The sequence below is a fragment of the Gymnoscopelus microlampas genome, assembly GCF_963454915.1.
Source record: "Gymnoscopelus microlampas genome assembly, chromosome: 22".
Classification (NCBI taxonomy): Eukaryota; Metazoa; Chordata; class Actinopteri; order Myctophiformes; family Myctophidae; genus Gymnoscopelus; species Gymnoscopelus microlampas.
The window spans coordinates 43,013,770-43,085,858 of NC_139959.1; the positions used below are offsets into that span (position 1 = coordinate 43,013,770).

At 40.2% G+C, this 72,089-nt stretch overlaps 1 protein-coding gene across 1 annotated transcript; it reads left to right on the forward strand.

Moving 5' to 3' along the window:
• Positions 1-22,164: 22,164 nt before the first annotated feature.
• Positions 22,165-36,433, forward strand: LOC311038663 (kelch domain-containing protein 3-like; the record flags this gene model as incomplete). The annotated part of the gene is made up of 2 exons (XM_084048233.1): positions 22,165-23,129; positions 36,301-36,433. 2 exons carry the CDS (start codon positions 22,165-22,167, stop codon positions 36,431-36,433), a joined length of 1,098 nt encoding a protein of 365 aa, XP_083904359.1.
• Positions 36,434-72,089: the final 35,656 nt, after the last annotated feature.

Consider the following 72,089-nt stretch of genomic DNA (forward strand, 5'->3'; position numbering starts at 1 on the left):
GAGAGGGTTGGGGCTGCAGTGTTGATTTTGAGAGCAAATTCTATTTAGTTTTAGTCATATTTTAGTCATCTGAAATGTTTTAGTTTTTGTCTAGTTTTAGTCGACTAAATATCATAAGATTATAGTCGACTAAATCTACATTTGATTTAGTCGACTAAAATGTATTTAAGCGGAGCCTTGATGGCGTCATAATGGCTGATTTTACACTTGGTTGCAAGCTGAAAATAGCCGATCTACAAGCTCACAACGCGTCGCAGCGCGACGCGTTGTGAGCTTGTAGATCTGCTATTTTCAGAGCACAACACCCGAGCGCAACCAAAAACAAAATGACTTGTCTTTTAGTTCTACTGGATCTCTTCTCCACTAGTCCCTCACTGACGTTTTAGTCGAGTTTTTATTTGTTGACGAAATTGTCACTATTTTAGTCTTCGTTTTTGTCATCATAGCTTAATTTTGATCTAGTTTGTATTTAGTTTTCGTCAGTGAAAAAAGGTAGTCGACGAACATTTTTCCTCATAGTTTTAGTCGACGAAATCAACACTGGTTGGCTGGCCCAAACCACTTCTTCTGAGAGGAAGAACCCACAAAGCAAGCCATACAGACTGCGGTAATCCATCTTGGCAGAATGAGATGTTTGAGTGACCAGCGGCAACGGCGACACAACGCACAGAAGAGCGCCCACTTCTGGTCAGACGAAGGAGGAGGAGCCTGACCCCGGAGGCAACCCACAGTGCCTAAAGCAACTTTGATGATGGCCACTATAATTTCCACACTCAATCCAGAGGGCCACATTGCATATACTGTACAGAAACCTATTATCGCTGTATTAACTTTTATTCAACTTTTTATTTATTTAAATAAATGAACGGCGTACTTCGCATTATATATCACATAAAAGTAGCAAAAATAGCCAATCTACAAGCTCAAAACGCGTTGCGCTGCTATTTTTGCTATTTTTTAATTGAAATCCAGATTTGTTTTGGCTATTTTTCAATTGGAATCCTGAAAAGTAACATTTTTATTTAATTTCAAATGCATTTAGTTATACTTATGTTAACTTTTTGAACTTGAATACAAATACATTGGACATTAAAAAGACAATGGACTGGTCATTAAACTACTAATATAGACTGTAAGTAATTAAAGCGGGTCATGTTTGCATGTTTGGAATTGTAACAGCTGAAATCAATAATATATCACTATTCCGAATATTAACCTGCGGGCCGCATGTGGCCCCCGGGCCGCCAGTTGCCCATGTATGGCCTAGAGCATCCTAGTGTCGCTAACACCCGCTGGTAAGTTACAGCTCACCTGCCACCCTGTCTCTAAGCCCCCAGGAGACAGTGGGGGCAGTAGCATGTCACTTGGACACAGGCTGGGGTCTGATGAGCCTCGGTCGGGTCGCCTGGAAGAGGGTGTCTGTTCCAAGACCCCAAACACCCAGTGACTCCAGGTAACAACACTGATTTTTTGTTTTTGTTTTATTTATTTACACAGGGTAGTAGCTGAGCACAAGTGCTCATTTGCAGCAACGCCCTGCACATAGAAACAAACAGAAAGACAGACAGACACATTAAAACCATGGAGCTGACTAGTACAACCACAGTTTTATGCTGTTGGCCACTAAGCAGCTCCACTGGAGCAACTGGGGTTCAGTGCCTTGCTCAAGGGCACTTCAGCGGTGTTGGGGAAGTGGTGACCATTCAAACCCCGGCTAGATTTTTCCTGCCGATCCGGGGATTCGAACCGGCGAACTTCCAGCAACGAGGGCTCTCCTCTAACCTTTAGGCCACAGCATGATGTATCCAAGAGCATCAGTAGATGTTTTATTCGCCTTATTTATTTATTCATTCATTCAACTCTTGGGACAAGCTTGTTCCACAAAACTTTCTCATAAAAGGTCATGCTCAAACATTCAAAGTCTATATATCAGACAGGTAGTTGGGGAGAAAAAAAAGAAAGAAAAAAAAACATTATTTGTACTGAAGTTGATAATGTGACATTTTAGTCACGGGCGACTTTCATCAAACAACATGCAGCTAGACATGGGAACTACAGCGTTCTCCCATTAAATGGCAAATGGAATAGCTCAAAAAGGCACATTCATCAGAGATTATTTGAATAATGGTTCAAATTATCTGGAACAAGCTATTTTCCTGTCTCTTCTGCACTGTAATTGTATCTGTTATTTTGTTTTGTTTTGTGCATCCTAATGTCATTGGATAATTGTGTTTTCTTTGCTTGATGTTCTGTTCAATTTAAGAACATTGAATTGTCTTGTTGTTGAAATGTGCTCTACAAATAAAACTGCCTTGTCTTGCCTGCCTAAGACAGGGCAAAGCTACTGACAACCATGACATCAGTGATGGAAGAAGTACTTGCAAGTTTTACTTAAGTAAAAGTATCAATACTGCAATGTAGATATACTCTGTTACACGTAGAAGTTCCATATTCAAAATGTACTATATATAATATAATAGTATAAACTTGAATATACTTAAAAAGTACCAAAAGTAAAAGTACTCATTGTGCAGAATGTCCGATTAAACAAGTTCAAAATGTATAAAGAATCTTTTGAAAATAGCTGATCTACAAGCTCACAATGCGTTGCATTGCGGCGCATTGTGAGCTTGTAGATCGGCTATTTTCAAATGGCCGAAATGTAAATAGGGCTGAAGTGGTTAATGTATGTTTTGTAACAATAATCAAAATCTACAAAGTAACTAAAGTTTTAGTTATAGTAGTGGGGTAGAATTAAAAGTGTTTTTTATTATTAATAAAAAAACACCTCAAAATTGTACTTAAAGGACAACTTTGTGACGCACTGTGAGCTTGTAGATCTGCTATTTTTGAATAAAAAAAAAATCCATGAAAGTGTTTGAAGAATTTTGTATAATGTTGCATTTTTTAACACAAATCTTCTCTTCTTGGGGTCCCTGGCACAAAACATTTTGAGATGGGGGGTCCGCGGCCAAATGTATATCAATTTAGGGGTCCTTGGCATGAAAGAGGTTGAAAACCACTGGTCTAGAGACTTCTGCAGGGTTGGCTTCAGGGTCCAGCATTCACTGCCATAGAGGAGAACCGTTGCGTAGACAAAGCTGAGTTTGATTTGACGGGGGGAGGTTGGTGTTCCATACACTGGCCATGCCGTTCAGGGCCCTCCACGCAAGTGCTTTCCTCACTTTAAGAGCTTGCTCGGTTGAGTTGACCCAGGAGCCCAGGTATACTTGAAGTCCTTGACTTCCTTCAGCACAATGCCTCCTGTTGTTGTCAGAGGTGGATGTTCCCATGAGATGTTATAGGTGATGACCTCAGTTTTCTTGACATTTAGCCTATAAGGCCAACCTTGCAGTGGTGGAAAGTAACTAAGTACATTTACTTAAGTTCTGTACTTAAGTACAATTTTGAGGTATTTGTACTTTACTTGAGTATTTCCAATTTCCAATACTTTTACTTCTACTCCACTAGATCTCAGAGACAAATATTGTACTTTTACTCCACTACATTTACATGAAAACTTTAGCTACTAGTTACTTTTCAGATATAAACTATGATATAATGAAACATACATTAACCACTTTAGCCCTATTTTATACCTAGGCTATTTGAAAATAGCAGATCTACAAGCTCACAACGCGTTGTGTCGCGTCGCGACGCGTTGTGAGCTTGTAGATCCGCTATTTTCAAATATTTAGTGCTTTTACTTTTGGTACTTTAAGTACATTTTGATGCCAAAACTTTTGTACTTTCACTCAAGTAAATTTTTTATTCTTGACTTTTACTTGTAACAGAGTATTTTTATATTGCAGTATTGGTACTTTTACTTAAGTAAAGAATTTGAGTACTTTTTCCACCACTGCAGACTTGTATCCTGAGTAGTGATTAAAATTGCAGATTCAAAACCAAGTTTAACTATTAGGTAATATAGTTCCTTTTCTATTCCCTCTACCTTTAACCCATTAAGACCGGGAACGCATCTCTGTCACTTTAGATGTCTTTTGGCTATTCAAGAACAGCAGATAACAAGCTTGTAGATCTGCTATTTTTTGAAAAATATATCGTGAAAATGTGTGAACATCTTTGAAAATATATACATGTTTAACTCAAATCTTTGCTTCTGGGGGGTCCCGTCCCTGGAACAAAATATTTTAAGATGGGGGGTCCGCGGCCAAACACATATCATTTTGGGGGTCCTTGACATGAAATAAGTTTGAGAAAAATTGACATTATGGCAGCATATGTTTAAAAAAAGAAAAAGACATTTATTGAAACTAATTCGCTTTAAAAAACATATCCAGTCAAAGATTTGCACACATTTTCCAAAAGAAATAAGCATATCTACAAGCTCGTAGTAGGCTACGGCACTCAGTGCCGCGTTATGAGCTTGTAGATCTGCTATTTTTGAATAGCCAAAGTATAAGATAATGATTAAAGTGGTTTAGATCTAAAATGACAGATTTTTTTCCCGGTCTTAATGGGTTAAATGTGAAAATATATATTTTAAACAATGTACTAACTGCCTGGCACAGCAACTTTTCAAGTATAGCTGCATTGGAGAACAGGAATCAATAATTATATGCAAGCGTTGGCCTCTTGTGTGAGAGGGCCTAGGGTTTGAAGGCATGAATTAATATTCATGTAGTTAGCTTCTAAACTTCAAATCTCTGTTGGCTAAGGCTAGTCTTTCTGCCCCGGCCGTCTGTTTAAGTGGGAAAAACATGTTGAAAATAAGCTAAAGTCAGCATAATGCTTCTTTCATTGTTGTGCCAAGAGAAGTCTATCAGTCTCAGTGTTTCCGTCCGTCTGTCCAATGCGTTGCTGCTTAGCCTATTAACCCATTAAGACCGGGAACACATCTGTGTCATTTTTAGATTTCTTTGGCTATTAAAATAAATAGCAGATCTCATAGCGCGGCACCGAGTGCCGCGCTATGAGCTTGTAGATCTGCTATTTCTTTTGAAAAATCGTGGAAAATTTGCGCAAATCTTTGAATACATATGATTTTAAAGAGAACATTTGTAACTGTCAAATGTCTCAACAAATGACTTAATTTTTCTTAGAAGCTATTGTTGTCAGCTATCAGTGGTGCTCAAACTTTTTCTTGTCCAGGACCCCCCCCCCCTAAAATGATATGTTTTCGGCCGCCAATCCCCATCAAAATGTGTTGTTCCAGGGAAACCCCCAGAAGCAAAGATTTGAGTTAAAAGATATATGTATTCAAAGATTTGCGCAAAATAACCTTGAGGGTCAAACGTGCCAATAGAAAAACAGCCCTTTAGTGACATAGTAACATTGTACCCTCCCCCTCATTATCATAACACAACAGGTGTGGGCATGAGGAGGAGGAGGGACTAGGGCAGGTGGGTGGTGCTAAGGTGGTGGAGGAGGTGCTAAGGTGAGAACCAGGTATACTTAATGAACTGGAGGCGTGTCCACATTAAAAAAAAAAATCTTCCTCCTAGTATAACCATAATACCTCATGATTATGTTTTAGGGGGGGGAAATCACGGCACCCCGTCTTTAAAAGTTTCTCAACTCACATTTTGATTTCACTTGTTGTTAATATTAACAGACATATAATTTAATAATTATCATCATGGCTAACAATTAGTATTTATATGTTTGGCATTTTCCATTATGAAAACTTAATGAGAAATCCTGTCGTCTATTAAGAGTGATATGCTTGACTAAAAATTAATTTTCAAAAAAGAGCTTCGTTCCGACGTACTATTTTGTGCATCCAGATTTTTTTTAATGGGAGTGCCTGAAGTAACATGGGTATAATAATTACATTCATGATAATTCTTTGCATGAATAATTCATTGTTGAGTTTCTAATTACTTAATAGTGTCCTTGTGGAAGATTCTGGTTTTTCGCAGTGGTGGAATTAACTTTTTTTTTAGTGGTGGATTGGGGTTGGCGGCCAAATACATATCTAACATTTTTTTCTAAATCCTTAACAGTATGTTGCTATATCAGTCGTGCTCCAACTTGTTCATATCAAGGACCCCCAAAATTGCATGTATTTGTCCGCGGACCCAAATAAAATACTGTAATAATACCTGGATACTTCAGGAGAGACTACCCAAATAAAAGACTGGAGCACTCCACTGGTTGGCACGTATTTATTATTTAGCAGGGGTGACTATTTGGGTGGTCTCTCCTGAAGTGCCCAAGCATTATTCTCTCTGATAAAAAGAAAATACAACCTCAAGGTGGTTAACACCAAAACACATTCATATCTAATACCTATGCATGCTGACCACCAGTTTAAACTTCAATTCAACTTTGCTATGATGGGAAAATAAATACCACTACATGACTATTTAAACTACAATATGCCTCCTTCTGTGGCCATCTGCCTGGCCTGATTACTGAATTAGATCGGCCGCTCTAGGTAACACTGAGACCTTGCACAAAGTGAGCTCATGTAGTGTGTGTGTGTGTGTGTGTGTGTGTGTGTGTGTGTGTGTGTGTGTGTGTGTGTGTGTGTGTGTGTGTGTGTGTGTGTGTGTGTGTGTGTGTGTGTGTGTGTGTGTGTGTGTGTGTGTGTGTGTGTGTGTGTGTGTGTGTAGCCGGTGTTTGGGGTCATTATATGTCAGTGAGCATTTTTAACCCATTAAGACTTGGAACGCATCTGTGTGATTTGAGCTAAAAAGCATTATTTTACACTTTGGCTATCTCAGATATACAAGCTCGTAGCGCGGCACCGAGTTCCGCGCTACGAGCTTGTAGATCTGCTATTTTTTTTTTATTATGAAAATGTGTGCAAATCTTTGAATATATATTGTTTTAAAGCAAACACTTGTAACTAAAATCTTTGCTTCTGGGGGGTCCCTGGAACAAAATATTTTTGAGATGGGGTCGGCGCACAAATAAATATAATTTTGGGGGTCCTTGACATGAAAAAGTTTGAGCACCACTCATATAGAAACGTACGTTTTTTTTTTCAGAATACTGCTGGGATTTAGAAGACATTCGTATTATCGGCCTCAGGTCTTAATGGGTTAAATTATCATTATAGATTTTCAACACGACGTGTGAAAATGGCAAGAGAATAGTGTGGGTCTATTCTGGACTCCCTTCACGTCACAGCAGTCTGTCTCACAGGCTAAGGACAACAGGCTGACAGATAGATATTTGAGCCTGTATAATTGGGGGCCTCCCATGATGGTACTGTATTCACCAGTGGTGCATAAAATACTCAAATCTCAAACTCAGATCTACAAGCTCACTCACTCTTGTGAGCTTGTAGAGCTGCTATTCTCAAATGGCCAAAATGTATATAGGGCACTGACGTGGGTAATGTATGTTTTGCAATAATAATCAAAATCTACAAAGTCAAATAATTGTAGTGGAGTAAAAGTACAATAATTTGGATCCGAGATGTAGTGGAGTAGAAGAAAAAGTACAGAAAATTGGAAATACTCCAGAGAAGTAAAAGTACATTGATTTTTTACTTCAGTACAGAACTTAAGTAAATGTACTTATTTTTGAAAAACATTTTAAAATACCAGTAGTTCAAAGAGCCGATCTATAAGCAAAATATGGCTAATACGTTTAGGCATAAGGGGTAAGGCAAGATAGGGCCCAGAGCATGCATGACACAACTGTTCCCTTATGTTTCAGGGCAGCCATTGTCATCACCAATTTGCTTACTGGCCCCTTAAGCTGTGTTTCCACACAGACAAACATCTCTAAAACACTAAAATGTCCCGGTTTTCAACATTCACTATCAAATTGTCCCGTTAAAATAATTCTTGTTTTGTGTGCTTACATAGATGTTTATCTTGTTCTAATCTATTCTGCTGAAAGGTGCAGTCACTAAGTGCTAAAATAATTTTCCCCCATCCTGGTGAAACACCAGGTATAAGAAAAGTTAAAGACATTGTCATTGTAGTGAAAACAGCCGATCTGCAAGCTCACAGGTCGCATCAGGATGCATTGTGATTTTATGAATTATCCAGGGCCTTCCAGCACCTGAAGTTTGAGGTTATTATTGTGATTATTATTGTGTGTGTTTCCTGCTTATTTAGGATCGTATACCGGAGTTATAGGCCGAGTTATTATCCTAGGAGTTGATACATGCTTATACTGTATGAAGGTTAATACTGCTTATTTGGAGTTATAAACTGAAGTTGTAATCCGATATAATCCAAATGTATACAAATTCTAAAAGCCACAGCACAGCAGTGGACTTTACACATGTCACCTGAGTGTCACATGAGGGCATGTTGATTGATTAGGTGGGGAACAGTGGCTACTGTTTAGAACAGTGCTAAAGCCTGTGTTTCCACAATACACAAGTCACATGATTAATCAACAGAAGGTTACACCCACATGGGTAGACCAAACCCATATAAATGGAGTGGATGCTCACTATCAGGACAAAGTGTTCTACGCATGCATCCGCGTTACTAGTTACCAGGGTGTTATTGCTGCGTTCGTCATTTTCCATTGCGAGCTCCAAGAGACTGACGGTAAGAATTGAGAGCGTGTTTACACGACAATAAATATATATGTAGATTCCTGATGGGGTTTATAGTTTTGTGTGTATATTTCATGTCAGTAATCTGTCGTTGCGTTGTTGTTTGTGTTTACTTTTTTAGGTTTATAACCTGACTCTACTTGACTACTGGTTAGTATAATAAAACCATCAAAGACACAGGTCTGAGTTGTGTCCGCTAACTCGTTTGCTCAAATACCCTTTATAAGGGGAGGTTTAATTAGTTGCATTGCTTGTGTGACTAGCTAGATAATTGTACAATCACATTGTATTCATTTCTGTGTTATTCCATTGTAATTTTGGTGTTGATAAATGATTTGCTATACTGATTTTATGTTGTTTTATCTCATATGATTATAGCCTATTATATAGAGCCTATATCTGTTGCCAAAACCATTATACTAATTGTATAATTGTATGTATTCAAACACAAAACAAAAACAGACCTAATTGGAAGGATTTTTCAGTTAATGTAGCCACTGCCACCTTCCTGTGACTCCATTTGGGGTCCTAACCCACAGTTTGAAAACCTCTGTTTTGAATGGTATCACTGTAATCCTTAACCATCAAAACATTCATTATTTTCCCCTCCTCTCCAGTATTTCACTATCTTGCATGTGAGTTATGATTTACAAAAAAACATCTATATAAATTGTCTTCATTAAGGAAATAATTTAAAAAATTAACTATTGAGCCGACATTCTTTCACCCGCATCTATCCTGAACGCAGCTTCTCTGCTTCTCTCAGCCCCCCCCCCCCCCCTCCCCCACACAGTAGAATCATATCAATACGTTGTTTAACCCATTAAGACCTGAGGCCGATTCTACAAAATGTCTTCTACAGTTTTTTTGAAAAGAAACGCACGTTAGGCCTACTATGTCAGTGGTTCTCAAACTTTGTCATGTCAAGGACCCCAAAATGTATATGCATTTGGCCACCGACCCCCATCTCAAAATATTTTATTCCAGGGACCCCCCAGAAGCAAAGATTTGAGTAACAAATGTTCGCTGTTGGGAAAAAATATATGTTTCAAAAAATGTATATTCAAACTTTACACCACCAATGATAACAGGCTGACAGATAGATATTTGAGCGTGTTGTATAATTGGGGGCGTCCCATGAGGGTTTGTATTCACACACCTTTATGGGTGGTAATGGGCTTGATGATTGAATAACTCTTTTTGCTTCTTTTTTTCCCCAATCTGCTTATTTGTTCCCCTGTCTTTGTTTTTCTTCCTCTCTCCCCCGGGGTTTTCATACAATTTAATCCTTATGCCAATTAATTTTCCCACACAGTGCAGTCTCTGTCTCTGCTAACCCCTACAGTTGGTCATGTAGGAGGGTGAGGGGGGGGGGGGGGTAAAAGTATCAATACTGCAATGTAGAAATCCTCCATTACAAGTAAAAGTCCGGAATTCAAAATGTACTTGACTAAATTCAATTAAGTGACCTGTGTTCAAAATGTTACTTGAGTAAAAGTACAAAAGTATTGCGATCAAAATGTACTTAAAGTACCCAAAAGTTAAATTACTGAAGTGTTTGAAAACAGGAGATCTACAAGCTCGCAACGCGTTTTGTAGATCTGCTATAAGCAGTACTGTACTTAAAGCAGTATTTCAAAGATGAATGCACTTTTGACTCCCACTACATTTCTATGAAGGTTGTCATTACTTTATAGCATAGCATTGAAGTCAGCTGTGGAACCATTCTTTTCTATAATGTGACAGGTCACATGCTGTGTTCCTCACAGCAGGAGACCACTCACAGAACCCACTTCTCAACCATCGTATTAAAAGTTCTCATCTGAAATGACTGACTGACAGGCAGTCGATGGTAATGGTGACGCAGACGGATGCAAACCTGGCATTTATACAGCCAAGACCTGGCTGTTATGATCCTGTCACTGAAGTTAAACATAGCCCTACTGTATGCCTGTCAAAGGCTTTCAGTGCAGATTGATTGAAGAAAAAAAGAATCGGACTTGAAGCTGGAATACTTTCACCAGGCTGAGAATTTCCCCCTGTCACCACTAGAGACTAATGGTAAATGGTACATTAATATATCGCTTTTATCCAAAGCGCTTTACATAGATTATGCATTACATTCACCCATTCACACACATTCACACACCGATGGCGGAGGAAACCATGCAAGGCCAACCAACCTGTAGTGATATGGGTCGTTCATGATCGATTCTATCATAAGAACTAGTTCTTTGCCGTGAACGAACCCGTTCACTTCCTGAATCTGTTACGTTCACGATTTTGTTCATGCGCCCCCACCCCCCTCACCTGCTCCGCACACGTCACGCACACAGGAGGACGGGAGGGCGCAGGCTAAGCTTATAGACCTGTCACCGGACCATGCGCGACCATGTGCGCCGCACGCACTCGCTGCCGGCCGGAACCGGGAGCGCTACTGAACGTGAATCATTTGAACGAATCATTTGAACGAATCATTGCCGTGAACGTAAACGAAATCGTTCCTTCAATGAAATGAACGTTTTTTTTCCCCACCACTACCAACATGCTGATCAAACAGGAGACAGCCAGCTTTATAATAGAGTCCATGACCACAGCACAGGAGCCAATCACCAGCCTAGTTCCACCTCATAGTTAACCGCACACACACACACACACACACACACACACACACACACACACACACACACACACACACACACACACACACACACACACACACACACACACACACACACACACACACACACACACACACGATGATCAGTCACCGCTCACACCGGCTGGTAATCAATCAGTCACTCATCACCACTACATCATCCATACCAATGAGCGGGGGAGGAGGAAAGGACAGGCAGAGGGCAAGACAGCACAGAGACGGTTAATTTAGGAAGATACACCGTCCCAATTGGAGCCATCAGAGTTGAAATGGTACACAAATCCTACAACTAAGTAAATGTCCTATGTTTACTGGTGTTAGCTCCTGCTAGAGCAGGGGTCTTCAACGTTTTCAGGCCAAGGACCCCTTGGCTGAGAGCGAGATAAAGTAGGGACCCCCATTATATATTGTATAAAATATGTTGTATTTTCATAGATTTCAAAGGCAGCTTCATAGACTTGTTTCACAGCACTGTCATGTTTGATTCATGTAAATGTGTATTTCCAGACACGTAACCATGCACTTAAACAATACTTAGTAAACCTGACCTTTCACTCTGTACTTAGTCTGCTCTTTTTCCCCCTACATCAAACCACTTTGCCGAAAATAGCAGATCTACAAGCGCACAACGCCTCACAGCGCAAGGCGTTGTGTGCTTGTAGATCTGCTATTTTTGGCTAAAGTTCTCCTCAGAATAGGGATGCTTGGTTGAAGTGGTTAATGTAAAAATCACACAATGATTTGGCGGACCCCCTGTAGTAACTCTGAGGACTCCCTAGGGGTCCCGGACCCCCTGTTGAAAGGTTGATAATAACGTTGATTTTCTCCTGATTTGTCTCTCTGAAAAAAGCCATTTTAGTATGAAAATCTTGGGAAGATTGTGTGTCTTGTGACGATCGGGTCCAATATTTAGTTCAGTGACCATGGGGCTAAAAAGAATGGTTCAGAAGCTGTGTTCACGTCCACTCTTCCATTGTATTTAATAGACTCCAGCCTGCTGGGAAGTACCTACACCGGAGATGGCAGGTCTTTCATTTTTTTTGTCTTGGAACAGCACAGTTCAGCCGAATGGCGGACCAGCGGTTTCCGAGAACCGAAAAATCCCAAATATCTGTATCTGACGGCCCGATGGGTCTGAGGAAAAGGCAGACATACTCTGTGTGTTCTGGAGATTGTATGCATCAGCTTCCCTGATTGGCCAACATAAACCGTGGGCTTCACGGATTGGTGGAGCGTCATGTCACGTTTGTGCTTCTAACCCAGTATATATAGCTCTAAGTGTAAACTCAATAAGGAAGATCTTTGTTGTCATTCACAGCTAAGACCGAGCACGTCTAGAGTCTAATTGCCAAATGTTTATTCAATACAATTCTCATTTACAACAACTTGATCTCTCCATTATTGAAATACAGTAGGTCCCTGATTGGCTAACCCGAATCGTCGGCTTAACTGATTGTCCGAGCTTTGCATAATGTTTGCGCCGCATAGCAGTATAAATGCAACGACTTGCATCGTTGCATCGTTCCCGACACGCATGGCCCCAAATAGACCTTCTTCATCTATGGGGGGGGGGGGGGGGGGGGGGGGGGGGGGTTGTTCTTTTTTTCGTGGTTTTTTGATTGATTGATTGACATTTTTATTAGGCAAAATGATGTAAAACAACACAGTTACATTTATAATACTTTTGTCTAAAAGGTCTGACCAAAAAAGTCCTTGCGGACTTGTTTCTGTTGGGGTCCTTGGCAATAATTTCATAGACATATATAGTAGCAACCAAACAGTTCAAATATCAACATAAAAATACAGAGAAAAAATACCACTATGTACAAAAAAAGCATGAAAAATATATATATATAAAAAAGGGGAGGGGGGTTGTCTGTCTACCGGGAAACTGGTACTACCTCCTCTTTTGGCCTCCAGAAAGGTGAGTAGGGCTGTTTTAAATGAGCCCAGCAAACTGCATTTTTTGAGGGATGGGGTTAGTCTATTCCATACCTTGGTGGCCGTGCTGTAGAAGGAGAATTTGGCCATGTTTGTTTTATGGGTGTGTGGTACCAGATTGTTGTTTACGCTCCCTCTAGTTTCGTGACTGTGGGTGTCACTAACTAATCGAGATGTGATGTGGTTATAAGGCTAGACAGAGAACGTTGACAAGCAGGGGCATACCGTGGCAGTTCCGACAAGTTTCAACTCAAACTGACCCCAAACGCTAGTTTGAAAAACAGTAAGATATATTTTTTTCTTTTCAATGTAAAAACAAACTCACTCCCAGCTCACATCAAAGCTGTCAGGAATAAGTACGGAGGAGGACCCAGAAGCAGGCGACAGGAGGCAGAACAGGTTAGCTTGAAGTGTTTATCAAACTAAACCAAGGTTCTTCCAGAATGAGCAAACAAAGGCAGGTAAAAATAATAAGACTTTCAGATTACGTACAGAGCACACTCTCACTCAACGTGGAATAATAATACAGTTGTTTTCAGCTTTGAGCGACTTTGAGTACTCAGAAAAGCGCTATATCATTTGTATGTACATTATCTGTTGTTATTATTATTATTATTATTATAAAAAGCAATTCCTTTACCAATGACTCACAACATAAATGTTCACCGCACTGGAGACCTTCAATCCAGTTAAAACCCAGACAACAGGCTGTCAGTGTCAGCGGCTGAAAGAGAAAAGAAATAAAGAAAGCATGGTGTCACGTAGCACTGCAGCATGGCTTATAGAAACGCAGGTGTAAAGCCAGTCAGCCTTGGGTTTTAATAAATATGATTTCAGCCTTTTGTCTGCTGGTGATCGATGCTCACCATGGATACAATGTTGACAGCAGTGCTACTGTGTTGCCATGTCTGCTTATTGTATTAAGTACAGTACTTTACTTTTACTTTTACTTTTACTCCATTGTACATCTCAGAGGCAAATATTGTACTTTTTACTCCACTACGATCATTTGAAAACTTTAGTTTCTAGTTACTTTGATTGTTATTGCAAAACATACATTAATCACTTTTCAGCCTTAATAAAATATCTTCGGCTATTTGAAAATAGCAGATCTACAAGCCCACAAAGCGTCACGCATCGCAACGCTTTGTAGACTTGTACATCTGCTATTTTCAAAAGATTTTTATGCATTAATATTTTTGTGACACATCTGAAATGGGACATTCCGCACAATGAGTACTTTTACTTTTGGTTATTTGAGTACATTTTGATGCCAATACTTTTGTACGTTTACTCAAGTAAAATGTGAATACAGACCTTTTACTTAAGTAACAGTAACAGAGTATTTCTATATTGTGGTATTGGTACTTTTACTTACAGTAAGTTAAAAAATGAGAGATAAGTCTTCCACCACTGTTGAAAATGTTATAGTTAAATACAGTAGCTGCAATGTGCTCAGTCACTCGGGAACAAATGAAGTACAAATATTGACTTTACAAAACGTTCTGCCTGTTGACTGCAATGTTCTTATTTAAACCTTATGGGATATCACGCTGTACCTACATTGAAACGCGTCGTAGGGGATAAAGGGATTTTTTTTAACCCATTAAGACCGGGAAAACATCGGTGTCATTTTTAGATGTCTTTGGCTAGTCAAAAATAGCAGATATACAAGCTCATAGCGCGGAACTGTGAGCTTTTTTAAAGCGAACAATCTTTGCATCTGGGGATTCTACAAATGTCTTCAAAATCCTTTTTTTTCCCGTTTTTTCTTTTTACTTATGTTGCTATAATATAAAACTTTTTCATGTCAAGGACCCCCAAATAAATATTTGGCCGCGGACCCTTATCTCAAAATGTTCCAGGGACCCCCAGAAGCACAGATCGAAGTTAAAAAAGGTTTGCTTTAAAATATATATATATATACAAAGATTTGCACCCATTTTCACAATATTTTTCCCAAAAATAGCAGATCTACAAGCTCATAGCGTGGCACTCGGTGCTGCGCTATGAGCTTGTAGATCTGCTATTTTTCGAATAGCCAAAGAAATCTAAAAAATGACACGGATGCTTTCCCGGCCTTAATGGATTAATTAACATGTTAAATGCTGGTAAATCAATATTGTTCCAGCCACACCCAATTAATTCCACACTAAGTCTTAGTCGAGCCAATTTCACGCTCCCGTGATTTGACAAAGTACTTAAATGGCTAAGCATCTGCTAAAAAAAACTCAGACGTCTGTTACGGGTTATCTCATGTGGTGCCATGTGCTCACATAGCTGATTGGTTAGAGAGCCCCGCCTGGGAGACCTCAATAAAAAGGTCCCAGGTTTGATTCCAGGCCTCGGCAGCAATGTGTCGAAGTGTCCCCCTGAGAAAGACACTTATTAACCCCCTAACTGCTCCCCGGGCGCTACAACCAACGTCTGCTTACTGCTCCTAGGATGGGTAGAATGCAGAAGACAAATTTCACGTATAATTATGGAAATAATGCAATCCTCTCATATCAAAATTGGCTAATGAGAGGGCTGGCAGACCTCTGACTCAGACATATCAATAAATAAATGGTGCATTTATATAGCGCTTTTATCCAAAGCGCTTTACATAGATTGTGCATACATTACATTCACCCATTCACACACCCATTCACACACACATTCATACACCGATGGCGGAGGAAACCATGCAAAAGGCACCAACCTGCTCACCGGGAGCAATTAGGGGTTCAGCGTCTTGCTCAAGGACACTTTGACACTAGACTGCCCTAGCGTGTCTGATATCTGGTCTAGTTGGGCGGGTTAAAAATCTCCGGGGAGATCCCATTGGTTCCTTCTGGGTCCTTCTGGTCCAAGGGCCCTTCTGGTCGATCGACACGGTCACGACTTTTTTTCTGTTCTGGCCCCACAGTGGTGGAATGAACTTCCCACTGATGTCAGGACAGCAGAGTCACTGATGTCAGGACAGCAGAGTCACTGATGTCAGGACAGCAGAGACACTGATGTCAGGACAGCAGAGTCACTGATGTCAGGACAGCAGAGTCACTGATGTCAGGACAGCAGAGTCACTGATGTCAGGACAGCAGAGTCACTGATGTCAGGACAGCAGAGACACTGATGTCAGGACAGCAGAGTCACTGATGTCAGGACAGCAGAGACACTGATGTCAGGACAGCAGAGTCACTGATGTCAGGACAGCAGAGTCACTGATGTCAGGACAGCAGAGTCACTGATGTCAGGACAGCAGAGTCACTGATATCAGGACAGCAGAGTCACTGCCCATCTTTCGCCGCAGGCTGAAAACCCACCTCTTCAGGAAACACTACCCTTCCTCTCTGCCTGGCCTACTTGTTGTTAACTAGTTGTACGAACTCTTCTTTTATTGTTGTATTGTTTTATTGGATCTTGTTTAGTCGATACACTTATTTGTTTTAGCTCTTGCTCATTTGATTTTGCTATTTTGTCTCAACTGTTTAAGAAAGTACAGGTAGCTGATATATAGCACTTTTACCTTAGCGCTAGGTACAGTATACTCTTGGTTGCTTGTTTTTGCAGGAAATACACTTCAGACTTCTGGTGATTAGTAGTTTCGTTCCCTACCTATGTTGAATACACTTATTGTAAGTCCCTTTGGAATAAAAGCGTCTGCTAAATGACTGTAATGTAATTGGTTCACCGATCTGTCTGTCCGCCCCCGCCCCACCCCATGCCCCTCCTCCTCCTCCTCCCTCAATGTGTAGCATTGAGAGCCCTGACGTCACAACATTTGGAGCGACGCCCACTGCACTCTGGTTGGTTGGGGGAAATGAAACACTTCCTATTCCAGGAACGTCAACAGGCTGGTCCAGGCTGGAGAATTTTTGAGCAAAAAATTAAATAAATTAAAGCCTGGAGATCGAGGCTACTTTGACACTATGACTCTGGGAGAGCCCGGGATCGAACTGGGGACCTCGCGGTTCACCATCCGGCCACTCTACCGGCCACTAACGGTCACTATGACTCAGACGTAACATTAACCCATTGAGACCTGGAACGCATCGGTGTCACTTTTTGATTTGAGCTAAAAAGTATTATTTTATACTTTGGGCTATTCAAAAATAGCAGATCTACAAGCTCATAGCGTGGCACCGAGTGCCGCGCTATGAGCTTGTAGATCTGCTACTTTTGAAAAACCTTGAAAATGTGTGCAAATCTTATATATATCTATATATTGTTTTAAAGCGAGCATTTTTAACTCAAATCTTTGCTTCTGGGGGTCCCTGGAACAAAATATTTTGAGATGGGGGTCGGCGGTCAAATAAATATCATTTTGGGGGTCCTTGACATGAAAAAGTTTGAGAACCACTGATATAGAAACATTACTTTTTTCAAGAAAACGGTTAGGATTTAGAAGACATTTTTGTGGAATCGGCTTCAGGTTAACAAACCTGATCCGCCCATTGCACAGGCATGTCAGTATGACTCAGGAGAGAGAGTGCATGGTATAGAAGCAAAAGCAACATAGACAGTGCACGCGCACACACACACACACACACACACACACACACACACACACGGTGACGCACGCACGCACACACACACACACACACACACACACACACACACACACACACACACACACACACACACACACACACACACACACACACACACACACACACACACACACACACACACACACACACCAATTATTACACGGCATGTGTAACAAATGAGACAGTCTGCCACATGCTGCTGTACGTGTCATGTGGTTTTGTTTCTTATGTTGTTCTGGTGGGAAAGGTGAAAGGTCATCCTCCCTCAGTCTCAGTGGCTGCTGGTGTCTGAATTTAAACGTCCCAACGGTATATGTCTATGAGACGTGACAATTAACCTGATTACTGTTAACGAGGTAAACAGGCAATTATAGCGGGTGCATGTGGCAGGTTCAGCTGGTCTTTATTGTCCTGTTATTTTTGTGCTGTGTTACTCAGTGGGTGTAAAGTAACTAAGTACATGTACTCAAGTACTGTACTTAAGTACACTTTTGAGGTATTTCCGATTATCAATACTTTTACTTCTACTCCACTAACATGTATGAGACAAATATTGTACTTTTTAACTCCACTACAATTATTTGACAACTTTAGTTACTAGTTACTTTGTAGATTGTGTCTATTATTACAAAACATACGTTAACCACTTCAGCCTTATACATACTTTGGCTATTTGAAAATAGCCGATCTACAAGCTCACAACGTGTCGCTTTCCGACGCATTGTAGATCTGCTAGTAGTACTTTTACTTTTGGTTACTTTAAGTTAATTTTGATGCCAACACTTTTGTACTGTTACTCAAGTAAAGTAAATTATGAACGCTGGACTATTTCTATATTGTGGTATTGATACTTTTGCCCGAGTAAAACATCTCAGTACTTCTTCCATCACTGGTGTTACTATTCAGCAGTGGTGGAAAAAGTACTCAAATGTTTTACTTAAGTAAAAATATCAATACTGCAATGTAGAAGTACTCGAGTTGTGAGCTTGTAGATCGGCTATTTTCAAATAGCCTATGTATAAAATAGGGCTAAAGTGGTTAATGTATGTTTTGTAATGTAATAATTTATATCTGCAAAGTAACTAGTAACTAAAGTTTTCAAATACATGTAGTGGAGTAAAAGTACAATATTTGGATCCAAGATGTAGTGGAGTAGAAGTAAAAGTATTGGAAAGTGGAAATACTCAAGTAAAGTACAAATTCCTCAAAATTGTACTCAAGTACAGTACTCAAATAAATGTACTTAGTTACTTTCCACCACTGCTATTCAGCCGCAGTCCCTCTGTTTACCGTTCTTTATTCAAAGCCAATTATTTTGCTCGTCAGAACGTAGCGATGTGAAGCCATTCTGCCCTCTCCTTGCGTCATTGACTGAGCACAATTAATTCTGTGCAGAGGCCAAAGTCTTCTTCTTTTCTCTGAAATTAATTAGAAGCATAAACGCTTTGTAAGATGGCAGTACAGCATGGAGTCAGAAAATTGGCAAGGTGAGGTGATGAAAGTGTGTGCGTGTGCGTGTGCGTGCGTGCGTGCGTGCGTGCGTGCGTGCGTGCGTGCGTGCGTGCGTGCGTGCGTGCGTGCGTGTGTGTGTGCGTGCGTGCGTGTGTGTGCACTTTCTAACCAAAGTGCTAAAATAATAATCATCGGCTATAGAGCAGACCATCTCACAGCAACAGGCTACATAATATGTCAACTTTTATAACGTTTTTATCTTTGGTTGCCTAGGCCTAGGGCCCTTGGATTAGTTGGTTGTGAGGTACTTTTAAATGGCCGCCCTAGCCCTCCAAAAGGTGGGCCAAGCAGTTAGCAAGGTACTGCTCGGGAAGCGGCTCAATATGGAGGAGGCACGGTTTCCTTTATCTAGGATTCATGTCTGCTGTGTCTGACATATGTCAACTGTATTGTAGGTAACAATGTTCTGCCGTCTGGGCACTTTGTAACTGGCTGTCTTCCTATTGTCTTCTCTCATATAACCCCACGGGTCTGAGAAAGAGGCAGAAATGCTCTGTGTGTTCTGGAGTTCGTATGCATTGCCTTCCCTGATTCCTGGCTTCACGGACCGTCTTCACGGATTTGGCGTCACAATATATGTTTGCGCCACTAAGCCAGTATTGGCTGACCCGACCCGTTGGCTTAACTGAGTGGCGGAGCTTTGCATACTGTTCGTGCCGCATAGCAGCATAAATGGCACAACTTGCATCGTTCACAGACATAGGGGCCCCTAATAGGCCGGGCCCCGTCCTGGTTTATATCACTGATGCATCAAAACTTGTCATCAAAGTTACAAACCAATACATAACTAACATAGGCTCATATAGACATCAGCATTCTAAGATAACTAACATAAGCAGGCAATTATTTGTTTGTACAGAAGGTCATACGTTATCTTTTCTCAGCAAGACACTTTTCATTGACCTTCCTAATTGACTTTGGACCATAATGGCTAAATCTACTTTGGGAGATGCTGGCCTGATGTCTGATTGGTTCACGGGGGACCCCATAATTATAATGAAGACTTGTTTTGCCGGGACAAGACAATGTCCTGTCCTCTGAACAGCTGTTAAATATATCACCTCGAAGGTCCTGTACATGTTATACAGCTAGAAAAAAAGATATTGCTAAATTCACTGCACTCTCACCAACTGCTGTGGCAAAATTTTTCGTGCCAAGGACCCTCCAAATTGATACATATTTGGCCACGGACCCCCATCTGAAAATAAATTGTGGACCCCCATCTGAAAATAAATTGTGCAAGGGACCCCAATGAGAGAATATTTGTGTAAAGAAAAATCTGAATTATTCAAAATGTTTTTAAAAAGAAAATCAAGATCTTAAAAAAAAATCAAAAATATCCGATCTACAAGCTCACAGCCCGGCACAAAGTGCCGGGCTGTGAGCTGCCACTGCCGAGCTGCCACTGCCACTGCTGTTTAGATTTCTTTTTTTCATCCTACCTTGACAAAACAACATTCTCTCTATAGCTCATGGTAGCAGTGGTTCTCAAACCTTTTCATGTGAAGGACCTCCAAATTAAAATGTACTAGATGTCAGGGCCGCTTTGCGGCCCTCACATCTAGGCCAGATCCGAGGTTGGTACAGTCAGCACTGGCCTAGTCACTCTGCACACACGTCATGCGAAGTCCGGCCCCTCTAGCCTCTCCTCTCCTCCCTCCCCGCTTTGCTTTGCGGCCCTAACCTCTAGTCCCAACTTCCCAACCTCGGTCATGTGATAAAGACTTACTGTATCTGGTTGCTATGGCAACCTGCCAGATCAGGCTGAGGGTCTGATAGGCAAATCAGAGAATCAATCAAACCGAGAGTCTGATCACTGATGGAGGTGGGGTAAGATGCCTAAAACGTAGCCATAGCTCTGATCAACAGTCTGTGACGGGTCTTGGAGGCATGTGGAGTGATCCTGTGCTTGCGAATTGCTTTCGAACTTCGGAGCTTTTGTCAATTATAGAGTAGTAAGATAGTAAGATAAGATAGTAAGATAGTAAAATAAGATAGTAAGATAGTAAGATAAGATAGTAAGATAGTAAGATAAGATAGTAAGATAAGATAGTAAGATAAGATAGTAAGATAGTAAGATTTGGCCGTGGAGCATATCTACAAGCTGACGACGCCGGAAATGTATAGGGATGAAGTGGCTAATGTATGTTTTGTGATAATAATAATAATCTAATTCTGCAAAGTAACTAGTAACTTTGTCGTTTTCTCTTCTGATCGTTGCCGTGTAAACGTGGCCTCAGTCAGAGTGACGTCATTGTGTATTGGACATAATGACATCATCACACAACGACGTCGCAATGACCCCATCACCACCACGTCCTTTAAAAGTCGTCAAACAAAAAAAATCACACCCAGTGTGAAGTGGGCGGTGTGTGGTCATCACAAAATGACTCACTTAAAAAAAATAAAGAGTCCATACTGCTATTCATAGGGCTGCACATGTGTCATGTGTTTCGCTAGCCAATCACAGTCCTGAATTTGCAAAGTCAGCCAATCACATTACAGCTAGTGGTGATGACACTAGCTGTAATGTGATTGGCTGACTTTGCAAAAGTAAAGATTTGCATTGACTGTGGATGGGTTAGGGTTGTAGACTGCGTTGTAGACTATTGGCCAATCACGGTGCAGGATTGGTCAGTGTCCAAACCTCACTTATAGGGGGCGGTTACACCGCCCCAAAAATATCATTTAGCAAAACTTTTACCAACTGATCCAGCTGGATGTTCAGATTGTACTGAAGACTAGTTGCAAAAACTGCTGAACAGAGTGTTTGCTGTGTAGCGCCCCCTGGGGAATTCCCAGAGTCTACCTGGGCTACTGTCGTGCTGATGATCAATTGACCATAATTAGGAAGGTCAACGGCCACCGGCTTCCTTGATCCGTCCATCTAACCCCATCGGCTTATCCTGGATTGGCCTGACTTTGTGTAACATTTGTGCCACTGCACCAATAGGTGGTAGTGTGCACAATATAACTCTTTAGCTTTACAGAGCGAGGCTTGGGAAAGCCAACTTAGTGTACAGTCTGAGATGTTCCGCTGGACCTTGCGTCAGAGCGCATTACCAAACGGATGCGGTCATGTTGCTGTTGCAGTGGATCACAAGGTGTACTGCTTTAGACGGCTCTATTATGGCGACAGGACTCATATCGATGTGAACATTTTCAACACAGTGTCTTTACGCTGGACGAGGACTCCCCAACTCACAACCGGAGGAGGGAGAGAACGCCCCCTCGAGGTTCCCTCCACAGCTGTGCTGATAGACGCTATCGTTTACATCTGGGGAGGGTTTACCAACCGCGAAAAGCTTTATGCATTTGATGTCGACACCCACACATTGTTCAAGCCCAAGATTTCAGGGACGGTTCCTGTGCCGAGAAGGAGCCACTCAGCCTGTGTCTTGGGGAAGGTCATGTATGTCTATGGAGGATGGAACCAGACTAGATGTACTATTGACATGTGCAAGTTGGACACCACCACAATGGTCTGGTCTTTCAATGAAACCAGAGGAACTCCACAGCCCGCTTCAACACGTCACTCTGCCACCATCATCGGGACAAAGATGTTTGTATTTGGGGATACATCCACCACCAAAAACACCATCAGAGTGTTTGACTCAGAGACCAACAGCTGGCTGAGCTCACCCTCTGCATGGCTTCGTCCAGAAGGAAACCAGGGCCATGCAGCCTTTGCCTACAATGGAGAGCTGTACACATTTGGTGGTCTCACCTTTGACAAAACCTTCAATAATCTGTTGAAATTCAATCCAGAGACCCTCTCCGGGAAGAAGGTCAAGCCCAAGGGGGGAGACCCACGTCCGGTGTCTTGGATTTGCTGTTGCATGGTGGGAAATCGTGTCATCCTCCTGTCATCCGGAAGAGGGAACAGCACCGATGACCTGTACATTCTAGACTTGAGTCCTAGTCTGAAGACGTTATGCAAGATAGTGGTTATTCAGTGCGGTCTGGAGCGGTCGGAACTCCCACGCAACATCAGGTGGGAACTGGCAGCCATGAAAACAAGAACCAGGATACCTGCTGCCAGACCCCTAGTGGTTGAAATCTGAATGGCCGGACTTCGCATGACGTGTGTGCAGAGGAAAAGAGGGACAGAAAAGAGGAAAAGGGACAAAAGAGGAAAAGAGGGACAGAAAAGAGGAAAAGAGGGACGAAAGAGGGACAGACAAAGCCTCATGTAGGCCGACCCCCTGGGTCTGGCAAAAAATGAAGCATAGTGATAGTTCATACATGACACGGAAGTCTCGCACGGGTCAGCTGTAATCGGCTGTCAGTCAGCTGATGTGAACATCAGCTTTCTATTGCCCATTTACTCTCACAAAGATTGAAATTCGGCCTGGGGGAATCTGTGACAGCTGCTGAAAGTTGGGGTACCCTTAACCTTATGCGGGGAAAAATATGAAATTGAATTCCGTTTAAGTAGCATGTGAGGGGTCAAACTAGGTTTTTTTTCATGATTCTGAATCCATTTTAAGCATTTGTTTTTCACGCAACGTATTTATTTGCCTATACTTTTGTGAGGTCAATCACCAAAAAGCCATTTTTTCCCCATTGTATATTTTTGAATATTTTCAAACAGGAGTTGAACATTTGTGGAACATTTTTTTTTTTTTTTTTTTAACGTAAATCTTCTCTTCAGATGGGGGTCCGCAGGCAAATAAATATAATTTTGGGGGTCCTTGACATGAAAAGGTTTGAGGACCACTGATGTAAGATACACCAGTGGTGGAAACTAAAGTAACTTAGTACATGTACTCATGTACTGTACTTTGGTACATTTTTGGGGTATTTGTACTTTACTTCCAATTTCCAATATTTTTACTTCTACTCAACTACATCTCAGAGGAAAATATTGTACTTTTACTCCACTGCAATTATGGAAATTTCGTTTCTTGTTAATTTGTAGATTTTGATTATAATTTAAAAACATACATTAACCACTTCAGCCCTACATGTCGGCCATTTGAAAATAGCAGATCTACAAGCTCACAATGTGTCGCCATGCAACGCATTGTGAGCTTGTAGATCTGCTATTTTCAAAAGATTTTGTATACAATTTATACATTTGAAAACTTTATTTTCTGCATAATGAGTACTTTTACTTTTGGTACTTTAAGCACATTTCGATGCCAATACTTTTGCACTTTTAATCAAGTAAATTTAGAATTACGGACTTTTACTTGTAACAGAGTATTTCTACATTGCAGTATTGATACTTTTACTTAAGTAAAACCTTTTTTCCACCACTGAGATAGAGATACACACATCAGGATTCTGTGCAGCGTTTCTTGTTGCTGTCGCCTCCACTGTCTCCTGTGTGATAAGCAGAAGGTCAGCCAAGTTGAGCTTGGAGAGAGAGACTGAAGCTGCTGGCAAGACTAATGGAAATTAAATTAAATCAAATTAAGCAACGAAACCACATTTGCATGGGACATGCACTGTCTAATACTTTGTATTTAGTACTAAATAGGTATTCTTGGGCATCATATTTTTCATGTTGAATAGAGGCGTATTAAATCTAACAAGCTAATTACGTTTCGTTGATACATGATGTACGGCCAAGAAGTCTAGCATTGTCATCTCACCCCGTCTTACCTCCCTCTACCAAATTAATCTGGGAAAACAGTCAAATCAAAACCATGCCTGACTCACTAAGCTCGTATTAATGGTTATTATGCAGCGGGCATTACAATAATATTAACAATTTACAATTCACAATGTAACCATCTAGCAGACGCCCTTAATCCAGAGCAATTTACAGTAACCCTGGAACAATAACACGATTTTCATTGTGTTGCTAATGTCTGAGGTGGATGGGTCCCCCAATTGGGTACCTTCAGGATGCTGCAGTGATATCATCGAAGGTAGGCTTGTTTCCCTGCAGCCCCCATCCCTGGTTTTTGGGTGATTGGGTGATTTTCAACCAACGTTAGTGATGGAGAGTGGAAAAAATCGGATGGGCTCGCCCACAGTAGGCTCTATGCACAGCAGCCATATTGTGAAGACCTTCACAGGTGTTACCAATGATACTAATGAAGGCTCTGTTCCCTATTTGTCAAACAGAGTCAGGGTGCTGATATTGTGCATGTTGGCTAATTGGAAACATTGCAACACCAGTGGGACTACGATTTGGGTCCAGAGATCCTCATGGTTCCTTAAGGGGTTTCCAAATGGCCCGTTACGGGTGTGTAACTCTGAGAGTGTACAAATGGAACCAAATGTACGCTCTCAGAGTTATGGGGGTCGTGGAAATTGAAAAAACTGAGAACCAATGTGCTACTCTAAATGGAACAGAGCCTTCATTAGTATCATTGGTAACACCTGTGAAGGACGTGAAAATATGACTGCTGTGCATATTGTCAGTCATGTAGGGAGACGGTGCCTTCTCTGGACAAGGCTCACATGTCCAGGAATGGGTCGACCAAAGAAGAAGTTCCCAGCTCCATTATTTATTTATACAATTACCACATTTTTCACAGATTTTGTCAGATTTAGTCTTATTATGGCAGGGGTCTTCAACAGGGGGTCCGGGACCCCTAGGGGGTCTTCAGAGTTACTACAGGGGGTCCGCCAAATCTTTGTGTGATATGATTTCTTTTTTTACCTTGAACCACTTGAACTCTATAGCATCCCTTTTCTGAGGAGAACTTTAGCAAAAAATAGCAGATCTACAAGCCCACAGGCTTGTAGATCTGCTATTTTTGGCAAAGAGGTTTAGGTGTAGAGGTAAAAAAAAAGAGCAGACCAAGTCAACATAAAAAGTTTCATCTGAAACACAATTTTATACAATATAGAGGGGGTCCCTGCTTCATCTCTCTCTCAGCTAGGGGGTCCTTGGCCTGAAAACGTTGAAGACCCTTGTATTATGTTATTACTTTTTTTAATAGGACCCCCTGATGATGTTTTTTGTTGTAATATTTTATAATTGAAAGTGAAACATTAAAGAAGAGTACACTTTAATATATTTTGAGGAGAACATTTCTGCAGAGTGCATGACAAAATGATAATTAAAGAATACAAATCCCCCAATCAGTGCAAGAATGGAGGGAACTAATGAAGTCCGTGTTGTGGGTCTTACCGTTGTAATCTCTACTCCCCTGCCAAACGTGAGACTATGCGGTCTGTCCGGTTATAGTGGATCCATGTGGACCACGGCCAGTTAACCACTTGAAACCCAGCGTCACTATTCTAGGGGCAACGGTTTAGAAAAAAATAGCAGATCTACAAGCTCAAAATGCGTTGACGCAACACATTCTGAGCAATTTTTTGCCTATGAGAGAAAGGGATACACCCGTCGGGTGAAAATCACACAGTGGGGTATAAGTAAAAGTATTGAAAATGGGAAAATAAATAAGTAAATGTACTTAGTTACTTTACACCACTACTGACAGGTGCCTCAAGCTTTAACATTTTGCCCATATAGGATTACATGTAGTGACAATTATCACCCTTCTCCCCGCCCCCGGCTTCCCTCCCCCTGAACACGAGCCAATTGTGTTCATTATAGACCCTCGACAAAGCCGCGGTGGAGTTGAACCCACGACCTCTGCCCTGGTGGGCAGGAACTTTACCACTGCACCACCCGAGCTCCAGTGGTGATTAATCTTAATCACATATTGACTAACAAATGCTAGCAGTGGTGGAAAAAGTACAACAATGTTTTACTTAAGGAATACTGCAATGTAGAAAGTTACAAGTAAAGGTCCGGTTATCAAAATGTACTTAAAGTAAAAGTACAAAAGTACAAAAGTATCGGTATCAAAATGTACTTAAAGTACCAAAAGTAGAAAGTACTCATTGTGCAGAATGTCCCATTTCACAAGTATTCAAATGTATAAAAATCTCTCGAAAATAGCAGATCTACAAGCTCACAATGCGTCGTATCGCGACGCATTGTGAGCTTGTAGATCTGCTATTTTCAAATGGCCGAAATGTATATAGGGCTGAAGTGGTTAATGTATGTTTTGTAACAATAATCCAAATCTACAAAGTAACTAGTAACTCAAGTTTTCAAACAATTGTAGTGGAGTAAAAAGTACAATATTTGCCTCTGAAATGATAGAGGAGTAGAAGTAAAATGGTCGAAAATTGGAAATACTCCCGTAAAGTAAAAGTACTTTACAATTATACTCAAGTACAGTACTTGAGTACATTTACTTTACTTACTTTACACCACTTTCCTTCAGACCGTGGCACTGGAACTGTGCCAAACCGTTAAACTTTAAAGTTCTCTTTTATACAGACTTCATTGACATATGAGGTGACACAAAGGGTTGACACTGCATTATATCTGTTTTTATGACTCTATTATATATGTATTCCTTCAAATTAACCACTTAAACACCTCTATTATTTAGTTCAAGTTCAAGTTTTATTCGAATTGAAAACATCATTGCATAACGCGATGAATTATGATGTCTCCTTGAATCTGTAAGGAACATCATAATTCATACCGTTATGCAATGATGTTTTCTAATAAAACTGGTTTAAAGTGGTTAATTCGAAGGAAGAAATATTATAGTGTCATAAAAACTGATGCATTGCGGTGTCGACCCTTTGTGCCACCTCTGCAGTTGTGGACAAAGTACTCAAATGTTTTACTTAAGTAAAAGTATCAATACTGCAATGTAGAAAGTATCAATCCGGTAATCAAAATTGACTTCAGTACAAAAGTATTGACATAAAAATGTACTTAAAGTACCAAAAGTAAAAGTAGTCATTATGCAGAATGTCCCATTTCACGAGTTATCATAATTGTCTAAAAAAGTATAACAAAATATTTTGAAAGTAGCAGATTTAAAAGCTCACAATGCATCGCGGCACGTTGTGAGCTTGTAGATCGGCTGTTTTCAAATAGCCAAAGTTTAAATAGGGCTGAAGTGGTTATTTTATGTTTTGTAATTACAATCAAAATCTGCAAAGTAAATAATAACTAAAGTTTTCAAATAACTGTAGTGGATTAAACTATTAATATTTGCCTCTGAGATATATAGTGGAGTAGAAGTAAAATTAAAGAGAATTTGAGATACTCCAGTTAAGTAAAAATATCTCAAAAGTTACAGTAATTGAGTACATGTTCTTAGTTAACCCGAGGGGGCCCTCAGACAATACTGCAGGGCCACATCTTTGTGTCATAGTTTTTTTTTTTGTAATAGTTTTTGTTGTATTGTTGTATTAAACACATGAACCCTAGCATTCTGGGGGGACCATTTGCTGAAAAATAGCCGATCGCGTTGAGAGCTTGTAGATCGACTGTTTTCGCCGAAGAGGTTTGGTGTAGAGGGAAACAAGAGCCTAAGTGTTAAGGGTTAAAGGATCTACACCATGAATTAAAAAAATAATAATTCTATTCAATATCATATTGTTTATGTCCCTCAAACGTTTTTCAAAAGGTTTGAGCCTAAATCAAGCCTCAGATATACTCATTCCAACTAACTTCTCTCTAGCTTATAAAGCACTTTCACTTGCAATACCACATTGTCCTGTTTGGCACGGGGCGCCATTGAGCCAGTTTGTATGCATGTTATCTCCTGGTTATGTGTGGAAAAAGTAAAAAAAAAAAAAAAAAAAAAAAAAAATATATATATATATATATATATATGTATATATTTTTATTTATTTTTTGTGTTGGAACTGAAAAACGGGAGGGATTTGCACCCTGACGTGGCGTCACGTCAGGGTGCAAAAAACCCAAAACACAAAAATAAGAAAAAGTTAAAATTCATGGTGTAGTCCCTTTAAGTTGTTAAATGTCTGGAAATACACATTAACATGAATCCAACACTGACAATATAGTGTCAAACAAGTCTATGAAGCTATCTATGAAAATCTATGAAAATGTTTAATCTGAAACACAATGTTATACAATATCTAATATCTAGTGGGGGGTCCCTGCTTCCTCTCTCTCTCTCTCTCTCAGCTGAGGGGGTCCTTGACCTGAAAACAACATTGAAGACCCCTGCTTTGAGGGGAAACCATTTGGGAGTGTAGAGAAGGCCAAATAACCTCCAAAATGCTTTGACGGGGTCCCTATGGCCTAAAGGTAAAAGACAGGCATCTGTTTGCCTTGATGCCAGGCTTCATCATTGATGCTACAATTGGCAAACTTGTTGAGATTCAATACTGCATTGGTTCTCAACCAGTGGTCCGGGGACCACCAGTGGTCCTTGAGTAGGTTCCAGGTGGTCCCCAGCAAAATGATGGAGAGTTGGCAACCAAATGGACCCTTATAGATCTTTAACTCTTTAGAGTGTTACGCTCTAAAGAGTTACATTGTTGGTAAACGTCTGCATTACTTAATTAAATAATTGTTATTTTTGTTTCAAATCTTTTTTATTGTGAAGCACAGGTTATGTTTATACATTTCTGTATTTTTGATCAACGTTTGCCTGTCATCTCTCCTATGGTACCAACATCAATACAACATGGATGGAATTGTGGACAAAATCGTATCTAATGATAACACAATATTTGAAGTCTTGGGTCTGAGAGTCTAAATCTCATCAAACGGCGGTTCCGTGGCTCAAATGCCAAATAAATATTGGACCTTGATATGAAAAGGGTTGGAAAAAAAAACACTGCTGTAGTATGAATTGAATACCGTTACTGTCGGGCAGAAACCTCCTATCTCCATAAATAGTTGAACGTTTTGTGTTTTTGTCCCATAAATTAACGCCCCTACTAATCATACAGCGTCACACAAAAGCATCAAAAGTAGCAAATCTGCAAGCTCAAAACTTTTGATTTTGTCGATCTGCTATTTTTGCTATTTTTGAATGTGTTGAGTTTTGTACCCCGACAGAGACGATATAACAGGCTTACGTATTGTATAATGTGTATGTTGCTGTATATTGGAGTTCTACAGGAAACATACAAAGAGCCCTATTGTCAATGCAATGATTAATGATTTTCATTACCCATAATATTCAACATGGGGGCAGCATTCCTTTGCCCTTGGAGAGATTCCTTTACATGATTTACATGGCTGATGTCTGAGGCAATAAACATGACAGTGTCTTTGTGTTCACATGTACCGCTATGAATCATTTCAAATGAGATCAGACTCATTCAGAGTGAGTGTATATCATAATTTATGGCACGCATACAAGGTATTATACTGTGGCACTAAACTGAGGGCCGTGCAAGATGTCAAACCAAAGGCATGTTCCTCTGTCAATAACTAAATCAGAGCGTCAGTCTTTGAATAGAGGCTGGTATTGGGTTAGGTCTGCAGGCCATATATTTAAAAACGAAATGTGGTAAATCATTCATTCAGCCTTGAGATGTTGTCACATCCGCTGAAGCAAACCTGTTATCTTAAAAGCATATCAAAAGCGTTGCCAGATTGTACGAGAAAAATAAGCAAACCTGGTCTATGAAAACAAGTCCAAAAGAAGCGAGGCCAAGAGCACTATACGTCATCGGTTATTCAAAAATGGCAGATCTACAACATCACATTGTGAGCTTGTAGATCTGCCATTTTTTAGATCTGCTTGTAGATCTGCCTTAATGCCATTTTCTTTTTAAATCTTGAAAAAGTGGAATATTTTGGAACATTTTACAGAAATCTTATATGGGGTCCCCGTTACAAAATATTTTCAGATAAGGGGTCCGCGAACAAATAAATATCAATTTGGGGGTCCATCTCCTTGACGTGAAAATGTTTGAGTACCACTGATTTAAACAACAATAGGAAACAAGCCCAAATAAGCAACTACACGTTATAGAAAGAAAAAAACGAAAACACTATTTACAAGCAACTTTATAGAAAAACAAGGCCAAAGTCGCTTATAATAAGCAGACCTGGCAACGCTGCACACAGCGTTTGGAACACTGTGCCTCCCATGGTTTAGGTTTAGATGTGAAACATAAATGAAGGCAGACACTGGGCTGGAGATGAAAGCATGCAGCACCCTGCTTATGATGAATGAATGCTGACAGTCGTCTCCAGACGCTCTGCAGTTACACAAGCTTGTATTAGATATTATCTGACATTTGCAGCGGTGGAAAGTAACTAAGTACTGTACTCAGTACAATTTGACGTATTTTTTACTTTACTGGAGTATTTCCAATGTTCTATATTTTTTTACTTCTACATCTCAGAGACAAATATTGACTAAAATATTGAAAAACTTTTACTCCACTACAATTATTTGAAAACCTTAGTCACTAGTTACTTTGTAGATTTTGATTATTATTACAAAACCTGCACTAACCTCTTAAGCCTAATACTTCAGCTATTTGAAAATAGCCAATCTACAAGCTCACGATTGGCTCAAACTTTTTCATGCCAAGGACCCCCAAATAGATATTTATTTGGCCACGAACCCCCCTCTGATTTTTTTTTGTGCCAGGGACCCCCAGATGCAAAGATTTGAGTTATAATGTTCGCTTTAAAATGTATTTATTCAAAGGTTTGAACACAATTTCACGATTTTTGAATAGCCAAATTATAAAAGGTTAAAGTGGTTAAAAAATATTGTGATGCTATATTAACACATTTTGCCCAGGACCCCCTGGAACCCCCCCCCCCCCCACACACTTTGAGAACCAATGATTTAGGCAGGACATGTACGTTCAAGGCGCGCTGCAGAATAATCGTCATAATCGTCTTGCCCTCTGTTGGCAGCAGAACGCGGTGCCGCCGCTCTCCGTGGTTCTGAAACACAGTAGTTAGAACGCAGTACCGCTCTCCGCGGTGCTGAAACACACTGTCGTTTCTGTTGGTGGCAGAACGCGGTACCGCCGCTGTCCGTGGTACAGAAACACCACTGTGGTTTCAAACGCCAGCTTCAGCACCCTGGATAGCGGCACAGAAATACAAGCCTTGGTTTGCATCAAGAATTATTGGCGGACCTGAGTGTGTTACTCGCTGTGCAATCATGCGCTATTTTTTTTTAAAGCGGTTGCCTAATTATTCCTTAACTTATCCTAAGAGCAGTGGTGGATAGTAACCAAGTACATTTACTCAAGTACAATTTTGAGGTATTTGTATTTCCAATACTTTTACTTCTACTCCACTACATCTCAGAGGCAAATATTGTACTTTTACTCCACTACAATTATTTGAAAACTTTAGTTACTAGTTACTTTGCAGATATAAATATATTACACTATAAAACACGCATTAACCACTTTAACCCTATTGTATACATAGGCTATTTGAAAATAGCAGATCTACAAGCTCACAACACGTCGCATCAGGACGCCAGCTTGTAGATGTGCTATTTTCAAACATTTTAGTACTTATCCTTTTGGTTTAAGCACATTTTGATACGAATACTTTCGTACTTTTTTTCATGTACATTTTTAATTCCTAACTTGTACTTGTAACAGCACTTCTACATTGCAGTATTGATACTTTTACTTAAGTAAAACATTTGAGTACTTGTACCACCACTGCCTAAGAGGATAGGGACATGCAACGGTTAAAATAAAAGCCCTATAGGCTCAAACTGATTGGATCGTAGCAAAAACACTTTATAGAGCAGCTTTGATGTCACGTAGCCTATACGTTTCTGTTAGCACTGACATCGGTGTCTGAGCTCTGCATCTTTAAAAAGAGAAGACAAAATAAGGGAGGAAAAAAAAGAGGAGGGAGGAAAAACGACAAAGAAAAACACAAGCAGCTCCTCAGTTGTAAATGTAGAATGATAAGGAAGGAAGGAAGGAAGGACTACCTCTTTTACTTTTGGAGAGCGAGCGAGAGAAAAAGCATTCCAGCGTCAGCTGGTAGACACTATAGTCGCTCATTGGAGGAGGAGGAGGCAGAGATCTAGGGGATCTATAGAGGAAAAAGCAAGAGGTTTGGGGCTTGACCAGCCAGCCAGCCACCGCCATACTGTCTCACATTTTGAGCCATAAATATCACACAATAATTTTTATTGCAACATTTTACTCCCCACCTCGGTGAGTACCTTTCAAATGGCTTTTTTTGTATAAAAGCATTTTTCTTTTTCTTTTTTTTGTCTTTTCAATTGCTCTTTTTCTTTTGGTTTTTTTTCTCCTCCTTTTGCTGCTGCTGGTGTTTGAGATGAGAATTGGAAACTGTGGTGGTTTTGAGAGGTTTTTCCCCCCCATGATTCTTCAGGGCTTCAAGTTTTTGTAGCATGCAGTTATTTATGGTCGAGGGTAAAGCCTATACACTACCCGGGTTGCCCGGTGCCTACTGCCGGGAACCCGGTGCCTACTGGCGGGTGCCCGGTGCACTGCCGCCCGGTGCCCGCTGCCGACGCAGTACCGCTGTCCAGGGTGCTGAAAACGCACTAGTTTCAAATGCGAGCTTTTCTCAACTACATTGCGTTGGGGGTTCGGAGCCTATTTAATCTTTGCTTGCCGTTTTGTTTCTCTGCTCCAAAACCCAAGCAGGCTGCTTTGTCAGTATAAGATTTTTCCCAAACATCCATTGGTGGTTTTGAAACGTTTTTTTTTTGTTTTGTTTTTTATTGTCTTTTTTTTTTTGTTTCTGTCGACTTTTGCTGTTGCTGTTTGCTTTGGGTTTGCATTTTGCAGTGTTGTTTATTGAGCCTCTTTCGAGTTTTGTGATTTTGCTGATGTCTCGGGGAATCCCCACAGATCTTTGCTTTTACTCTTTTCTTTGTGCAAAGTGCTTTTTTAAAACACCGACGATGCCGTTTTAACGTGATACCCTTTTCTTGCAGCTGAAGCTCACAGGTTTGTTTGTTTTTTGTTTCTTTCATTTTTTCCCTCCCTGCACTGATTCATTATAACCTACTTTTGCTGGTGGTTTCAGTATCGAATCTTTTTCTCTCTTTTTTTTGGGGATCATTTTCTCTTTTTTTTTTACATGATTCTGCTGCTGGTGGTGGACATGCTTTCATTCTTTGAAGAGTTCAATGCGTTTTTCTTTACTGTACCGACGAAGATGAACTGCCATTCTGCTTTTGCAGGTATAAACAGGGATTAAGACGTTCATTCATAATAGTAGCCTATATATATAATTCATTGTATTTACAATAAAGACAACGGAGACATATCCCTGTTATAATGTGCAACCTGTTGGCTGGACGTGTTCATTTGTACGGTTGGCCTAATTGTTTATGCAGAAAGGGAATTGCTGATGAACAGTATAAATGCTGCATATTTTCTGCTAAAGCTTCAAGTCAACGTTGATGAACAACCATTCACATACGTACAGTACATGCACTGTAGGTCGTTTGTCGTTTGATTCACGATGCCTGCTTGATGTCACCAAGCTTCTAGAACAGTGGTTCTCAACCAGGGGTCCGGGGACCACCGGTGGTCCTTGAGGGGGTTCCAGGGGGTCCCCAGCAAAAGGTGCATATATTTTCACCCCTTTATCCATATATGTTGGCAATTCAAAAATAGCAGATCTACAAGCTCACAACGCATCACTTCGTGATGCACTGTGAGCTTGTAGATCTGCTATTTTTGAGCATTTTCAAAAAATCCATGAAAGTGTTTGAAGAATTTTGTATAATGTTGCATTTTTTAACACAAATCTTCTCTTCTTGGGGTCCTTGGCACAAAACATTTTGAGATGGGGGTCCGCGGCCAAATGTATATCAATTTAGGGGTCCTTGGCATGAAAAAGGTTGAAAACCACTGTTCTAGAAGATGTGGAACGAATGTAAGTAGCTACTGACTGTAGGTCCACTGGGGGATGAAGTCTGTTGATTATCATTCTGTACAGTTAGCCTCAGCCTACATGGAAGAAGGAGTGATGTAAGTGCGAACTGGTGGTGATTTATTGGCTATACTTTATTTCTTGAATTCAATTTCAAATCAAGAGTCATAGGATTAGGGAGCTAGGATTAAGGGACTTTAAATAGAATATCTGCAGTCTGCAATAGATCCTCATCATGTCCCATAGTGACACATGGCATTGTAGCTTAATTAATATAATTATTAATGTATTAATATAATACATAAATAAATGCATAAATACAGTATATAGCCTACTCCCGGTTTGGCTAAGGGAGAGTTTAAAATTCAAAGGTCCACAAGCCAGGTTTAACTTCAAATGACTGCATTTGTGTAGATGATTGAGCTTTGAGAGGTTTGCCATTTAGCACAATCGCAGCCTATAAGTGGGTAAACAAACACATTATTATGTTCCACCGAGATTAGAGCATGTTTTTTCCACAATGAGGTTGAAACTGTTTGTGTAGTTATTAACCCGCCATCATAATAATGACCCACAATACAAATTATGACTATCTATATAGTCCATCACTTTATGGATATTTACCAGTTATTCGTGCATCCAGGGTCAAGTTGTGACTGAGGGAAAGTAATGCAAAAGAAAGCCACTTATTTTACCTACATTTCAGATTGTAACAAATTGCTGTATCATCATGCAGCCACACATTAAGAAGCAATGGAAATGAACACCCTGCACATTGTGTTGACTCAACAGCAGCTGTCATTCTATTGTAGGAAATGCGTAAAGTGTTCCAACGTATTGCTGCACAGAATATATTATCTCCTTTTTTGACAATATTGAGTTTAAAGGAAGGGGTAAGTGACTTTCTTTGGTTAAGTGTTAAATAGCCCAATATTCTAATAGTAATCATATAGTGTTTGTTCAGTAACAGGAGTCTCCATGTCTCTCCAGCTCTTTGATAAACAGAAAATACATTTTCAGGTAGGTGACCAAATTTCAGCCAGTCAGGAGAGAGTACCCATTTATCATCTTCATGTTTATAGTGTTCCACTTCCAATTGTGTGTCTGCTCTTTCTGTCATCACTTCCAATGTATCTTGTTTAATCTGTATCCTGTCTGAGTTCTCTATCCTGATTGGATAAAAACAATTGTATCCTGACCTGAAAAATGCATTTTCTGTTTAATAAAGAGCTGGAGAGACATGGAGACTCCTGTTACTGAACAAACACTCTATAGCAATGAGTACTACCAGAATATAGTGCTTTAACATTTTTAACAAAAAAAACGTTGTGTTTTAATGAGAAAATATCACTTACTCTACCTTTAAATGTGGTAGTTCAGCATTAATTGCATTAATATACATCTAGCAAAGTACGGAACAGAATACAAAAATATGCCCATCACCCAACCATGCAGTACTGTAGCTGTCACAACATGCCCAGCAGGTTCACACAAGCGGATCAGGTGTGAGTTTGTCGGCGTTGTGTCTATTATGTGTTGAGAGCTGTCTCCGCCACGTTGATAGCAGCTCCCCGTCGAGCATTATGATAGCTTGCATTACGTCCCGCTGTGTCGGCCCCTCCAGGCGACTTCCCTGTTATCTGGGCCCCGCCAGACCTGCTCAGGAGACTGACTGAGAAATTATATATATATATATATATATATATATATATATATATATATATATATATATATATATATATATATATATATATATATATATATATATGGTGGTTGATGTATAAAAACATACATCAACCACTTTAGTCCTATTTTATACATAAGCTATTTGAAAATAGCCGATCCACAAGCTCACAACGTGTCGCATCGCGACACGTTGTGAGCTTGTAGATCTGCTATTTTCAAACATTTCAGTACTTTTAGCCTACTTGTGGTACTTTAAGTATACATTTTGATACCAATACTTTTGTACTTTTACTCAAGTACATTTTGAACACCACTACATTGCAGTATTGATACTTTTACTTAAGTAAAACATTTGAGTACTTTTTACACCACTGTCTATGTGTGTGTGTGTGTGTGTGTGTGTGTGTGTGTGTGTGTGTGTGTGTGTGTGTGTGTGTGTGTGTGTGTGTGTGTGGAGATACACAGTACCTCTCTTGCTCTCGTGAATTACACATCATGGCAGGAGGAAGTTTGACGTTCTGAGCATGTACACTAGGCAGTTACTTTAAAGTGTGCTTATGTGCACGCTGTATGCTGTGTGACTGTGTGTGCGTGCGTGCGTGCGTGCGTGCACAGTACTGCATGAGGGCCTTGTAATGTGTCGTTCTATCTACTGTACTCGGTAATAATAATAATAATAACTTTATTCATGTAGCACTTTTGTAAACATAAGTTACAAAGTGCTGCACAAAATCACACATTAAAATAGGGTTAGGGGAACATACAAGGGCCACAAAATACTTAACATAGGAGTGCTTCAAAAATACAGGTAAAGTAAGAGGAATTATTGCCAAATTCAGCAGATTATAATTCAACAAATAAGTAGCAACACAACAACAACAACAAAAATAATATAGCAAGAGGATGGTTCAGTAAAAGGGTTTTCTGAACATGAAGGTTTTCAGAGGCGATTTAAAGATCCCATGGTGTCAACTTGCCGAATTAACTTGGGTAGGACATTCCATAGACCGGGGGCTTGGACAGCAACCGCCCAGTCACCAGGTGTGTTGCCCTATCGCCAGAGGAAACGTTGTCATTGAAAACTTGTGAAATGGGACATCCTGCATAATGAGTGCTTTTTACTATTTTCATACCAATACTTTTGTCCTTTAACTGAAGTAGATTTTGAATTCCGTACTTTTACTTGTAACAGGGTACTTCTGCATTGCAGTATTGATACTTTCACTTGAGTAAAAAATGTGAGTACTTTTTCCACCACTGGTAACCGCCCCTTGGAAATTAATCTTCCACACCAAAGTTCCAGACTAATATCTACCTGTTATATTATATCGGCCATGCCAGGCTACCGGCGCATGGCAATGACCCCGTTGTTTCGACAGTGACATATAAATCAGGCTTATATATGTTATGTGCAACGGAACCTCACTGCATGGATAGATCACATAATTGCAACATCCATCCATGGTTAAATTCCCTCTGGAGAACTGTGTGCACTGTGTTTTTCCCAGTTTTTTTGGGGTATATTTGTGATATGACTTTTTCGGGGAAGAAATAATGTAATCAGGGACGTGGACAGATAGACTCTAGGTGGTGCTAGAGCACCTGCCCTTTGCCCTCTTGACCAGAAGTGCCCTTTTGAAAAAAGGGCACAGCAGGGGTCTTCAACAGGGGGTCCGGGACCCCTAGGGGGTCCTCAGAGTTATTACGGGGGGTCCGCCAAATCTTAATGTGATATGATTTTTCTTTTTACCATAACCACTCGAAACCTAGCATCCCTTTTCTGAGGAGAACTTTAGCCAAAAATAGCAGATCTACAAGCCCACAACGCCTCGCAGCGCGAGGCGTTGTGGGCTTGTAGATCTGCTATTTTTGACAAAGAGGTATAGGTGTAGAGGGAAAAAAGAGCAGACCAAGTAAACAAAAATAAGTATAATTTACTTGAGCACCTGCCCCTCAAAATATCTGTGCACGCCACTGAATGTAATACTGTCTCAATGAGGCATTTCTCTCGGGATAACTCTTCCTTTGAACAGTTACCGTTAACAAAATCTGGGGAAAAAGAGGAAAACAATATTTATTGTATTGGGGGCAACCCAAGCACCAACAGGAACTTGGATTGGCCCCTCCTTTTTCATTGTCCACTTCCTCCTGGGTGCTTCTGTGCTTATTCCTACTAACAGCACCACTTAGGGCAGTAGTGGTGCTGACAGATTCTGCTGTTAGCAGAATATCTGTCTTGAGAGATTACCTCTGACATGACCCATTTCATTTATATAAGCACTTAAGTGCTTCACTGTCTCCCTCCTCTGAGCTGTTAATTTGATAAGTGAGGATATATACTGCTCCATCACTTCATATTCTGGACAATTAAACTCCTATCTATAGAAGAATAGGGTCAGCCTCAATGACTTTCAGTCCTGTCTCAATTATGGGGGGCCGTTTGAGTTATGGCGTGTGTGTGTGTGTGTGTGTGTGTGTGTGTGTGTGTGTGTGTGTGTGTGTGTGTGTGTGTGTGTGTGTGTGTGTGTGTGTGTGTGTGTGTGGGCGCAGTGGTGGAAAGTAACTAAATACATTTACTTAAGTACTGTACTTACGTACAATGTTGAGGTATTTGTACTTTATTTGAGCATTTCCAATACTTTTACCTCTACTCCACTGCATCTCGGATCTATGGTACTTTTACTCCACAACAATTATTTGAAAACTTAGTTACTAGGCCTATAGTATAGCCCTATAATGCCTATATACATTTCGGCCATTTGAAAATACTGTAGCTGATGTACAAGCTCACAACGCGTTGCGATTCGACACATTGTGAGCTTGTAGATCTGTTATTTTAGTTTATATATTTGAAAACTTGAAATGAGACATTCTACATAATGAGTACTTTCTACTTTTTGTACTTTAATTTCATTTTGATGTCAATACTTTTGTATTTTAACTCGAGTACATTTTGAATTCCGGACTTTTACTTGGAACAGAGTATTTCTATATTGCAGTATTGATACTTTCAATACTGCAATATAGAAATACTCTGTTCCAAGTAAAAGTCCGGAATTCAAAATGTACTCGAGTTAAGTAAAACATTTGAGTACTTTTTCCACCACTGTGTGTGCGTGTGTGTGCGTGTGTGTGTGTGTGCGTGCGTGCGTGCGTGCGTGCGTGAGAATCATTAAGTTAATTAGCATCCAGCAAGGATATCACTTTCGCTGACTACTCTGTAATTTAAACTTTTGTTTAGACCACTCTGTTCTACTCTCTGGAGAGCTGCTGTTGGATGTGGAGTTTATTTACTCTGTGTGGAAGAAATGAGTGAAACCACCGCCTCGTTTAGCATAAAGCTGGCAAACTAATTACCAATCTAATTTGACCCACCACATGGGAATAGGTTTTACTTTCAATGGATTAGAGTAAAAGGGAAATTACATTCCACATTTCAGTCAGTGTGGACAGTTTGCAGTGCATTATAACAACAATTACAAAATGTGTGCACATCTTCCTTTTATCTTCATATACTTGGTCCTCACTAATGTGCATTATAAGATGACAATGTCTGTTCAAGCGACTTCGAGTACTTAGAAAAGCTATATAAATCATACATATTATTATTATTATTATTATTATTTGTATTATTATTATTACATCACCCTGTGTCTCAGAAGTGGGCTATTCAATAGCTGTCCAATAGCCGCTATTGGATAGTTCAGAAACCTACCTACTAATCATATCTCCAATGGGGATTCCAAGGTAGGACAGACTACAGTCTTTTTCTTCCTGAAATGTTAATAGGCTGAAATTGAAGGGGGGAAAACGATTAAAATTGTGTTTGAAATTACAGAAACCAGCCTACCAATGAGGTCATTGGTAGGCAGGTTTCTTAAATGTCCACAGCCTACCACTGTGACACAGAGCGAGTAGACAGACAGAAATGGTGTAATCCTTTAGGCCATTGGTTCTCAAAGTGGGCTCCGGGGACCCCCAGGGGTACTTGAGGGGGTTCCAGGGGGTCCCCAGCTAAATGATGGACAGGAACCAAATGGACCCTTATGGGTCTGTAACTCAGAGAGTGTACACATGGAACCAAATGGACCCTAACGGGTCCATTTGGTTCCATATGTACACTCTCAGAGTTAAATTAACATCGATGATTTTACAATGTAAATTGGGGTCCCAGAGGTATAAATTACATTAAATGGGGGTCCGTAGCCTAATGCATGTCAAACTGGGGGTCCTTGAAATTAAAATGGTTGAGAATCACTGCTAGAGAGCCATAAAAACCTTCTCTTATTGGGGTCCCTGGCTTATCTTTTCAAGTGGGGGTCCGCGGGGTAATAAGTGTCAATTAGGGGGTCCTTGACATGAAAAAGTTTGAGAACCACTGCTTTAGACGTTTATTTTTATGGTGAATTCATATAGTAGGTAGGTTGTATTACTATATGTGTTGAGATATCTCATTTCTGACAGAAACTCTCCAGTACCAACACATTCTCACATTCTCTGTCATTTTCACTCCCTAATGCGTCACTATAGGACAACAAAAACTAAAACGCACGTATTGGAGCTTCAGATAAGATTTGAATCTAGGTGTTGGTCAGCTTCCTTGGTGGCTTACCTATAGTAGCAGTGCTTAGCTGTTAGCCACAACCTCCCAATATGAAATCCCATCATGAGTGTGACTTTTCTTTTCTATCGACTTTTTGTTTTCCCTCTCCGCACAGTTTTTGGGTTAGGTTTAGGCATAGTTTTGTCAACATGCGACGTCGCCATGGCGTTCCGTCATGTCAAAACGTGATGTTTCAGGGCTACTGACAGAGCGGCAAAATGTGACGCCTTGGGAGTGAGAACGGGTTGCCGGTACTCCATGGTACTGTGACATCGGATAGATGGCCTATGCTATATTATTACATACTAGTCCATACCCGGTCGACGCATCCCGTGGGGGGATATGCGCACATGATCTGGCAACCCGGGAGGCGACATTCTTTCACACAAAAACGCTAAAAAACAGCTGAGATTTGGTCATATGGAAAAACGGGCTCCGCAGTTCCGTGGGCATGGTAATAGTCAATGGCTGTGTGCAAATTCAGATCAATTGCTCCAGCCACTGAGGAGAACCGGGTGGAACAATTTTGGCCTCACCACCACGACACCATGCACCCATGCACTACAGCAGGGGTCTTCAACAGGGGGTCCGGGACCCCTAGGGGCTCCTCAGAGTTACTACAGGGGCTCCGCCAAATCTTTATGTGATATGATTTTTTTTTTTACCTTAACCACTTGAACCCTAGCATCCCTTCTCTGCTGCGAGGCGGTGTGAGCTTGTAGATCGGCTATTTTTTTGGCAAAGAGGTGTTTGGTGTAGAGGAGAAAAAGAGCAGACCAAGTAAACAAAAAAAGTTAAATCTGAAACACAATTTTATACAATATAAAGGGGGTCCCTTGTTCATCTCTCTCTCAGCTAGGGGGTCCTTGGCCTGAAAACGTTGAAGACCCCGGCACTACAGAGGTTTGTCAAATTATAGGAGGATGGATTCCTCATCATGATTACATGTGAATCACACTGTTGATTAACTACGTTCAAAAACTTGACAGGATGTCGGAATATGAAAATGAAGCTTTGCTTTATATATATAGACAACAAAGGTGGCAAAAAAATACAGATACAGATACAGTATCTTGGCATCACTAGGCATACGAGCCTGCTCTCTGGCAAGCTACATATTACTCTGAAAAAGAACAATACCGGGTTTTTCTTTCTTAATGTACATCCGCATACAAAGCATTGTAGTACATTCAGTTTTTTTTAAGTTAAAGGTAGGGTAAGTGATTTGCGTTGGTTAAAATAAGTGTTAAATAGCTCTATATTCTGATAGTACTCATTGCTATAGAGTGTTTGTTCAGTAACAGGAGTCTCCTTGTCTCTCCACCTCTTTATTAAACAGAAAATGCATTTTCGTTTCAGTTTCAGTTCCAATTTTATCCAACCAGGACAGAGAACTCAATGAGGATACAGATTAAACAAGTGAAATTGGAAGTGATGACACTAAGAAATGAGCAGACAAAATTGGAACTGGAACACTATATAAATTAAGCTTAAAAATGGGTACTTTCTTCTGATTGGCTGAGATTTTGACACCTACCGAAAAAAATGTATTTTCTGTTTATTAAAGAGCTGGAGAGACGGGGAGACTCCTGTTACTGAACAAACACTCTATAGCAATGAGTACTATCAGAACATACAGTAGTATTTTTTACCTTTTAACAAAATACTTTTTGTTTTAACCAAAAAATATCACTTACCCTACCTTTAACCCTTTGAAGGGCAATACAAGGAATAGAAGGAATAGTGTCAAATGCAATGTCAAACAAAATCATTAGTAAGTAGGTCATAAAGGCTTATTGTCGGTATCAGCTGAGAACACAGGAGTCTATCCGCATTACAATGTTCTACCAGTTGTTGTGAGCTTGTAGATCTGCTATTTTAGGCTTCAAATGGTTATAATGTAACAAAAACAAGATCCCATCATCACACAACAAAGATTTGGCGGACCCCCTGTAGTAACTCTGAGGACCCCCTGTTGAAGACCCCCTGTTGTAGAGGGTGATTTGTCTCACTTGGGGAAGCACAAGCCTTTTTTTCTCTGTACCTTTTATGTGTTTATTTCATCCGTCTGTACGCAGCGCCTTCATCAAAGTGCTGCCCTCTGGGCATAAAGATGTCTTCACTGTGAAAACATAAATGGAACATTTTCTACTATTATTACATTATGGAAATCCTCTCTGTCGGGGTGGAAACCTCATGTTCAAAACCGTTCCTTTTAAGAACGCATCGGTGTCACTTTTAGATTTGAGCTTAAAAAAAAGCATTATTTTACACTTTGGCTATTCAAAAATAGCAGATCTAAAAGCTCATAGCGCGGCACCGAGTGCCGCGCTATGAGCTTGTATATCTGCTATTTTTGAAACATTGTGAACATGTGTGCAAATCTTTGAATACATGTATTCTTTTAAAGCAAACATTAACTCAAATATTTGCTTCTGGGGGGTCCCTCGAACAAAATATTTTGAGATAGGGGTCCGCGGCCAAATTCATACCATTATGGGGGTTCTGGACATGAAAACGTTTGAAAACCACTGACATACTGTAGAAACATACGTTTTTCAGAAAACCATTTGAAAGACATTTTGCAGAATCGGAACCTCAGGCCTCAATGGGTTAAGGATTCAAATTCAAAAGCATCAAAAGCAGTTCTATAGATCTGCTACTTTTGAGTGACGCTGTAGTATGATCAAGCAGGGAGATCATTTACCAAAATAAAAACACGAAAAGTTGGAATATGGAGTTGGAGATACAAGGTTTCTGCCCGACAACAACGAAATGAAACTCAAATTCGGCAGAATTCACCCCCTTTCCTGGAGAAGGCATTGCGAATAATATTCACAATAATCGTAATATTCATAATGTTGCTATATGTGAGAAATCCCACACACGCGCGCGCGCGCACACGCACACGCACACACACACACACACACACACACACACACACACACACACACACACACACACACACACACACACGCTACTGTTTATATTCTGTCTAGATACACAGAAACACACACACATCTTTGTACATAATATCAAACCAATGTTTTACTCATTGCATCCCATGTGAGCCTTCCTCACAGTAAAGTGTCAGATCGAGCAGCTGCTCAACACTGTCAGATGACAGAGAATACATAAGGCTATTGTTAGACACTGAAGCATAATTGGCCTGAACTCATGTTGGATTCTCCATCTTAGTCAGACCCTGGGGAATATGACAACAAGTCACTGGGATATACCACAGTAACAGATACTGTACGCTTAAAGCATCACTATGTAACTTTCCTCTTCTATGCCGGATTTGAACTATAGTGCTATACAATTACTGGAGGAAAACCCTCTCTCAGATAATGCCTAAAAAACTCTCAAAGGTTGATGAACGCTATTAAGCAGATAGTAATGCTATAGAACAGGGGTCTTCAACGTTTTCAGGCCAGGGACCCCCTAGCTGAGAGAGAGATGAAGCAGGGACCCCCTCTATATAACTTTTTTTTCTCCTCTACACCTATAACTCTTTGCCAAAAATAGCACATCTACAAGCTCACAACGCCTCGCGCTGCGAGGCGTTGTGAGCTTGTAGATCTGCTATTTTTGGCTAAAGTTTTCCTCAGAAAAAGGGATGCTAGGGTTCAAGTGGTTAAAGTAAAAAAAAAAAAAATCATATCACACAAAGATTTGGCGGACCCCCTGTAGTAACTCTGAGGACCCCCTAGGGGTCCCGGAACCCCTGTTGAAGACCCCTGCTATAGAATAAGGTCAAATGTCAAAGTGTCAATAAGGTGTTTATGGTTTACAATTACATACTGTAGTTCAAGAGTGCCCAAACTTTTTAGCTCAAGACTCGAGCCCCGGCCCAAAGCCTGACAGCTTTTTATTTATCTATTATCATTAATTAATCATTTTCTAGCATGCGCTTTCACTGACTAACACACATGCTGAGACATGCCCACAATGGCCAAGGTGGTTAAAGTTACTGCGCATAAATGTTATACCTTATTAATATAATGGGGTCTGTCAGCCCAAGCCCCGCCCTGGGCTCGATGGTGAAATAAAATAACGGCCCAAGCCCGGCCCCAATTAACGGGCCTGGTTGGGTCCCGACGGGCCTGCAAGGCTCTACTCGATATTTTCACCCAAACTGGTGAAAATAGCAGATCTATAAGCACACAACATGTCGTGATGCAAAGTGTTGTGAGCTTGTGGATCTACTATTTTCTCTACTTCTTAAACATTTTGTTTTTATTTATTTATGGAATTCCTTTGATTATTTAGTATTTAGTTACTTTGACAAATGTTTGAATTTGTTTTTATTTCTGAACATTAACCTTTTGAAATACATAAGAAAAAATAAAGGGGTATTTACTTACGACCCATTAAAATGTCCGCGACCCACAAATGGGTCCCGATCCAGTATTTGGGAAACAGTGCTGTTGTATAGATGATTTAACTAATCCTTAGCACATACAGTACTAATTATTAGATTACACTTGACCCGAGGCACTAAAACCACTCTGTGTTAAAATAATTATGAGCATATTCTCGTGTATGGAACGATAACAGTCAATAGATGGATTCAATTAAAAACTCAAAGATTATAATGTTTTTGTGCTGTGCAATGTTGCTGCAGGACAGTCTGCCAGACTGTGCAACAAGTAATGTCCAACACAATATCCTACAAGATATATTACAAGTAAGTTAACCCCTTCATTCCAGGAACGCATCTGTGTCATTTTAGATTTTAGCTATAGTCATTGTTTTATACCGTGGGCTATTCAAAAATAGAGAGCAGAGGGTAGAGAGGAGAAAAGCAACCACATACTGTACAAATGCCCCCCGTAATAACTGCTCTAAAACAGTACATATGTGCAAACGGTTGCTTTTGCAACAGGGAACTTGTACAGTAGCTCACCTATAGGAAGGATATCTGTTAACAGTGGTGGAAAAAGTACTCAACTTCTGCAAAAAAAGTACCAATACTGCCATATGGAAATACTCTGTTACAAGTAAAAGTCCAGAATTCAAAATCTACTTGAGTAAAAGTACAAAAGTATTGATATCCAAATTTACTTAAAGTACCAAAAGTAAAAGTACTAACATATTTGAAAATAGCAGATCTACAAGCTCACAATGTGTCGCGTTGCGACGCGTTGTGAGCTTGCAGATTGGCTATTTTCAAATAGCCTAGGTATGAAATAGGGCTAAAGTGGTTAATGTGTGTTTTATAATATCATCATTTATATCTGAAAAGTAACTAGTAACTAAAGTTTTCAAATAATTGTAGTGGAGTAAAAGTAGAATATTTGCCTCTGAGATGTTGTGGAGTAGAAGTAAAAGTATTGGAAATTGGAAATACTCAAGTAAAGTACAAATACCTCAAACTTGTACTTAAGTACAGTACTTAAGTAAATGTACTTAGTTACTTTACACCTGACAGACAAACAAGGTAATCCCTAGGTCTCGCTGACCCAAACCATCACTAACGTGCACACTGGGGCTTACCGCCAGTTGTTCCATCCTGACCAGATGATCACTGGCAAAGAGGAAGCTGCCAACAACTATGCTACACTACACCATTGACAAGATCCACAAATTCATGGCAAAAAAAGTGGATTTGCGGGGAGAAATGGTTTTCAACAACCTACATACAGCAGCCATTGTTTTAAGTATAATCTGTTAGTTTTACCAGAGTGTATAGCAGGGCTATTCAACTTCATTAGACAGGGGGACACAGTTGTTAAATTAATTGAGGTCGGGGCCACTGGCTTGTAAACAAAAAAATGAACCAAATGTTCATGGTTAACGGTTTAACCGGTAAAGACGTCGGAGACATATTCTTTTCAGCTTCAGTTTTTCCATTTTCTTCAGTTTTGCCAGTTCCCATCTGATGTTGTGTGGGAGTTCTGACCGCTCCAGATTGTATTGAATAACTGCTATCTTGCATAATGTCTTCAGGCTAGGTCTTAAATCTAACATGAGCAGTTTATCAGTGAATACCCAGTGATTATCAATACGCATATGGCCAAAGTATTTTCTGTATCCTCCAAAGAAGATGATACGATCTCCCACCATGCAACAGCATATGCTATTCATTGGACACGGGCCGATTCCTTTTGGCTCAACCTTCTTCCAGGAAAAGGTCTCTGGATTGAATTTCCACAGATCATTGAAGTCCTTGTTCCAGCACTGGCCACCAAATATGTACAGCTCTCCATTGTAGGCAAAGGCTGAATGATCCCGCCGTCCTTCTGGAAGAAACTCTGCAGAAAGAGTTCTCAGCCAGCAGTCGGTCTCTGTGTCAAACACACTAATGTTGTTAGTTTCTCTCCCCCAAATACGGTCCTCGCCCCCAAATACAAACATCTTTGTCCCGATGATGGTGAGAGAGTGACCGGTGGAAGCAGGTGGCAGAGTGCCTCTGGTGTTAAGTAAAGACCAGACCATTGTGGTGGTGTCCAACTTGTAGATGTCATTAACGTATTCATCCGTCCTTTTGTCGGATCCTCCATCGACATATATGGCCTTCCCCAAGACACAGGTTAAGTGGTAGTGGGAGTACCCCAGCTCTGGAACATTCCCAGAAACCCTGGGCTTGAACCATCTGTGGGTGTCGACATCAAACACATGAAGAAATCTGCTACAAATGTAGATGGAATGTTCGATCAGCATAGCTGAGTAGCACCAGCGCATGGAGGGAACACCAGGGTGATGTTCTCCTCTTCCATCTGTCACAGGGGGCAATGCCTTCCAGCGCAGAGACACTGTGTTAAAGACATGCACTCCAGTCTGATACTGGTTCACGTTTCCTCCAAAGCAGTAGACCTTGTGTCCAACTGCTACGACACCATGAAAGTATTGATTAAGTCTTCCATGCAGATGCACCATCCATTGAAACATTTCACTCACCAACACAAATCAGTGCTGATAACACATTTTCAAGACGTTGTAATAAAGCAGGTTGATTTCTTGGTGAATCACATTTGTATCTAGGACAAACCATTTTAAAGGACAGTTACATGGTTGCGATGATGACATTGTGATGTCATTGTGTATGACGTCATCAAAATAAGTAAATAATACATTATTACACAAACCAGCGATTTTTTGGGGCGGTGTAGCCGCCCCCTATAAGTGAGTTTTGGACACCGACCAAAAGATTTGTGTACCCCCTAACCCTTCCATTGTTAATGCAAATCGATACTTTTTTCATATCAGCCAATCAAATTACAGCTAGTGTCATCAACACTAACTGTAATGTGATTGGCTGACTTTGCAAATTCAGGACTGTGATTGGCTAGCGAAACACATGACACATGTGCAGCCCTATGAATAGCAGTATGGACTTTAAAAAAAAGTCATTTATCCTTTTTTAATGTGAGTCATGTTGTGATGACCACACACCGCCCACTTCACACTGGGTGTGATTTTTTAATTAGTAGCTGATGACATTTTATTCCAACATCAGTCTGAAACATTCTTCACATTATCTGGCAACGTTTAACAGTAACCGTTTTTATTATATTGTCACCTACCCGTATATATTCACTGAGAAAAAAATATTGGTTTACACTGAAGAGTGGAAAAGTACTGAATCTTTTTTTTGCCAAAACAAGCCACATTCAACTGCCCACAACTATGGAATGGATAATCGTGGCGGCACACATTTTTTTGTCCGATTCTACGAGACCCCGCTACGTCCTTTAACCCATTAAGACCTAAATCCTTTTTTTTCTAAATCCTAACAGTTTTTTGGAAAAATATATAAAAAAATAATTTTCACGATTTTTCAAAAATAGCAGATCTACAAGCTCGTAGCGCGGCACTCGGTGCCGCGCTACGAGCTTGTATATCTGCTATTTTTGAATAGCCAAAGACATCTAAAGTGACACAGATGCGTTCCAGGTATCAATGGGTTAAAATAAAATGAACTAACACTGAGCTCACCTATAGGAAGGATATCTGTTACCTAGAATGAAAAATAAATCCAAAATAAATAATGCAAGACTGGCTCAGATGTGATTTCTCATTTGTATTGAGAGATATCTGTCACCTACAGATGTGCCACTTCAAAACTTCACATGTCCTGCCATCGCCAAGACAGTAAATTTTCAGGGGATTCCCAGGGCAATAAGAGGGGCAAAGAAGGGCATTTAAAATGCTGAATTATTTTGATGATCACTTCTTTTATGATGCTAATTAATTTGAGCAACTGGTCAAGGACCTCTTCAAATCACCTTTCGCCTCATAATGAGTCTGACACCTTCTTCAACACACATTCTTCTGTTCTCATGTATATGGATGTCTGTTGAAGGGAAAAACGGGGGTGTGTAGTGACAACTTCTTTTCAGGGGCAAAACAGTGCATTTTAAGGGCAGAAAAGGGAGGAAAAAAATGCATTTTCAGGGAAAGAACAGTAACGTGTGAAGTTTTGAAGTGGCACATCTGTAGGTAGCGTTCTCTGAGAAATGCCACCATGGAATTTCAAAACAGCTTTATTCAGTGTAGTAGAGGTATTGGCTCAGACTGGAGTGTGTGAAAAGCAGTGGTGTCAAGTAATGTACTTAAGTAAAATGTTTAGGTATTTTTTACTTTACTGGAGTATTTCCAATGTTCTGTTCTTTTACTTCTACTCCACTACATCTTGGAGACAAATATTGTACTTTTACTCCATTATAATTATTTGGAAACTTTGGTTACTAGTTACTTTGTAGATTTTGATTATTGTTACACAACTTACATTAACCACTTCAGCCCTACGTACCTTTTGACCATTTGAAAATAGCCGATCTACAAGCTCAGACAAAAAAAAAAGACAAAATATTTGTTTTTCTTTTAAACTTGTGAAATGTGAGTCCAGATGCGAGTACTTTTGCTTTTGGTACTTTAACTATATTTTGATGCCAAAACTTTTGTACTTTTACTCAAGTACATTTTTAATTCCGGACTTTTACTTCTACATTGCAATATTGATACATTATACTTAAGTAAACAATGTGAGTTCTTTTTCCACCACTGGGAAGGATATATCTGTCACCCAGGTAGCGTTCTCTAAGAAATACCACCATGGAATTTCAAGACAGCTATATTCAGTGTAGTAGAGATATTGGCTCAGACTGGAATGTGTGACACAAGGCTAAGTGACTGTGTGACGCGTTCTGTAAAGTGTGTGGGCGAGGAATCTGAGAGTAGTAAGTAAAACAAACAAACAAAGTGGATAAAGGCAGTATGCGGGCAGAAGGACCAGGCTGTGGCCCCCTATGTGGACACAGGGGCGGTTTAATGCACTACACAGACCACACAATAGGCTCTATGCACAGCAGCCATATTGGAAGGAAATTGGGCCTCTTCCTTACTTCCTTCACACTTCCTGTTACCAATGATACTAATGAAGGCTCTGTTCCATTTTGTGTAGCATGGTTCTCAAACTTTTTATTTTCAAGGACCCCCATAACTCTGAGAGTGTACAAATGGAACCAAATGGACCCTTACGGGTCCATTTGGTTCCATCTGTACACTCTCAGAGTTACACACCTGTAAGGGGCCATTTGGAACCCTGTCAAGGAACCATGAGGGTCCCTGAACCACACTTTGAGACCCACTGGTGTCTCCAGTGAGCCAACTTGCACAATATCAGCCCCCTGACTCTGTTTGACCAGAAATGGAACAGAGCCTTAATTAGTATTATTGGTAACACCTGTTAAGAAAGTAAGAAGAGGCCCAATTTCTTTCCAATATGGGTGCTGTGCATAGAGCCAATTGCGTGGAGCCCCGAGGCAGGGGGGCCCCATGGGCTAACCCCTAAAAATCTACGATGCACGTTCTGTGGCAGTTGATTTTTCCCAATAGCGTGAAGTAGTTTCAACTAGGCTACCTGGCTACTTCTACGTCCAGTAGTACAATTTCAAAATAAAACATGTCTGGAATGATCACATTACAAGTAGGCCTATATATATATATTTTAAAAAAAACTCTTGTTTTGAAATGCGCATCTTGAGAGGGGGGCCCCAAACTTGAGCTTTGCTTGGAGCCCCCCACTTGTTATATCCACTGTGTCCCTCCAGAGTCCAGAGCAGGTGGCAAAGTACTCCAGATGCTGACGTGAAGCAGTCAAGCACATAATGTCCTCCCCAGATATACTTCTGGGACCTGATTACAGTGGAACATTCCCCATCTGGGTCGGTTCCAAGTTTGGTTCTGTAGAGATCAGCTGTTCTTGTTTTTGTTCTAGCCGCAGCGACTTGGTTTGCCTCAGCTGTGTTTCACCTGTTCTTACACTACTTTAGGATGTTTGGATAATACTGTAGCAGTTGAGTTCAATAAGGGATGGCACAAATAACAAGTGCTGTATATGTCTGTCCTACCATTACTATGCAATGGTAGTCAATTATCCCCCCAAAAACTATCCACAAACACGCGCGCACGCACGCACGCACGCACGCACGCACGCACACACACACACACACACACACACACACACACACACACACACACACACACACACACACACACACACACACACACACACACACACACACACACACACACACACACACACACACACACACACACACACACACACACACACACACACTCTCCCTCCCTCCCTCCCTCCCTCCCTCGCGGAGGTCGCAATCCCACTGCTCTTTTGTTGTTGACACTCAGGCTTGTCAACTGCAGCCCAGCTCAGCAAAGACAATAAAAAAAGGTGCTTGTGTTTGAAAGTGTCTCCTTTTACCAGTAAAACGAGGCAGATGAAGTGAATAATAAACTATAACCTTGTATCCAGATGGAGGGAACTGAAGTGTTTGATGCTGTGATTCTCAATTTTACTCAACTACCTTTCGATCAGCATTTGACTTAATGTTTCACCCTGTGATTATTTCACGTTATTTAACAAAACAAAAAGAACAGTGTTAGCCACATTTCACCCTTATTGTGCAAGTCTAAATGAATTACAGTAAGAACTCCCATGTAATAAGTACCAAAAAGCAACATCAGATAGTAAAAGAGCCTATGCTTTCACCTGGACATGTATGACAGTATGACTTACCCTCAAGTGCCAAAGGGTCTTTTTGGGGGTTGAACCTCGACCTCACAAACTCGGGACGGACACAATAACCTGATATAGCTGACTGCCATGATGGTAATTGTCGGCACAGGAATGGAAACTGAACATGCATCTCAGGAAAGAGGCAAAGGAAGGGCAATTACATTGATTTGTATGATAAATGTGCAGCAATAGCTTTCCCTTTTCCTTCCTTTGGCTTGTCTCTCACGCCGTCCTTGATGGTGTACTTAATGAGGGCCAGATCACAGCTCTCTGCAGCCACTCGTCATAATGTAGTGAAGTGGAGAAGAAGTGGGGAAGGTCACCTTAATAATAATAACTGTACTGACTACAGGCTCTTAGTAAGAAGTGTGCCATGTTGAATTGCACACAATCACATGCTGCAGGAAGACAGCCCCAAAGATGGCTATACCAGTGGTTCTCAAACTTTTTCATGTCAAGGACCCCCAAATTGACACTTATTACCCCACGGACCCCCATTTGAAAATATAAGCCAGGGAGCCCAATAAGAGAAGGTTTTTACAGCTCTCTAGCAGTGATTCTCAACCATTTTAATTTCAAGGACCCCCAGTTTAACATGCATTAGGCTACGGACCCCCATGTAATGGCATTTATACCTCTGGGACCCCAATTCACATTGTAAAACCAATGTTAATTTAACTCTGAGAGTGTACACATGGAACCAAATGGACCCGTTAGGGTCCATTTGGTTCCATTTGTACACTCTCAGAGTTACAGACCCATAAGGGTCCATTTGGTTCCTATCCATCATTTAGCTGGGGACCCCCTGGAACCCCCTCAAGTACCCCTGGGGGTCCCCGGACCCCACTTTGAGAACCAATGGGCTATACTGCTGTGGCAATGAGGATAAGTTTTTATTTATTTTGAATTCTGAATTCTTTCTGAATACTAATACTACACTGTAGGCCAGGGTGAGACGCAAGGCCTGTATCTGTATCTGTTAAAATAAGCATCTGCGTTTGTATCTGCATTCGGATGCAAACGGTAAATGGATTGCATTTATAAAGTGCCTTTCTAGTCTTTCTGTTCACTTGCCAAATGTTTTGGTTAGTGTGAACGCTGGAGGAGGAGCTGGGAATTGAACCTGGAACCTTCGGATTCACACAATATTTTACCACAACCAATATTTTACAAGCAACTTTACAGCAAAAGAAGCCCAAAGTCGCTTATAATAAACAGACATGGCAACAATGGTGAGTACAGTATGTGAGGCCATGGTGAGTGAGAAACATGCTGCCTGTGACAAACCTCAGGGACTGTCTGTGGCACACCGTATCTAACCCGTGCAAAGCGTTTGGCACGTGGCGAGCATATAAACCAGATCCCCATAATCCAATAAGACAGGGGTCTTCAACGTTTTTCAGGCCAAAGGACCCCTTAGCTGAGAGAGAGAGAGAGAGAGAGAGAGAGAGAGAGAGAGAGAGAGAGAGAGAGAGAGAGAGAGAGAGAGAGAGAGAGAGAGAGAGAGAGAGAGAGAGAGCGTGATGAAGCAGGGACCCCGACTCCATAGTCTTCATAGACTATCGTCAGTGTTGTGTAAATTCATGTTTTTGTTTTGTTTATTTCAGACATTTAACCACTTAAACCCTCAGTGCTTAGTAAACTTGACCTTTGGCTCTGTACGTGGTTTGCTCCTTTCTCTCTCTACACCAAACAAACCTCTTTGCCGAAAATAGACGATCTACAAGCAAATGAATGGCTTAGGAATGCGAGAAAAAGAAACAATCTCCATGAATTCAAGGCTTCATGGGGTGTATACTTCATAGAAAATAAGTATTTTTTTGGGGGGAACTACTCCTTTAACTCTATTTGTTTATCTCTTTCGAGCACCTAGTTGATCTCTCTATCTCACTGACAATAAGTTATCACATTGAAAGTGACTGAGAAAAAAATAAAATCAAATTGATGATGTGATTGTGGGTTAAGTTGTGGGCACTTTATTTGGTTATTTCTTTTCTGTCAACTAGTTCATCATCAGGACCTCATCAGCTGAAACTGTGAAATGCAGGTGTAGTACCAAGATAAAACCATATATCACTGGTTTATGTATGTTAATACATAACTTACACAATTGAGGTGGTTGTATTGTGTCTCCCTGCTCTTCTATTGAGGCATTTATATCGTGTCAAAGGTCACGTCTCACCTAGACACATGGGATCTGACACTGAGTTTGACCTAAAAGTCAATATTCAATTTATCCTCTGAGCAAGCAGGCAGGCTTTATTAGCTCATTTGTAATTTGGGGGGGGGGGGGGGGGGTATAGATTAGACACAGCAGGAGTCAGTGCGTGAGTTGAGACACGATAGAAAAAGTTACTTGTGACTCTGTGTGGATTTGCATAGAAATGGATAGCGCTATTAGAATAAAAGTCTGTTCCTGTTTTGTTTTTTTGCCCATCTGCAATAACAGCTGGTGGTGAGGCTCAGGAATAAAGGAGGAAGAAAAGACAGAAAGAGAATGAAGCGATTTCTCAGAAATATGGATGCCAACCCACACAAAACATGAATATAATATAATCCTATGTATTGCATTCTGCTCGCGTTGTATTGCTCTGTACAATATGGCTTTTCAACACAGCAAATCACATATTTAGAATTTGATTGCCTTCGTGCCCCTATTACGTTCCCCTCTGGCAAATCTCACAGTACTGTTGAGGGAATCTAACGCAAATCTAAAGTGTGCCACTCAATCTCTTTCATGGTTAACCCATTAAGACCGGGAAAGCATCTTGTGTGTCGTTTTGAGATTTCTTTAGGCTATTTTTTTTAAATGTGTGAACAATCGTGCAAATCTTATATATTGTTTTAAGCGAACATTTTTAAGTCAAATCTTTGCTTCTGAGGGATTCTAAAAATGTATTTTAAATCCTTTTTTTAAACTTATGTTGCTATAATATCTGGTGCTCAAACTTTTTCATGTCAAGGACCTCCCAAAAGGATCATGAATTTGGCCGCGGACCCCCATCTGAAAATATGTTGGTCCTGGGACCCCCCCAGAAGCAAGGATTTGAGTTAAAAATGTTTGCTTAAAAAAAGATGTCTATTCAAAGATTTGCACACATTTTCACGATTTTTCAAAAATAGCAGATCTACAAGCTCGTATCGTGGCACTCGGTGCCGCGATACGAGCTTGCAGATCTGCTATTTTTGAGAAGCCAAAGTATCAAAAATTGGGTTATAGCTCAAATGATCTAAAATGACACAGATGCGTTCCCAGTCTTAATGGGTTAATGGTAGTTATGGCTTAACGCTTTGTAAGTTGTATCTGGGGATCTGGGGTTGCCACATTTGGCGTCTGAATCAAGCATCGACGTGGGAAAAGAGTTGATTCTGCAACAAAAGAAAGAGACAGACAGCTAACATACTGTAATCAACCTCCAAACAGAATGGAAGTGCATGATGAATGAACCGTCTTTTTCTTTTATATAAAGCCCATGGAGCTCTCTGTGGAAAGAACAAAGTATATCTGTGGGAAAAGGCCATGGGAGGAAAACACAGTGGTGTAAAATAACTAAGTACATTTACTCAAGTACTCTACTTAAGTACAAATGTTGAGGCATTTTTACTTGAGCATTTCCAATTTTCAATATTTTTCAGTACTTTTACTTCTACTCCACTACATCTCAGAGGCAAACATTATACTTTTACTCCACTACAATGATTTGAAAACTTTAGCTACTAGTTACTTTGTAGATGTGGATTATTATCATAAAACATACATTAACCACTTCAGCCCTATATACATTTCGACCACTTGAAAATAGCAGATCTACAAGCTCACAAACGGGCATAATGAGTACTTTTACTTTTGTGGTTTAAGTATATTTTGATACCAATACTTTTGTACTTTTACTCAAGTACATTTTTGCATTCCGGACTTTTACGGCCAACAGTAGAGTATTTCTACATTGCAGTATTGATACTTTTACTTAAGTAAAACATGTGAGTACTGTGTTTCCACCACTGGGACAGAACAAAGTATATCTGTGGAAAAAGACATGGAGGAAAAGGCAGTGGATGAACAATGAGATTTGTTGATGAGTTGAGTTCTCACAAAGTCAGTCATTATTTATTAGAAATGCTGCCTTTTTGAAGAAGAAAAAAACAGGGTATATGCACTCATACTGGTGATGCATCGACATTTTTACATTAACCCATTAAAACCGTGGAAGCATCTGTCATTTTAGATTTTAACCACTTTAACCATTATCTTATACTTTGGGCTATTCAAAAATAGCTGATATACAAGCTCATAGCGCGGCACCGAGTGCCGCGCTATGAGCTTGTAGATCTGCTATTTTTTGAATAATCATGAAAATGTGTTCAAATTTTTGGATTTGTATTTTTCTTAAAGCGAACATTTGTAACTCAAATCTTTGCTTCTGGGGGATTCTACAAAATAATGTCTTCTAAATCCACATCGTTGCTATAATCAGCGGTTCTCAAACGTTTTCATGTCAACGACCCCCGAAATGATATGTATTCGGCCACGGACCCCCCCATCTCAAAATATGTTGTTCCAGGGACCCCCCAGAAGCAAAGATTTGAGTTAAAAATGTTGGCTTTAAAAAATATAACATTCAAAGATTTGCACCAATTCACTATTTAACTAAATTCATTTAGTATATATATATATTTTTTTTAAATAGTAGATCTACAAGCTCATAGCACGGGCTATGAGCTTGTAGATCTGGTATTTTTGAATAGCCAAAGTATAAAAAAAATGTTTAAGTGGTTACACAGATCACGGTTTTAATGGGTTAAACATTGGATTGTTGGAAACGGGTTTAGCTTTTGTATCTCTGAGAGGAGAAGCCTTGTTCGGCTTTCATCTGACAGAGTTCAGGATTCCTCACAGCTCCCCCCAGACAATTCTAAGGGATTGTATCGTTTCTCCGCTTGTTAAAAAATACATAGGCCATCTTTTGATTTTCTGCCAAAGTTGAAAAAGAATTGCAAAACATGAGGTTATTCAAGACCTCGATCAGCTTTAGGCTTCAATTTATGTTGGTCTTTTTGTTTGCTTCTGTCAGGTTACATCCAACGTTGCCATGTCCGCTTGTTATAAGCAACGTTGAGCTTTTTTTTCGTTGCTTGTAAATATTGGTACAGTAGTTGCTGGTTCCTAATGTTGTTTAGACCAGTGGTTCTCAAACATTTCCATGTCAAGGACCCCCAAATGAATATGCATTTGTCCACGGAACCGCCAAGCTGAATATACGTTGTGCTAGGGACCCCCATACAAGAATATTAAAAATATACATTTTTTCCACATTTTTTTCCTTTTTTGAAAATAGAAGATCTACAAGTTCACAACACATCACGATGCGACGCATTGTGCGCTTGTAGATCGTCTATTTTCAAATAGCCGTAGCCTATATAGTCGCTTCTTTTGGGCTCGTCTTCATAGACCTGGTTGCTTACTTCCATCTAACAATCTAACAACACTGGTTAACTTACACCTCATAATGCACAGAATGCGATCCTAGCATTGTAAATGAACATGTTTCATCACTGACACAGCTTTGCCCCCGTTCACGTCAACATCTCTTTCACTCCCTCAGTCAAGAATTAATTGGAAACCGAAATTGCTTTTCAAATTGTTTTTCAACTTGCACTAGGCTTGCCGTAATTACACCAGCGATTATATTTTTGCTGGGGAAGAGATGCCTAATTGATGTGACTAATTTGAATGGATATTTCAAACATCATGTCTGCAATTAAAGCTCTTTACATATGTAATGTGTCTGCTTGATTACTTAATTATGTTTGCAGTCCTTGATGATGCCATTGTCAGGTGTCAAGAAAATAAGCGAGACAGCCTACATACATATTTTCCCCCATTCACCCTATTTTAACCCATTAAAACCGGGAATGCATCTGTGTAACCACTTCATCCATTATTTTATACTTTGGCTATTCAAAAAATAATAGTAGATCTAGAGCTTGTAGATATTTTTGAGAAATCGTGAAAATGTGTGCAAATCTTTCTTTAACTCTAATCTTTGCTTCGGGGGGGTCCCTGGAACAACATATTTTGAGATGCGGGGGGGGGGGGGGGGGGGGGGTCCTTGACATGAAAAAGTTTGAGAACCACTAATATTATAGCAACATACGTTTTTTCTAAAAAAAAAACTGTTAGGATTTAGGAGACATTTGTAGAATCCCCCAGAAACAAAGATTTGAGTTAAAAATGTTTGCTTTAAAATATATATATTCAAAGATTTGCACACATTTTCAAGATTTAAAAAAAAAATAGCAGATCTACAAGCTCATAGCGCGGCACTCGGTGCCGCGCTATGAGCTTGTATTTCTGCTATTTTTGAATAGCCAAAGCAATCTAAAAATAACACAGATGCGTTCCCGAATTGAATGGTTTAAGAATGTGACATTGTGTACAAACATGCTCCAATTGGAGCTGGTTGTTGACTCCCTGCAGCTTTACATTATACATATATATATATACACGCCAAGCTAATTTATTCATTGCCATTTACAGTGTGTTGTCAGAAACGTACAGCTGGGACTGACTCGCTGTATACATGTAGCTCCCTGTGGCACCAAAGTACATACAAATGCTCCTTAGTTTCCTTTACATCAATGTCACCTGTCTGTCTGCATGGCATTTATACAGGGCTGCTGTTCAGTCAGGTGTGTTAAAGGACGACTTCACCACTTTTCAACATATCTTCATATAATACTGTAGGTCCTCACTAATGCTCATGATAAAATTATACAATTTTTTTCTACTTGGTCTGTGTCTCATAGGAGGGCTGTGGACAGTCCAGAAACCCGTCTACCAGTGACATCATCGTTAGGCAGGATTTTTTTCCCCAAAAGATTACAATTTTTTTATTCAGATTTTTTTGTATTAAGGCGAGAACAATGGGATCTATTATTGCATTGCAACTTTCCAGGAATACAAAGCCTGCAGTTTCTATTAGCTTGGATTCCCCATCGATGATGTCACTGGTAGACGGGTTTCTGAACTGTCTACAGTCCTCCTCTGAGACACAGACCGAGTAGATTTTTTTTTTAACATTTTATCATGAGCATTAGTGAGGACCTATTATATGAAGATATGTTGAAAAGTGTTGAAGTCGTCCTTTAAGATTATTTCGAATTCCATCCCACACTGCTGGCCAAGTCTGCTTTTATACCCACCAGATGTGATCATACACAAGATATATTCTAGGAGATTGTTTTGTTATTCACTGAAAGACAATATATTGATGTATTAGACAGAAATGTAAAAACAGCACGAGTACAGTCAAACACTTTGTTTCCATTAGGTCATGGGGTCTTCAACAGGGGGTCCGGGACCCCTAGGGGGTCCTCAGAGTTACTACAGGGGGTCCGCCAAATCTTTGTGTGATAGGATTTTTTATTTTACCTTAACCACTTGAACCCTAGCATCCCTTTTCTGAGGAGAACTTTAGCCAAAATAGCAGATCTACCAGCTCACAACGCCTCGCGCTGCGAGGCGTTGTGAGCTTGTAGATCGGCTATTTTTGGCAAAAGAGGCTATAGGTGTAGAGGGAAAAAAAAAGAGCAGACCATGTAAACAAAAAAGGTTGAATCTGAAACACAATTTCATACGATATAGAGTAGGGGGTCCCTGCTTCATCTCTCTCTCAGCTAGGGGGTCCTTGGCCTGAAAACGTTGAAGACCCCTGCATTAGGTATTCAATTCATCAACATATAAAATAGAAAACACTATATGTACACAGTAGGAAGGGTTGGTTCTGCAACATAAGGGGGTCGGCTGTCTAAGGGAGAAGTGACTACCTCCCCTTTTGGCCGCCTGAAAGGTGCATTTTCAGGGCTGTTTTAAAGGATGCCGATGAACGGCTGTGGGTGTCGCTGATTTGTTGGAGGTATTTAATCAGATATGTGGGTATTGAGGGCATTGAGGGCAAAGTCGCATTGTATTTTGAAAGCCAATCCCATTTTTAGTTGTTTAAACAACGATAAAATCGTAAAAGTTTGCTATTTAAAGTGGACTATAAATGTTATTGGTTCTAATGATGCTTTATTCAATCACATTCATGTTTAAAGATACTGGGGGATCTGTGTCTCCGCCTGTTAGAGGCGGTGAACAGTAATTAAGTACATGTGCTTGAGTACTGTACTTAAGTAAGGTTTTTTGTATTTAGATCTGCCATTTTCATTATTGGAAAATGTTCAGACAAGAAAACGTCTAACTTTCAATACAGTATTGCATTGATATCAAAAAGCAAATGTAGGCTACTTTGTATTTTGAAAAGCGTGTACTTTTGAATGTATTTAACACAGCTAGCACTCCAGTAGGCTACTATAACTCAAGTACACATTTTACAGAGCAACGTTCACGTGTAGTTGAGTAATATTTGACCAGGAGTATCTAGTACTCAAGTACTGGGGTTGAGTACTTTGTCCACCACTGATTAGGAGGAGTGCCACAAGGGATAGTTTTACGCCCACAGTTTCTCCTGTTCTGTATGACCAGCATTTGGAAGCCGTTTCTGTATGCAGTAGATCAGTGATCCTCAACCAGTGGTCCTTGAGGGGGTTCCAGGGGGTCCCCAGCAAAAGGTGTTGATACATTTTCACCCCTTTGACCATATTGTATACGTTGGCTATTAAAAAAAAAGCAGATCTACAAGCTCACAGCATGTCACTTCGTGCCGCGCTGTGAGCTTGTAGATCTGCTATTTTTGGACATTTTTTAAAAAATCTTGAAAGTGTTTTGTAAAATTTTGCAATGTTTAACACACATCTTCTCTTCTGGGAGTCTCTGACACAAAACATTTTCAGATGGGGGTCCATGGCCAAATGTATATCAATTTAGGGGTCCATGGCATGAAAAAGGTTTAAAACCACTGCAGTATAGATTCAGCACTACAGTACAATTTTTGTGGTGTTGAAAGTGTTTTTTGTGAAAATGTATCAAAAAAATAAGAGGATAAATATATGAGATGATAGTAATTACGAAGTAGGTAAAGCTCAATCTGCCTTATTTGGCACTCGGACAAAATTGAGAGACAGTGCTTTGGAAGTTGATTGATAAAAAGCAGAGTAGCTACAGAGTTTGTACAGTGCATACCAAACCGAACACCTTGTACCATACGAATAAAGGTCCTTACACACCGGGCGACACCGGCGAAAATAGCGAATATACGCAAAATTCGGACTCGTTCCGAATAATTAAAAGACGCTTTTTCGCTTTTTCGCTCCATGTACGGAGCCATTGACTTTATAAGGTTTTAAAAAAACCCGCATTATTCGCACGAAAAAATCGCCCCGGTGTGTAACAACCTTAACTGTGCCTTTACACCTTTTGTATGTATACTGTAGGCCTACGTACTGTCCGTACATAACTACATACAATACGTATGTTTTCCTCAAAGGTCTTGAGCTTAAATGTCTCTTTTTTTACACTTGTAGAGCCATGCACGTTTTAATTAACTGAAATGTGTCCAATAAAATACATTCATAAATCATTGAAATCTGGATAAAATAATCACATTTTAATCTTTGAAAATTGGGGTCTCCATGAATCAGCTAAGGTAATCACACAGAGGCACACAAGCATGCTCGTACGTATGCACACACACGTTTGCAAAACACCAAACTAAACACACTTCTCTAACACAGATATGTACAGTAACATGTCACCTCTTTGCCTTTTCAATGCATATGCCTTAAAAAAACCAAACATACTACTAGTATGAACCAATTGATCAAACATGGCCATCAGGAGCCAGTTGCACCACCTCACACTAAGTTCAAACTTAGCCTAGTTATAGCTTAAATGGCTTTAAATGGCTTTTAAAAAGCTATTTAAGCTATAAGTAGGCTAAGTTTGAACTTAGTGTGAGGTGGTGCAACTGGCTCCAGGTGTACAGACACTTAGGTGCTTTATTGTACAAGTCTATGTCTCACATACTTGTACAGACTTACAAACTCATGGAGTCACAGACACTCTTCTAGATGGCTCGGGCCCCTAGGAGCCAAGCAGCAAAAACTGTCACAATATGCATCATGAGGTTCTATAAGTCCAAAGGGGACGTTGCTCTCAGGAGCTTCACAACATTTATGACAGATACTGCCACCTTGTCAGCGGTCTGTGCTCTAACGGTGCATTTTAACAGCGGGCGATTCTCGGGCGATGCCGGGCAACATCGCCCAAAATATAATGAAAGTCTATGAGAGCCGGCGATCGGGCGAAGTGGGCGGGGGGGCGATGAAAGATGGATTTTCTTTATCTTTTTGGGCGATATCGCCCGGCATCGCCCAGAGTTGCCCGCTGTTAAAACGCACCGTAACAGTTAGACATATTCTTGTGAGAACAATAATTGAAATGACAGATCATGAAGCCTGTAATGGCTGATGGTGTCTCACACAGCAATAAGCAACTTGGCTTCCTTCAACATCTAAACATGATGGGGAAAACCATCGTAAAATACATCCATGTCACCTGATGAACTGGAGCACGGCTTTTAATGATGTCAACAAGCTCTTCATATGATACAGGAGGAGGAGAGCGCTGTTTCGTGTTGGAAAATTACATGACAAGAACTATTTTTAGCCTTTAAAGATGGCGGTGAGATGAGACGTTTGATCTATCTGTTCCTTTCAGATGTAGATATGAAAGGGATCTGCAGCAGTGTGAACGATATCTGAATGTACAACACTTAACCTCCCACATGAACAGATACTGTAATTACCAGTACATGTAGTATCAAGTGTGGTGCAATGCAGTGCTGCTGTGTTGATGAGACTGCAATTAAGATACATAGATGGTATGTAACAACATGTTAAAGGACAACTTTGTTTTTTTACAACCAAGGTTTATATTGTAGCTTGTAATTAAAGTAAATAAAAGATGAGTGTTATTTTTTTTTTCATTTACTGCTTTCTATAGTTTTAGCAATTTTTGCGATCTTTTTTTACAGTGGGCAGTTTTACATTCTGTCCGGTGGCTAAATATGCCTTTTTTACACAATAAAAAAGGTCCTTTGGTCTTTGATGGCCAGATGTGAGTTATTGGGGGCTAGAAGAGCTATTGCAAATAATAATATAGAAAACACCGGGTTATTGTGTAAAAAAAAAAGGCATATTTAGCCACCGGACAGAATGCCCCCGCCCACTGTAAAAAAAGATTTCTAAAACTATAGAAAGCAGTACATTTTAAAATGTTAACACTCATCTTTTATTTACTTTAATTACAATCTAAAACATAAACCTTGGTTGTAAAAAAACAAAGTTGTCCTTTAAATAATAGCACATTATTATCTAATATTGTAATATATTACAATGAGACGGGATGCAAATATATAAGGCCCAACTGAAATCAGAACTCTGTAGTACAGATATATCCACCTCCTCAGAGAATCCACAACCATCCCAGTACACAGTGGTGGGAAAAGGTACTCAATTGTTTTACTTAAATAAAAGTATCAATACTGCAATGTCGAAATAAGTCCGGAATAAAACATTTACTTGAGTAAAAGTACAAAAGTATTGGCATCAAAATGTGCTTAAAGTACCAAAAGTAAAAGCAGTCATTATGCAGAATGTTTTAAAGTTTTCAAATGTATTAAAAATCTTTTGAAAATAGCAGATCTACAAGCTCACAATGCGTCGCGATGCATTGGTAGCTTGTAGATCGGCTATTTTCAAATGGCCAAAATATATACAGGGCTGAAGTGGTTAATGCACGTTTTGTAATAATAATCAAGATCTACAAAGTAACTAAAGTTTTCAAATAAATGTAGTGGAGTAAAAGTAGGCCTACAATATTTGGATCCGAGATGTAGTGGAGTAGAGGTAAAAGTATTGGAAATTGGATATGCTCAAGTAACGTACAAATACCTCACAATTGGACTTAAGTGCAGTACTTAAGTAAATGTACTTTCCACCACTGCTCAGTACAGAGGGTTACAACAATACAAGTATACGAGAACCGGGATGAAATGTGTTTTAATCCCAGCAGTGTTCACCTTAGCCTCCTCCTATCAGACTACCTCAACGTTTCAACTGGGAGTAGAAAGAGTGTTCAGTGACCTAACAAATCCACACTCTCCCCCCTGAGTGCACAAAGCTGCTGCAGAGAGAGACACATAAAAAGGGTTGCTATATAGGTGGACGTGCTATTGCCCTCAGGGGTACACAAACTCTTTAACCCATTGAAACCGGGAACGCATCTGTGTCACTGAATAGCCCAGAGACTTGTGTTTGACGACATGGGCCAGACATGTCGATCAAACAGACCAGGTGGGTCTGGGGCCGTGTAGTTTCTTGAGCACCTCCTCTTTTTGCATTCTTCGTATGGAATGGAAATGAAATAACGCTGGTTCAGCAGATGCCGCCTAGATGGTTTAGATTTCTGCAGATCTAGAGTTTGGACAGACATTATGTTTTCTTGGGAGGAACTCCTGATGATGGCCACAAACAACTTCAAGGCTATCCAACCCTTTAAGATGCAGTTTCGTTCACTGACAGACCTATTTGTGAGACAGAAAAGTCCACTCTGATTGTAGTAAACAAACAAAAAAAATAGCAGATCTACAAGCTCATAGCGCGGCACCGAGTGCCGCGCTATGAGCTTGTAGATCTGCTATTTTTTTTTTAAAAAGCGTGACATTTTTGGCAAATCTTTGAATATATATATATATTTTTTTAAAGCAAACAAAATATTTTGAGCTGGGGGTCTGCGGCCAAATACATATTTTGGGGGTGCTTAATATGAAAAAACTTTGACAACCACTGATATTATAGCAACATAAGTTGCATAAATAAATACATTTACTTCAATGTTTTCATTTACAAAAAACTTGAGTTAAAATGTTCGCTTTGCACAAGATTTGCACAAAATGTCCATGATTTTTTTTTTAAATAGCAGATCTACAAGCTCGAGCTTGTAGATCTGCTATTTTTGAATAGCCAAATAATTCTAAAAATGACACACAGATACGTTCCCGGTCTTAATGGGTTAACTATAGCTATAGCTCGCCTCCGCTCCTTGAATGCACCTGTGCTCATAGTGGCAGACACTGAAGATTGGGGTCACGATCCTTATGAGTTTGTATTATGCCAAGATGCCCCCATGTGCAAAATCTCTCTCTAAAGGAAAAATACCCTATTAGTTTTGATACTGTAGTTCCCAAGCGCAAATATCAGCCTATATCAAGACTGTCAATGAGTTGAAACAGAGAAAAAGAGAAAAAGAGAAAGAGCACTAAAAAATTAACGAAACCAACAAGTTTCAACCAAACTGGTCTTCATCAGGGCAAGGATGGTATAATTGCCCTGATGATTGAGCATTTTTCGGGCTATTAGACGTCTAAAATACGTCTAAGGGCTTGGCTAAAACCGGGTTATACTGTAACTGGTCTAACAGTAAAAGTTTTTTAGACGCCTAGACGTTGATTAGCAGTTTTTTAAGCGTATAAAAACTTTTACTGTTAGACCAATTATAACCCGGTTTTAGACGGAGGTCTAATAGCCGACTATGGCTCACTGGGCAGTTTGGTAGAAACGTGTTTGCTTTTAAATGTTATAATATATGATTAAAGTACATCAATTTTTATGGTATAAGCTCACAACGCTGTCTGTGAGCTATATAGTCAATCGGCTATTTTCAGCAAAAGCTTTCACCACAACAACAGAAAACAGAAAATACACTTTAGCATAGAGCCCTGAGGGACTAAGTGGTTAAATGAAATGAAACGGAAGTGAGGATTGCATTGGCAACTTTGTATATTGCTTGCAAAATTGCAAAATGCATTTTCAAATTGCACATTGAATTGTTAATTGGAAAATGCATTGCCATTTTGAATACAAGGACACACGCACGCACCCATGACTATTCTGGGGGGAACATTCGATCAACATAGCAGATCTACTGTACAAGTTCACAACCAGTTGTGGAAAAAGTACTCAAATGTTTTACTTAAGTAAAAGTATCAATACTGCAATGTAGAAATGATCTGTTACAAGTAAAAGTCCGGAATTCAAAAAACTTGAGTAAAAGTACACAATTATTGGTATCAAAATGTACTTAAATTACCAAAAGTAGAAAGTACTCATTGTGCAGAATGCTCCATTTCACAAGTTCAAAATGTATACAAATATTTTGAAAATAGCCGATCTACAAGCTCATATGTGTCGCATCGCGACGCATTATGAGCTTGTAGATCGGCTATTTTCAAATGGCCCAGATATACATAGGGCTTAAGTGGTTAATGTATGTTTTGTAATAATAATACAAATCTACAAAGTAACTAGTAACTAAAGTTTTCAAATAATTGTAGTGGAGTAAGAGCACAATATTTGCCTCTGAGATGTCGTGGAGTAGAAGTAAAAGTACTGAAAATAAAGTACTCCAGTAAAGTAAAAATACCTCAACATTGTACTTAAGTACATTACTTGAGTAAATGTACTTAGTATAGATTAGTTAGTTACTAGTTAGTTAGTATAGTGACTTTACGCCACTGCTCACAACGCATCACACAGCAGAACAGTGTAGACAGATCTAGTGTTAAATAGTCCTAACTATGCTTTAAGAACAGAAGGTTTAAGTGGTTAATAGCTTCTGGATGGATCGGCTCTGTTATCAGCACTAAACTGCAGGAGGGAAAACAACACACTGAAGCCACTTTAAACCAGGAGGAGCATTTAGAGTTGAAATGAAGCGTTCCTGACGTTCCGGAGACAGCTTCTAATAGAACCTCCTGCTTAACAGACGCACAACAAAGCACATGAGGAATCAGACTAAAAGCAATGCCTTGTGCTTGCTTCACCGTGGCAAATTGGTCGAGATCTATACGTCACCCCACTTCGCCGCCTCGCCACGCTCATGAGGTTGGTTGATTGGTCCTTTAAACGAACAGGGAAGAAATGCAGCTCAACTGGAGTGTCATTGATTGGTTCCTTGAGTGGCACGTCCAAGCTGACAGAGACAGACAGACAGACAGACAGACAGACAGACAGACAGACAGACAGACAGACAGACAGACAGACAGATGGAGGGTTTCTTGATAGAAAGAAAGGAGTAAGCAACCAGGCAGCGGTTCCGGTAGGAGACACAAAGGAGACTCTTTGTGTCTCCTACCGGAACCGCTGCCGGTCATCAAATTACTGGCTTATAGGAATGTGACAAACACAATGTCAATACTTAAATGTGACATTTGGCTCTTTGCCGGAAACAGACGATGTACAGTACAAGCTCGAGGCATTGTAGATCTACTATTTCCGGCTAATACAATAAAACAGTTCCTATCATATTGAGATTTGCTGCCCCCCCCCTGTAGTGACTCTGAGAACCCCCTATAGTGATCCCAGACCCCCTGTTGAAGACGCATGCTGTAAAAATGAAATCAGCTTGAAAATGTGTTCTTTTCATGCTGTGTTGTATAAATCCATCTTTACACTTTCAGTGTTAAACGAATGCTCAGGATCCGTGCTGTGTGTCTCAGAGGAGGATGCTCTTTTCACAGTTCTTGTTAGAGTTCACAGCCCATCTGTTTATGTTCGTCACCATGAACCCAGTGGTGTAAAGTAACTAAGTACTCACGTACTGTATTTTTACTTTACTGGAGTATTTCAAATTTTCAGTACTTTTACTTCTATTCCACTACACCTCAGAGGCAAATAGTATACTTTTACTCCACTACAATTATGTGAAAACTTTAGTTACTAGTTACAAAACATGCATTAAACACTTCAGCCCTACATACATTTCGTCTATTTGAAAATAGCTGATCTACAAGCTCACAATGTGTCGCGATGCGACACATTGTGAGCTTGTAGATCAGCTATTTTCAAAAGATTTTTATTAATTTTGTACATTTGAAAAGTTGTGAAATGGGACATTCTGCATAATGAGTACTTTCTACTTTTGGTACTTTATGGGTTAGGGTTACATTTTGATACCAATACTTTTGTACTTTTACTCAAGTCAAATTTTAATTCTGGACTTATACTTGTAACAGAGTGTTTCTACATAGCAGTATTGATACTTTTACTTAAGTAACAAATGTGAATACTTTTTCCACCACTGCTTAAACGAATGATCAGGATGTCTCATGAGGAGGATGCTCTTTTCACAGTTCTTGTTGGAGAAGACAAGAGTTCACAGCCCATCTGTTTATGTTCGTCACCGTGAGATCCCTCTCTCAGCTTTGGCAGTAAGCAGGCCATGCAAACTGTCTCAACTTGTGAATCCTTGTCAGAGCGTTTTATGAAACAAAGTGAGAAGAGGCCAACGTGGGGAAGCTGTTAGAGATGTGATGAGATGTACCATTTAGAAACCTGTGAAGGGCTTCAGCTTTATAAGCCAGAGAGAAGTTAGTTGGAATGAGTATATCTGAGGCTTGATTTAGGCTCAAACCTTTTGAAAAACGTTTGAGGGACATAAACAATATGATATTAAATATTATTATTATTTTTTAAATTCATGGTGTAGACCCTTTAATACTAGATCGCCGTGGAGTCTGCAGCTGTAAACAGCGTAGCATTTCAAACGGTGAGATCTCTGGCAGTCAACGTCACTTTTTTTAATAAAACTCTGGCACCGAATGTGTTAAGAGATACAATTATACTGTGTCATTTACACATTCTATTGTAAATTGAACCCTCATTGTACGTGTAAGGATCAATCCTGTCAATCAGTGTGATTGGCAGGGGAGATGATCAGAGGAGCAGAGTTTGTACCATTAAGGTTTAAAGATGGACAGAAGAATGGATAAAGTCTCTCAGTGAAAGTGCAGCCAGTGAAAGAGTAGAGATGGACTCTGGTCTCCACATCATAAAAGGAGACCAGACCCTCATCATAATCCACAAACACTCCCACTTTCTGGAGCTCCTCTCTTACAGGGAGGAGGACATCATCAAGGTCATCAGCAGCCCAGTACGCATTTCCATTCGTCAACCATATCCAGTAACCTTCGTCGGGTCCCGGAGAGAACAATGCCTTCCTGTTGATGGACTCTCTGGCCACTCCTATTGTCCAGTCAGTCTTCCCTCCAACCTGAACCTCATAGTAAAACCTTCCTGAGAAGAAGCTCTGTTTTCCTAAGACATAGACATAATAATAGAATCTCTCTTTATTCTCTGGGAGATTATTTTTTATGTTTCCATGACTCACTTGTTTTCCATCCTCAGACAGGATGAGGTAGGGATGTGCAGTATCAGGGTCCAGAGTCACATCTACCTCATATTGCTGGATGCTCCTCATCTCAGCATCACACAGCTTGTTCTCCATCTCTTGACTGAGCGTCTTCTCCAGCTGTCTAGAACTGTCCCAGTGATGTCTTAAGAACCCAAACAGTGACGTCTCAAGTTTACGATCCAGGTTTGACTTCAGTTTTGACTTCCACTCGGTGCTCTAATGGCTTCAAAAGGAGGATGTAAAGTCTGCTTCTCTTTCACTGATGTCCTCACACTGTGTGGAATCAGCCTTTAAATCCAGCTCCTCAAATTTCCACTCATCAAATATGACGCCATCTTCCCAAAAATGGAGCCTCAATGGCCTCAACGTACTGTGATTGGACACATCGGGTAACCATGGCAACATGGGGCGGCCATAGCTGTGTCGTCAGAGAGCCCGCCTGGGAAGGCAAAGGGTCCCAGGTTCGATTCCAGGCCTCAGCAATGTGTCAAAGCGTCAAACTGAGCAAGACACTTAAAGCAAATGCTCCCCGAGCCGATACAACCAACAGCTTCTCACTGCTCCTAGGATACAAATACATAATGACACAAAACGTGTCACTATATATTATATCAATGATATTCATAACTTTATATCAACAAACATGGACACCAGCAAGACACACACACACACACACACACACACACACACACACACACACACACACACACACACACACACACACACACACACACACACACACACACACACACACACACACACACACACACACACACACACACACACACACCCCCACCCACCCACCCACCCTGGATTAGAACATTGGGATGTGTTTTTCCAAGTTCACATCAAGTTGATATTTTAATCATGAGTAGCCTATAGTTTTTGAGACCGAGAGCCTTGATTGATCTCAGAGCACAAGAGCACCTGCTCTGTCTCACTGACATCACATTGATTGATCAGTTGATATTGACTAGACAGGCACCCGTTGGGTAGTACCGGCCATCGTTCCAACGGGAACGTTACGTTATTTTCTGTAATGTAATATACTTTATGTAACATAAAGTTGACTAGTTCAAACAGAGGACACATGGTGGCAAAGAGAAGTACTGTGTGCACATAGAGAGGTCAGATGCTCTCCAGAGATGACAGATGGCGCGTCAAAGATGTCAATGTGATGCCGTACCCGCAGTAACCTCTGCCTCAGCTCCTCTGTCATGACGCTGGGGGCCAAACGGATAACACACATATGAATTGTTAATGCAATGAGAAGGGGATTATGTCTTAGGAAGATGTAGCATCTACACGCTAACCCTTCAGCTTTATTGGTATGAGATTTGCAAAACTCCAATGCTATTTTCTGTAAATAATGTTGAGATGTTAACCTACCTATCATCGCTGTTGGGCGCAAACCTTCTAGCTCCGTTTTTCAACTTTTTTTTAGTTTTCTTTAATAAATCAGTGCTATAGACCCCTTAACAGACGACGTCACACTGATAAGAACCAGTATGCATGCAAAGTATGCGTGCAATGAAACCCATTCTATCAGGTCTCTCTAGGACGCGCCTCACTAGCCAACACACAAGAGGGGGTTGGGGTGTGCTGAAACCAGCGCACCCCTAAACAACAGGTTGAGAATTGATTGCGTGAAACAATCACCTGTGCGTCCAGTCTCAATGTTAGTAAACAAATAATTGGTCTATAGAACACCCTTTACGTCTGTGTGTGGGTTTTACAAACATTGAACCAATGAAAAGTATGAAAAAGATCTTCTGACTAAACCTCCTAACGCCATTGGCTCCTCAAACTGTTGGTCAAACCTCCTAACTCCAACTTTGTTTTTTTAATTCCATCTGACTTGGTCATTCTAATCAATGATGGACAAAACAATTATCTCCACATAAATGGTCAAAAACTCCACTTGAGCTGTATAATATAAAGTGATGATAAAATAAGGACACATGTAAGTATCTGACAATGTATAAAGTCACCATACCTTTGATGAGGCAGTATTGTGTTGTTTATTTAAAAAAGAAACATGGTTTATTTCATTTCTTGAAAAGTTCATACTTTGGACATGTTGGTTTCTGCCCGACAGCAGAGATACACAGTATATTCCTTTTTATTTGTCATTATGGGAACACAGCACAGAATATAATATTGGCCAAACTATGTACTGACTGCTATTCAGATCAGCTAACACAGGGAACCTTCCCTAAAACATCCGGGACAACGCTCCACAGCACACGTCCCAGACTCTTCTCCCTCCTGGCCCCCAAACTGTGGAACAATCTCCCCATTGCAGTTACAACTGCAGACTCACTCCCAATTTTCTGAAGACTCACCTCTTCAGACTCAACCTTAGCCCGTAGCACTTGACCTAGCCTTGAAGAACGTGCGCACTTCATTTAGATACAGTAGCATGTTATTTAGACAGACGCTAGGTTAATTGTTTACCTGGTGTCCCATAGTCGTTATAGTTTCAATGTACCGATTTTTATATAGTATATTGTTTAGACTGATGCTAGGTTATTGGTTTTACTATCGGAATGAAGCTAACTTTAACGTTTTAACCTAATAAGACCTGGAACGCATCTAAAAAGCCTTATTTTACACTTTGGGTATCCAAAAATAGCCGATCTACAAGCTCATAGCGCGGCACTCGGTGCCGCGCTATGAGCTTGTAGATCGGCTATTTTTGAAAAATCGTGAAAATGTGTGCAAATCTTTGAATATATATATTTTTAAAGGGAACATTTTTTTACTCAAATCTTTGCTTCTGGGACACCCTGGAACAACATA